The sequence below is a fragment of the Oncorhynchus nerka genome, linkage group LG11 (genome assembly GCF_034236695.1).
Source record: "Oncorhynchus nerka isolate Pitt River linkage group LG11, Oner_Uvic_2.0, whole genome shotgun sequence".
Taxonomy (NCBI): Eukaryota; Metazoa; Chordata; class Actinopteri; order Salmoniformes; family Salmonidae; genus Oncorhynchus; species Oncorhynchus nerka.
This window is the reverse complement of record NC_088406.1, coordinates 38,375,465-38,447,553: the sequence shown is the minus strand read 5'-3', so window position 1 is coordinate 38,447,553 and position 72,089 is coordinate 38,375,465. Positions and strand designations below refer to the sequence as shown.

The 72,089-nt window shown below is 44.9% G+C and overlaps 1 protein-coding gene across 1 annotated transcript; it reads right to left on the bottom strand.

Annotated features, from left to right (window-relative positions):
* Positions 1-25,943: 25,943 nt before the first annotated feature.
* LOC115137780 (protocadherin-16-like) lies at positions 25,944-66,082 on the bottom strand. The gene is made up of 21 exons (XM_065024066.1): positions 65,791-66,082; positions 64,630-64,817; positions 64,375-64,471; positions 63,999-64,156; positions 59,730-60,215; positions 54,317-54,680; positions 49,019-49,258; positions 47,498-47,623; positions 45,826-46,035; positions 45,381-45,676; positions 44,884-45,134; positions 43,288-43,420; positions 42,984-43,170; positions 40,754-40,867; positions 40,373-40,584; positions 39,285-39,436; positions 38,916-39,046; positions 37,978-38,264; positions 37,043-37,710; positions 36,733-36,919; positions 25,944-33,787 (listed from the first exon to the last, which is right to left on the bottom strand). The coding sequence occupies exons 1-21, from the start codon at positions 66,080-66,082 to the stop codon at positions 31,856-31,858; spliced, it is 6,711 nt and encodes a 2,236-aa protein (XP_064880138.1). The 3' UTR covers positions 25,944-31,855.
* Positions 66,083-72,089: the final 6,007 nt, after the last annotated feature.

Genomic DNA, 72,089 nt, shown 5'->3' with positions numbered 1-72,089 from the left:
TACAACAGAAGACAAATAATAGGCCTACAACAGAAGACAAATAGTTGACCTACAACAGAAGACAAATAATAGGCCTACAACAGAAGACAAATAATTGACCTACAACAGAAGCCTACAACAAATAATAGGCCTACAACAGAAGACAAATAGTTGGCCTACAACAGAAGACAAATAATAGGCCTACAACAGAAGACAAATAATTGACCTATAACAGAAGACAAATAGTAGCCTACAACATAAGACAAATATAGGCCTACAACAGAAGACAAATAGTAGGCCTAAACTACAATATAAAAAATAGTTGGCCTACAACAGAAGACAAATAGTTGGCCTACAACAGAAGACAAAAAAGACAAATAGTTAGGCCTACAACAGAAGACAAATAGTAGGCCTACACTACAATATAAAAAATAGTTGACCAACAACAGAAGACAAATAGTAGGCCTACAACAGAAGACAAATAATAGGCCTACAACAGAAGACAAATAGTTGGCCTACAACAGAAGACAAATAATAGGCCTACAACAGAAGACAAATAGTTGACCTACAACAGAAGACAAAAATAGCCTACAACAGAAGACAAATAATTGACCTAACAGAACAGGCCTACAACAGAAGACAAATAATAGGCCTACAACAGAAGACAAATAGTTGACCTACAACAGAAGACAAATAATAGGCCTACAACAGAAGACAAATAATTGACCTATAACAGAAGACAAATAATAGGCCTACAACAGAAGAAAAATAGTTGACCTACAACAGAAGACAAATAATAGGCCTACAACAGAAGACAAATAATAGGCCTACAACAGAAGACAAATAGTAGACCTACAACCTACAACAGAAGACAAATAGTAGGCCTACAACAGAAGACAAATAATAGGCCTACAACAGAAGACAAATAGTAGGCCTACAACAGAAGACAAATAGTAGGCCTACAACAGAAGACAAATAGTAGGCCTACAACAGAAGACAAATAGTTGGCCTACAACAGAAGACAAATAATAGACCTACAACAGAAGACAAATAGTAGGCCTACAACGGAAGACAAATAGTAGACCTACAACAGAAGACAAATAGTAGGCCTACAACAGAAGACAAATAATAGGCCTACAACAGAAGACAAAAATAGCCTACAACAGAAGACAAATAGTAGGCCTACAACAGAAGACAAATAGTAGGCCTACAACAGAAGACAAATAATAGGCCTACAACAGAAGACAAATAGTAGGCCTACAACAGAAGACAAATAGTAGACCTACAACAGAAGACAAATAGTAGGCCTACACTACAATATAAAAAATAGTTGACCTACAACAGAAGACAAATAGTTGGCCTACAACAGAAGACAAATAGTAGGCCTACAACAGAAGACAAATACAACAAAAGACAAATAGGCCTACAACAGAAGACAAATAGTAGGCCTACAACAGAAGACAAATAATAGACCTACAACAGAAGACAAATAGTAGGCCTACAACGGAAGACAAATAGTAGACCTACAACAGAAGACAAATAGTAGGCCTACAACAGAAGACAAAAAATAGGCCTACAACAGAAGACAAATAATAGGCCTACAACAGAAGACAAATAGTAGGCCTACAACAGAAGACAAATAATAGGCCTACAACAGAAGACAAATAGTAGGCCTACAACAGAAGACAAATAGTAGACCTACAACAGAAGACAAATAGTAGGCCTACAACAGAAGACAAATAGTAGGCCTACAACGGAAGACAAATAGTAGACCTAGAACAGAAGACAAATAGTAAGCCTACAACAGAAGACAAATAGTTGGCCTACAACAGAAGACAAATAGTTGGCCTACAACAGAAGACAAATAGTAGGCCTACAACAGAAGACAAATAGTAGGCCTACACTACAATATAAAAACAGAAGACAAATAGTAAGCCTACAACAGAAGACAAATAGTAGGCCTACAACAGAAGACAAATAGTAGGCCTACAACAGAAGACAAATAGTAGGCCTACAACAGAAGACAAATAGTTGGCCTACAACAGAAGACAAATAGTAGGCCTACAACAGAAGACAAATAGTAGGCCTACAACAGAAGACAAATAGTAGGCCTACACTACAATATAAAAATAGTTGACCTACAACAGAAGACAAATAATAGGCCTACAACAGAAGACAAATAGTTGGCCTACAACAGAAGACAAATAGTTGGCCTACAACAGAAGACAAATAGTAGGCCTACAACAGACCTACAACAGAAGAAAAAATAGTTGGCCTACAACAGAAGACAAATAGTAGGCCTACAACAGAAGACAAATAATAGGCCTACAACAGAAGACAAATAGTAAGCCTACAACAGAAGACAAATAGTTGACCTACAACAGAAGACAAATAATAGGCCTACAACAGAAGACAAATAATAGGCCTACAACAGAAGACAAATAGTAGGCCTACAACAGAAGACAAATAGTTGGCCTACAACAGAAGACAAATAGTAGGCCTACAACAGAAGACAGACCTACAACAGAAGACAAATAATAGGCCTACAACAGAAGACAAATAGTAGGCCTACAACAGAAGACAAATAGTTGACCTACAACAGAAGACAAATAATAGGCCTACAACAGAAGACAAATAGTAAGCCTACAACAGAAGACAAATAGTAGGCCTACAACAGAAGACAAATAGTAGGCCTACAACAGAAGACAAATAGTTAGGCCTACAACAGAAGACAAATAGTAGGCCTACAACAGAAGACAAATAGTAGGCCTACAACAGAAGACAAATAGTAGGCCTACAACAGACAGAAAAAAATAGGCCTACAACAGTAGCCTACAACAGAAGACAAATAGTAGGCCTACAACAGAAGACAAATAGTAGGCCTACAACAGAAGACAAATAGTAGGCCTACAACAGAAGACAAAATAGGCCTACAACAAACAAATAGTAGGCCTACAACAGAAGACAAATAGTAGGCCTACAACAGAAGACAAATAGTAGGCCTACAACAGAAGACAAATAGTAGGCCTACAACAGAAGACAAATAATAGGCCTACAACAGAAGACAAATAGTAGACCTAGCCTACAACAGAAGACAAATAGTAGGCCTACAACAGAAGACAAATAGTAGGCCTACAACAGAAGACAAAAGTAGGCCTACAAAGAAGACAAATAGTAGGCCTACAACAGAAGACAAATAATAGGCCTACAACAGAAGACAAATAGTAGGCCTACAACAGAAGACAAATAGTAGGCCTACAACAGAAGACAAATAGTAGGCCTACAACAGAAGACAAATAGTAGGCCTACAACAGAAGACAAATAGTTAGGCCTACAACAGAAGACAAATAGTAGGCCTACAACAGAAGACAAATAATAGGCCTACAACAGAAGACAAATAGTAGGCCTACAACAGAAGACAAATAGTAGCCTAGGCCTACAACAGAAGACAAATAGTAGAAGACCTACAACAGAAGACAAAATAGTAGGCTACAACAGAAGACAACAGAAGACAAATAGTAGGCCTACAACAGAAGACAAATAATAGGCCTACAACAGAAGACAAATAATAGGCCTACAACAGAAGACAAATAGTAGGCCTACAACAGAAGACAAATAGTTAGGCCTACAACAGAAGGCCTACAACAGAAGAAGACAAATAAAAAATAGTAGACCTACAACAGAAGACAAATAGTAAAGAAGACAAATAATAGCCTACAACAGAAGACAAATAGTTGGCCTACAACAGAAGACAAATAATAGGCCTACAACAGAAGACAAATAGTAGGCCTACAACAGAAGACAAATAGTTGGCCTACAACAGAAGACAAACAGTAGGCCTACACTACAATATAAAAAATAATTGACCTACAACAGAAGACAAATAATAGGCCTACAACAGAAGACAAATAGTAGGCCTACAACAGAAGACAAATAGTAGGCCTACAACAGAAGACAAATAGTAAGCCTACAACAGAAGACAAATAGTTGACCTACAACAGAAGACAAATAATAGGCCTACAACAGAAGACAAATAGTAAGCCTACAACAGAAGACAAATAGTAGGCCTACAACAGAAGACAAATAATAGGCCTACAACAGAAGACAAATAGTTGGCCTACAACAGAAGACAAATAGTAGGCCTACAACAGAAGACAAATAGTAGAAGCCTACAACAGAAGACAAATAATAGGCCTACAACAGAAGACAAATAAGTAGGCCTAGAAACAGCCTACAACAGAAGACAAATAGTAGGCCTACAACAGAAGACAAATAATAGGCCTACAACAGAAGACAAATAGTAGGCCTACAACAGAAGACAAATAGTAGACCTACAACAGAAGACAAATAGTGGCCTACAACAGAAGACAAATAGTTGGCCTACAACAGAAGACAAATAGTTGGCCTACAACAGAAGACAAATAGTAGGCCTACAACAGAAGACAAATAGTAGGCCTACAACAGAAGACAAAAAATAGTTGACCTACAACAGAAGACAAATAGTAGACCTACAACAGAAGACAGGCCTACAACAGAAGACAAAATAGTTGGCCTACAACAGAAGACAAATAATAGGCCTACAACAGAAGACAAATAGTAGGCCTACAACAGAAGACAAATAGTTGGCCTACAACAGAAAATAGTAGGCCTACACAATATAAAAAATAGTTGACCTACAACAGAAGACAAATAGTTGGCCTACAACAGAAGACAAATAATAGGCCTACAACAGAAGACAAATAGTAGGCCTAAACTACAATATAAAAAATAGCCTACAACAGAAGACAAATAGTTGGCCTACAACAAAAGACAAATAGTTGCCTACAACAGAAGACAAATAGTAGGCCTACACTACAATATAAAAAATAGTTGACCTACAACAGAAACAAAAATAGTTGGCCTACAACAGAAGACAAATAGTAGACCTACAACAGAAGACAAATAGTAGGCCTACAACAGAAGACAAATAGGCCTACAACAGAAGACAAATAGTAGGCCTACAACAGAAGACAAATAGTAGGCCTACAACAGAAGACAAATAATAGGCCTACAACAGAAGACAAATAGTAGGCCTACAACAGAAGACAAATAGTTAGGCCTACAACAGAAGACATAAAGACCTACAACAGAAGACCTACAACAGAAGACAAATAGTAGGCCTACAACAGAAGACAAATAGTAGGCCTACAACAGAAGACAAATAATAGGCCTACAACAGAAGACAAATAATAGGCCTACAACAGAAGACAAATAGTTGGCCTACAACAGAAGACAAATAGTAGGCCTACAACAGAAGACAAATAATAGGCCTACAACAGAAGACAAATAGTAGGCCTACAACAGAAGACAAATAGTAGACCTACAACAGAAGACAAATAGTAGGCCTACAAACAAAAGACAAATAATAGGCCTACAACAGAAGACAAATAGTAGCCTACAACAGAAGACAAATACAACAGAAGACAAATACAACAAAAGACAAATAGTAGGCCTACAACAGAAGACAAATAGTAGGCCTACACTACAATATAAAAAATAGTTGACCAACAACAGAAGACAAATAGTAGACCAAACAGAAGACAAATAATAGGCCTACAACAGAAGACAAATAGCCTACAACAGAAGACAAATAATAGGCCTACAACAGAAGACAAATAGTAGGCCTACAACAGAAGACAAATAGTTGGCCTACAACAGAAGACAAAAAGTAGGCCTACACTACAATATAAAAATAGTTGACCTACAACAGAAGACAAATAATAGGCCTACAACTAGCCTACAACAAAGACAAATAGTAGGCCTACAACAGAAGACAAATAGTAGGCCTACAACAATATAAAAAATAGTTGAAGACAAATAGTAGGCCTACAACAGAAGACAAATAATAGGCCTACAACAGAAGACAAATAGTAGGCCTAAACTACAAATAAAAAATAGTAGGCCTACAACAGAAGACAAATAGTTGGCCTACAACAGAAGACAAATAGTAGGCCTACAACAGAAGACAAATAGTAGGCCTACACAAATAAAAATAGTTGACCTACAACAGAAGACAAATAGTTGGCCTACAACAGAAGACAAATAGTAGGCCTACAACAGAAGACAAATAATAGGCCTACAACAGAAGACAAATAATAGGCCTACAACAGAAGACATATAACCTACAACAGAAGACAAATAATAGGCCTACAACAGAAGACAAATAATTGACCTATAACAGAAGGCAAATAATAGGCCTACAACAGAAGACAAATAATAGGCCTACAACAGAAGACAAATAGTTGACCTACAACAGAAGACAAATAATAGGCCTACAACAGAAGACAAATAATTGACCTACAACAGAAGACAAATAATAGGCCTACAACAGAAGACAAATAGTAGGCCTACAACAGAAGACAAATAATAGGCCTACAACAGAAGACAAATAGTAGGCCTACAACAGAAGACAAATAGTAGACCTACAACAGAAGACAAATAGTAGGCCTACAACAGAAGACAAATAGTAATAGTAGGCCTACAACAGAAGACAAATAGTAGGCCTACAACAGAAGACAAATAATAGGCCTACAACAGAAGACAAATAGTAGGCCTACAACAGAAGACAAATAGTAGGCCTACAACAGAAGACAAATAATAGGCCTACAACAGAAGACAAATAGTAGGCCTACAACAGAAGACAAATAGTAGGCCTACAACAGAAGACAAATAATAGGCCTACAACAGAAGACAAATAGTAGGCCTACAACAAAAGACAAATAGTAGGCCTACAACAGAAGACAAATAGTAGGCCTACACTACAATATAAAAAATAGTTGACCAACAACAGAAGACAAATAGTAGACCTACAACAGAAGACAAATAATAGGCCTACAACAGAAGACAAATAGTTGGCCTACAACAGAAGACAAATAATAGGCCTACAACAGAAGACAAATAGTAGGCCTACAACATAAGACAAATAGTTGGCCTACAACAGAAGACAAATAGTAGGCCTACACTACAATATAAAAAATAGTTGACCTACAACAGAAGACAAATAGTAGGCCTACAACAGAAGACAAATAGTAGGCCTACAACAGAAGACAAATAATAGGCCTACAACAGAAGACAAATAATAGGCCTACAACAGAAGACATATAGTTGACCTACAACAGAAGACAAATAATAGGCCTACAACAGAAGACAAATAATTGACCTACAACAGAAGACAAATAATAGGCCTACAACAGAAGACAAATAAGGCCTACAACAGAAAATATAGTTGACCTACAACAGAAGACAAAAATAGGCCTACAACAGAAGTTGACCTACAACAGAAGACAAATAATAGGCCTACAACAGAAGACAAATAGTAGGCCTACAACAGAAGACAAATAATAGGCCTACAACAGAAGACAAATAGTAGGCCTACAACAGAAGACAAATAGTAGACCTACAACAGAAGACAAATAGTAGGCCTACAACAGAAGACAAATAGTAGGCCTACAACAGAAGACAAATAGTAGGCCTACAACAGAAGACAAATAGTAGGCCTACAACAGAAAAAAGACAGAAGACAAATAGTTGGCCTACAACAGAAGACAAATAATAGGCCTACAACAGAAGACAAATAGTGCCTAAACTAGGCCTAATAGAAGACAAATAGTAGGCCTACAACAGAAGACAAATAGACAACAGAAGACAAATAGTAGGCCTACAACAGAAGACAAATAGTAGGCCTACAACAGAAGACAAATAATAGGCCTACAACAGAAGACAAATAGTAGGCCTACAACAGAAGACAAATAGTAGGCCTACAACAGAAGACAAATAGTAGGCCTACAACAGAAGACAAATAGTTGGCCTACAACAGAAGACAAATAATAGACCTACAACAGAAGACAAATAGTAGGCCTACAACGGAAGACAAATAGTAGACCTACAACAGAAGACAAATAGTAGGCCTACAACAGAAGACAAATAGACAAATTAGGCCTACAACAGAAGACAAATAGTTGGCCTACAACAGAAGACAAATAGTAGGCCTACAACAGAAGACAAATAATAGGCCTACAACAGAAGACAAATAGTAGGCCTACAACAGAAGACAAATAGTAGACCTACAACAGAAGACAAATAGTAGGCCTACAACAGAAGACAAATAGTAGGCCTACAACGGAAGACAAATAGTAGACCTAGAACAAATAAGCCTACAACAGAAGACAAATAGTTGGCCTACAACAGAAGACAAATAGTAGGCCTACAACAAAAGACAAATAGTAGGCCTACAACAGAAGACAAATAGTAGGCCTACACACAATACAAAAATAGTTGACCAACAACAGAAGACAAATAGTAGACCTACAACAGAAGACAAATAATAGGCCTACAACAGAAGACAAATAGTTGGCCTACAACAGAAGACAAATAATAGGCCTACAACAGAAGACAAATAGTAGGCCTACAACATAAGACAAAAGCCTACAACAGAAAAAAAAAGTAGGCCTACACTACAATATAACAAATAATTGACCTACAACAGAGACAAATAATAGGCCTACAACAGAAGACAAATAGTAAGCCTACAACAAAAGACAAATAGTAGGCCTACAACAGAAGACAAATAAAAAATAGGCCTACAACAGAAGACAAATAGTTGGACCTACAACAGAAGAAGACAAATAAAAAATAGTTGACCTACAACAGAAGACAAATAGTTGGCCTACAACAGAAGACAAATAGTAGGCCTACAACAGAAGACAAATAGTAGGCCTACAACAGAAGACAAATAATAGGACTACAACAGAAGACATAAACCTACAACAGAAGACAAATAATAGGCCTACAACAGAAGACAAATAATAGGCCTACAACAGAAGACAAATAATAGGCCTACAACAGAAGACAAATAATAGGCCTACAACAGAAGACAAATAGTTGACCTACAACAGAAGACAAATAATAGGCCTACAACAGAAGACAAATAGTAGGCCTACAACAGAAGACAAATAGTTGACCTACAACAGAAGACAAATAATAGGCCTACAACAGAAGACAAATAGTAAGCCTACAACAAAAGACAAATAGTAGGCCTACAACAGAAGACAAATAGTAGGCCTACACTACAATATAAAAAATAGTTGACCTACAACAGAAGACAAATAGTTGGCCTACAACAGAAGACAAATAATAGGCCTACAACAGAAGACAAATAGTAGGCCTACAACAGAAGACAAATAATAGGCCTACAACAGAAGACAAATAGTTGGCCTACAACAAAAGACAAATAGTTGCCTACAACAGAAGACAAATAGTAGGCCTACACTACAATATAAAAAATAGTTGACCTACAACAGAAGACAAATAGTTGGCCTACAACAGAAGACAAATAGTAGGCCTACAACAGAAGACAAATAATAGGTCTACAACAGAAGACAAATAATAGGCCTACAACAGAAGACATATAGTTGACCTACAACAGAAGACAAATAATAGGCCTACAACAGAAGACAAATAATAGGCCTACAACAGAAGACAAATAGTAAGCCTACAAAAAAGACAAATAGTAGGCCTACAACAGAAGACAAATAGCCTAGGACCTACAACAGAAGACAAATAGTAGGCCTACAACAGAAGACAAATAGTAGGCCTACAACAGAAGACAAATAATAGGCCTACAACAGAAGACAAATAGTAGGCCTACAACAGAAGACAAATAGTAGGCCTACAACAGAAGACAAATAGTAGACCTACAACAGAAGACAAATAGTAAGCCTACAACAGAAGACAAATAACTACAATATAAAAATAGTTGGCCTACAACAGAAGACAAATAGTTGGCCTACAACAGAAGACAAATAGTAGGCCTACAACAGAAGACAAATAGTAGGCCTACACTACAATATAAAAATAGTTGACCAACAACAGAAGACAAATAGTAGCCTACAACAGAAGACAAATAATAGGCCTACAACAGAAGACAGAAGACAAATAGTTGGCCTACAACAGAAACAAAAAGGCCTACACTACAAGAAACAAATAATTGACCTACAACAGAAGACAAATAGTTGGCCTACAACAGAAGACAAATAATAGGCCTACAACAGAAGACAAATAAGCCTAAACTACAATATAAAAAATAGTCGGCCTACAACAGAAGACAAATAGTTGGCCTACAAAAAGACAAATAGGCCTACAACAGAAGACAAATAGTAAACAAATAAAAAATAGTTGACCTACAACAGAAGACAAAATAGTTGGCCTACAACAGAAGACAAATAGTAGACCTACAACAGAAGACAAATAGTAGGCCTACAACAGAAGACAAATAGTAGGCCTACAACATAAGACAAATAATAGGCCTACAACAGAAGACAAAAGTAGGCCTACAACAGAAGACAAATAGTAGGCCTACAACAGAAGACAGGCCTACAACAGAAGACAAATAGTAGGCCTACAACAGAAGACAAATAGTAGACCTACAACAGAAGACAAATAGTAGGCCTACAACAGAAGACAAATAGTAGGCCTACAACAGAAGACAAATAGTAGACCTAGAACAGAAGACAAATAGGCCTACAACAGAAGACAAATAGTAGGCCTACAACAGAAGACAAATAGTTGGCCTACAACAGAAGACAAATAGTAGGCCTACAACAGAAGACAAATAGTAGGCCTACACTACAATATAAAAAATAGTTGACCTACAACAGAAGACAAATAGTAGGCCTACAACAGAAGACAAATAATACAGAAGACAAATAAGCCTACAACAGAAGACAAATAGTTGGCCTACAACAGAGTAGGCCTACACTACAATATAACAAATAATTGACCTACAACAGAAGACAAATAGTTGGCCTACAACAGAAGACAAATAATAGGCCTACAACAGAAGACAAAATAGGCCTAAACTACAATATAAAAAATAGTTGCCTACAACAGAAGACAAAAGTTGGCCTACAACAGAAGACAAATAGTTGCCTACCAGAAGACAAACAGAAGACAAATAAAAAATAGGCCTACAACAGAAGACAAAAGTTGGCCTACAACAGAAGACAAATAGTAGACCTACAACAGAAGACAAATAGTAGGCCTACAACAGAAGACAAAATAAGGCCTACAACAGAAGACAAATAATAGGCCTACAACAGAAGACAAATAGTAGGCCTACAACAGAAGACAAATAGTAGGCCTACAACAGAAGACAAATAATAGGCCTACAACAGAAGACAAATAGTAGGCCTACAACAGAAGAGTAGACCTACAACAGAAGACAAATAGTAGGCCTACAACAGAAGACAAATAGTAGGCCTACAACAGAAGACAAATAGTAGACCTACAACAGAAGACAAATAGTAGGCCTACAACAGAAGACAAATAATAGGCCTACAACAGAAGACAAATAGTTGGCCTACAACAGAAGACAAATAGTAGGCCTACAACAACAGTAAGACAATATAAAAAATAGTTGCCTACAACAGAAGACAAATAGTAGGCCTACAACAGAAGACAAATAATAGGCCTACAACAGAAGACAAATAGTAGGCCTACAACAGAAGACAAATAGTAGGCCTACAACAGAAGACAAATAATGGCCTACAACAGAAGACAAAAGTAGGCCTACAACAGAAGACAAATAAAGGACCTAGGCCTACAACAGAAGACAAATAGTAAGCCTACAACAGAAGACAAATAGTAGGCCTACAACAGAAGACAAATAACAATATAAAAAATAGTTGACCTACAACAGAAGACAAATAGTTGGCCTACAACAGAAGACAAATAATAGGCCTACAACAGAAGACAAATAGTAGGCCTAAACTACAAATAAAAATAATAGGCCTACAACAGAAGACAAATAGTTGGCCTACAACAAAAGACAAATAGTTGCCTACAACAGAAGACAAATAGTAGGCCTACACTACAATATAAAAAATAGGCCTACAACAACAGAAGACAACAGAAGACAAATAATAGGCCTACAACAGAAGACAAATAATAGTACAACAGAAGGCCTACAACAGAAGACAAATAATAGGCCTACAACAGAAGACAACCTACAACAGAAGTAGGCCTACAACAGAAGACAAATAATAGTTGACCTACAACAGAAGACAAATAATAGGCCTACAACAGAAGACAAATAATAGGCCTACAACAGAAGACAAATAGTAGGCCTACAACAGAAGACAAATAATAGGCCTACAACAGAAGACAAATAGTAGGCCTACAACAGGCCTACAACAGAAGACAAATAGTAACAACAGAAGACAAATAGTAGGCCTACAACAGAAGACAAATAGTAGACCTACAACAGAAGACAAATAGTAGGCCTACAACAGAAGACAACAGAAGACAAATAGAAGACAAATAGTAGGCCTACAACAGAAGACAAATAGTAGGCCTACAACAGAAGACAAATATAGGCCTACAACAGAAGACAAATAGTAGGCCTACAACAGAAGACAAATATTAGGCCTACAACAGAAGACAAATAATAGGCCTACAACAGAAGACAAATAGTAGGCCTACAACAGAAGACAAATAGTAGGCCTACAACAGAAGACAAATAGTAGACCTACAACAGAAGACAAATAGTAAGCCTACAACAGAAGACAAATAGTAGGCCTACAACAGAAGACAAATAGTAGGCCTAAACTACAATATAAAAAATAGTTGGCCTACAACAGAAGACAAATAGTTGGCCTACAACAAAAGACAAATAGTAGGCCTACAACAGAAGACAAATAGTAGGCCTACAACAATATAAAAAATAGTTGACCAACAACAGAAGACAAATAGTAGGCCTACAACAGAAGACAAATAATAGGCCTACAACAGAAGACAAATAGTTGGCCTACAACAGAAGACAAATAATAGGCCTACAACAGAAGACAAATAAGCCTACAACATAAGACAAATAGTTGGCCTACAACAGAAGACAATATAAAAAAATAATTGACCTACAACAGAAGACAAATAATAGGCCTACAACAGAAGACAAATAGTTGGCCTACAACAGAAGACAAATAATAGGCCTACAACAGAAGACAAATAGTTGACCTACAACAGAAGACAAATAATAGGCCTACAACAGAAGACAAATAATAGGCCTACAACAGAAGACAAATAGTAGACCTACAACAGAAGACAAATAGTAGGCCTACAACAGAAGACAAATAGTTAGGCCTACAACAGAAGACTAGGACCTACAACAGAAGACAAATAATAGGCCTACAACAGAAGACAAATAGTTGGCCTACAACAGAAGACAAATAGTTGGCCTACAACAGAAGACAAATAGTAGGCCTACAACAGAAGACAAATAGTAGGCCTACACTACAATATAAAAAATAGTTGACCTACAACAGAAGACAAATAGTAGACCTACAACAGAAGACAAAAATAGTAGGCCTACAACAGAAGACAAATAATAGGCCTACAACAGAAGACAAATAGTAGGCCTACAAATAAGACAAATAGTTGGCCTACAACAGAAAACAAATAGTAGGCCTACACTACAAAAATAATTGACCTACAACAGAGACAAATAATAGGCCTACAACAGAAGACAAATAGTTGACCTACAACAGAAGACAAATAATAGGCCTACAACAGAAGACAATAGGCCTACAACAGAAGACAAATAGTTGCCTACAACAGAAGACAAATAGTAGGCCTACAACAGAAGACAAATAGTTGACCTACAACAGAAGACAAATAATAGGCCTACAACAGAAGACAAATAGTAGGCCTACAACAGAAGACAAATAATAGGCCTACAACAGAAGACAAATAGTAGGCCTACAACTACAACAGAAGACAAATAGTAGGCCTACAACAGAAGACAAATAGTAAGCCTACAACAGAAGACAAATAGTAGGCCTACAACAGAAGAATATAAAAAATAGTTGGCCTACAACAGAAGACAAATAGTTGGCCTACAACAGAAGACAAATAGTAGGCCTACAACAGAAGACAAATAGTAGGCCTACAACATAAAAAATAGTTGACCAACAACAGAAGACAAATAGTAGACCTACAACAGAAGACAAATAATAGGCCTACAACAGAAGACAAAAGAGGCCTACAAATAGACAAATAGTTGGCCTACAACAGAAGACAAATAGACCTACAACAGAAGACAAATAATAGGCCTACAACAGAAGACAAATAGTAGCCTACAACAAAAGACAAATAGTAGGCCTACAACAGAAGACAAATAGTAGGCCTACAACAATATAAAAAATAGGCCTACAACAGAAGACAAATAGTAGGCCTACAACAGAAGACAAATAATAGGCCTACAACAGAAGACAAATAAAAAATAGTTGGCCTACAACAGAAGACAAATAGTTGGCCTACAACAGAAGACAAATAGTAGGCCTACAACAGAAACAAGAAGACACAATATAAAAAATAGTTGACAACAACAGAAGACAAATAATAGCCTACAACAGAAGCCTACAACAGAAGACAAACAGAAGACAAATAGTAGGCCTACAACAGAAGACAAATAGCCTACAACAGAAGACAAATAATAGGCCTACAACAGAAGACAAATAGTAGGCCTACAACAGAAGACAAATAGTTGAGGCCTACAACAGAAGACAAATAGTAGGCCTACAACAGAAGACAAAATAGTAGGCCTACAACAGAAGACAAATAGTAGGCCTACAACAGAAGACAAATAATAGGCCTACAACAGAAGACAAATAGTTGGCCTACAACAGAAGACAAATAGTTGGCCTACAACAGAAGACAAATAGTAGGCCTACAACAGAAGACAAATAGTAGGCCTACACTACAATATAAAAAATAGTTGACCAACAACAGAAGACAAATAGTAGACCTACAACAGAAGACAAATAATAGGCCTACAACAGAAGACAAATAGTTGGCCTACAACAGAAGACAAATAATAGGCCTACAACAGAAGACAAATAATAGGCCTACAACAGAAGACAAATAGTTGACCTACAACAGAAGACAAATAATAATTGACCTACAACAGAAGACAAATAATAGGCCTACAACAGAAGACAAATAGTAGCCTACAACAAAAGACAAATAGTAGGCCTACAACAGAAGACAAATAAGTAGGCCTACAACAGAAGAAAAAATAGAAGACAAATTGGCCTACAACAGAAGACAAATAGTAGGCCTACAACAGAAGACAAATAAGTAGGCCTAGGCCTACAACAGAAGACAAATAGTAGGCCTACAACAGAAGACAAATAGGCCTACAACAGAAGACAAATAGTAGGCCTACACTACAATATAAAAAATAGTTGACCTACAACAGAAGACAAATAGTAGGCCTACAACAACAGAAGACAAATAATAGGCCTACAACAGAAGACAGAAGACAAATACAACAGAAGACAAATAATAGGCCTACAACAGAAGACAAATAATAGGCCTACAACAGAAGACAAATAATAGGCCTACAACAGAAGACAAATAGTAGGCCTACAACAGAAGACAAATAGTAGGCCTACAACAGAAGAATAGGCCTACAATATAAAGACAAATAGTAGGCCTACAACAGAAGACAAATAGTTGACCTACAACAGAAGACAAATAATAGGCCTACAACAGAAGACAAATAGTAGGCCTACAACAAAAGACAAATAGTAGGCCTACAACAGAAGACAAATAGTAGGCCTACAACAGAAGACAAATAATAGGCCTACAACAGAAGACAAATAGTAGGCCTACAACAGAAGACAAATAGTAGGCCTACAACAGAAGACAAATACAACAGAAGACAAATAGTAGGCCTACAACAGAAGACAAATAATACCTACAACAGAAGCCTACAACAGAAGACAAATAGTAAGCCTACAACAAAAGACAAATAGTAGGCCTACAACAGAAGACAAATAGTAGGCCTAAACTACAATATAAAAAATAGTTGGCCTACAACAGAAGACAAATAGTTGGCCTACAACAAAAGACAAATAGTAGGCCTACAACAGAAGACAATATAGTTGACCAACAACAGAAGACAAATAGTAGACCTACAACAGAAGACAAATAATAGGCCTACAACAGAAGACAAATAATAGGCCTACAACAGAAGACAAATAGTTGGCCTACAACAGAAGACAAACAGTAGCCTACACTACAATATAATAGGCCTACAACAGAAGACAAATAGTAGGCCTACAACAGAAGACAAATAGTTGGCCTACAACAGAAGACAAACAGTAGGCCTACACTACAATATAAAAAATAATTGACCTACAACAGAGGACAAATAATAGGCCTACAACAGAAGACAAATAGTAGAACTACAACAGAAGACAAATAATAGGCCTACAACAGAAGACAAATAATAGGCCTACAACAGAAGACATATAGTTGACCTACAACAGAAGACAAATAATAGGCCTACAACAGAAGACAAATAATTGTAGGCCTACAACAGAAGACAAATATAGGCCTACAACAGAAGACAAATAGGCCTACAACAGAAGACAAATAATAGGCCTACAACAGAAGACAAATAGTAGGCCTACAACAGAAGACAAATAGTAGGCCTACAACAGAAGACAAATAGTAGGCCTACAACAGAAGACAAATAGTAGGCCTACAACAGAAGACAAATAATAGGCCTACAACAGAAGACAAATAGTAGGCCTAAACACAAAGACAAATAGTAGGCCTACAACAGAAGACAAATAGTAGGCCTACAACAGAAGACAAATAGTAGGCCTACAACAGAAGACAAATAGTAGGCCTACAACAGAAGACAAATAGTAGACCTACAACAGAAGACAAAGAAGTAGGCCTACAACAGAAGACAAATAGTAGGCCTACAACAGAAGACAAATAATAGGCCTACAACAGAAGACAAATAGTAGGCCTACAACAGAAGACAAATAATAGGCCTACAACAGAAGACAAATATAGGACAAATAATAGGCCTACAACAGAAGACAAATAGTAGGCCTACAACAGAAGACAAATAATAGGCCTACAACAACAGAAGACAAATAGTCTGACCAACAGAAGACAAATAATAGGCCTACAACAGAAGACAAATAGTTGACCTACAACAGAAGACAAATAATAGGCCTACAACAGAAGACAAATAATAGGCCTACAACAGAAGACAAATAGTAGGCCTACAACATAAGACAAATAGTAGGCCTACAACATAAGACAAATAGTTGGCCTACAACAGAAGACAAACAGTAGGCCTACACTACAATATAAAAAATAATTGACCTACAACAGAGGACAAATAATAGGCCTACAACAGAAGACAAATAGTAGAACTACAACAGAAGACAAATAATAGGCCTACAACAGAATACAAATAATAGGCCTACAACAGAAGACAAATAGTTTACCTACAACAGAAGACAAATAGTAGGCCTACAACGGAAGACAAATAATAGGCCTACAACAGAAGACAAATGGTAGGCCTACAACAGAAGATAAATAATAGGCCTACAACAGAAGACAAATAGTAGTTCTACAACAGAAGACAAATAATAGGCCTACAACAGAAGACAAATAGTAGGCCTACAACAGAAGACAAATAGTTGGCCTACAACAGAAGACAAATAATAGGCCTACAACAGAAGACAAACAGTTGGCCTACAACAGAAGACAAATAATAGGCCTACAACAGAAGACAAATAGTAGGCCTACAACGGAAGACAAATAGTAGGCCTACAACAGAAGACAAATAATAGGCCTACAACAGAAGACAAATAATAGGCCTACAACAGAAGACAAATAATAGGCCTACAACGGAAGACAAATAGTAGACCTACAACGGAAGACAAATAGTAGACCTACAACAGAAGACAAATAGTAGGCCAACAACAGAAGACAAATAGTAGACCAACAACAGAAGACAGTTGGTTAACACTGTACCATTGCAGTGAAGAAGTCAGACTTTCCTAGCCTCATACATCTAAATATCATACTTGTTCAGTTTTTGCTGGTATATGAGTGTATATGAACTTGTGACATCACTAATGGAAACTAAGATAGTTAATTAGGCTTGGGTAAATACATACACAGCCTTATTTGTACGTGTGACAGCTGTGATAACCAAACCAGGATGTATAAACACACAGCTCTGACTTCCAACGCTAGGAGGAAGGAGTCTGCCAGTTGAGGCAATGGTAGTTTTAAAAAAACTGCCTCTTCACAGGATCATCATCAAGATCATCATCCTCATCATCCCCATCTGCATGTTTTCTCAATCAGGGAAACATTGCATCATCAGGGCAGCGGGCCACACACACACGCACATACACACACGCACGGTTCACTGCTGTCAATCATTATCCTCTCTGACCACAAGGAGCTCCATTTCCAGTCGCGCCATAGAGCTCAGACTGACTGACGACACAGGCTGATCTGGCACACACACACACACACACACACACACACACACACACACACACACACACACACACACACACACACACACACACACACACACACACACACACACACACACACACACACACACACACACACACACACACACACACACACACACACACACACACACACACACACACACACACACAGACAGTGTCATCATCCACCACCAACATACAACTGTCAGCAGTAATAGTAACCACTCTAAAATCCTTCATAAAGTATTACTTCAACTGTAATCTACAACAGTAGCTTCTCTACTGACTAAGATGTGTCTCAAATGGCACCCTATTCCCTATATAGTGCACTACTTTTGACCAGGGCCCATAGCACTATATACCACAGGACATTGGGTGCCATTTGAAACATGGCGGCTTTATACATAGATGCTGTAGAATTACTCAAAGACATTAGTGCAGAAAATAAATGAAATCACTGTTTTCAACCATTACCTATGCTACTACAATGAAAAGGGCCCTTCTACAATTTGAAGAATGCATATACAGTATACAGATGTGTCCCAAATGGGAAAAGTAGTGCACTCTGGAATAGGTTGCCACTTGGGATGCAACATGCTATAATGAAAAGAGCCCTTCTACAATTTGAAGAATGCATATAGAGTATACAGATGTGTTTCCTGTGTTCAATTACAGCTACAAATCACTGTTCTGGTACTTTGTTAGGTCTCTGTCAGCTCTGTGCCGATCGATTCCACCAAACACCGCCTGATGGAAATGAATTAACAATGAAAAGAGGAACACAAACGCTGGAATTTCATCATGATCAACTTAAGGCAAATGTTAAAAGGGGGAGAAAGGAATCAAAACAAAAATAGAGCAGAGCATGGAGCAGGCCTGACACACATATGCAAGCACGCACGTCATACACACACACACACACACACACACACACACACACACACACACACACACACACACACACACACACACTGTGGAGGAGCCCTGAAACACTAGCAGCTGGCTGGTTAACCAGAAGCAGGCTGGGCCGGTTGCTAAGTGACGAGGCTTGAGATGCAGCCTCAGAGTTTGACCTGTGGTTGTTGGTGAAAAACACACCTCCTCTTTTCCCAACCACCCTGTCTCTATCCCGCCCTCCCTCCGACTCCACTTCACCCCCTTCTCCCCTCTGTGTCCCTCCTCCCCCTCTCTCCCTCCCTCCGTTTCACTCCACAGTGCTGTGGTTGCGAGGCTGGCAGGGCAGGACAGTAGGCAGGGAGGGTGGGGCCAAATGAGAAACAGATCGCCTTCACCCCACTATTAGCTTTTTCTCCCTGTAGCTTTTTTTGTTGTTTTCAAAGAAGACAGAGAAAAAAGAGAAAAGAACGCACTCCAAAAATAGATTTGGGGGATCGCGTGCCAGTGGGTTGTGAAGCTTTTTTTTCACTCCCTCCAGTCACGCAAGTAGCCTGGCAAGACCTTGAGTTAGAGAGCAGGAATAAACAGAGGCCGTAAAAGACAGGAGGGAAAAGGAGAAAGTCCCTACGGAAGGATGGAGACGAGGATTGTGTGAGATGAGGAGCGAGCATCCCTGGAGCTGGGGTGTTCCTTTGAGGGAGTGGTGGGGGGAGAGTGGTGTTGGCGTGCTAGCTGCAGGTATGAGGGGCTTATGGGTAAGCCTGGTTGCAGTGGAACGAGTAGTGTCCAGATCAGGACTGGTTGGAGATGGATAGTAGCTATCCTCTCTGCCAGGAAGACATATGATCCCCACCTACAGGTCCGACAGTGCAGACAGCTAGACGCCTAGAACACGGCTCAAAATGGCATCCTATTCCCTATATAGTGCACTACTTTTGACCTGGGCCAATAGGGATCTAGTCAAAAGGAGTGTACAATATAGGACATATGGTTCCATTTGGGAAGCAGCACTAGACCACGTCCCAGAACAAACAAACAAACAGTAGATGTACGGCACACAGACCCCCACCACTTCCCCAGACAGCATCAGAGCTCCTCAACAAACAACGACTGTAAAGGAACCCCTAGCTGTAGGATCCATCTTGCACTCCAGCCATCACAGCTAAGACCCTGCAAAACAGCAGGAAACGTTGGAAGGAAATATGTCATCATGGCTATGGGAACACTGGCTACATTGTAAAAGAAGCAGAATTGTTATCGGATTCTATTGGTTGCCTGGGATTAGCTCTACCTCAGAAGGCCCTCCCATCTTGGTTGTGTCATTACAGAGCGCTAGGGCAGCGTTCAAAATAGCATCCTATTTCCTACATAATGCACTACTTTTGACCAGAGCCCTTTGAACCCTGGTCAAAAGTAGCGCACTGTACAGGGAATAGGGTCCCATTTGGGATGTAGCCTAGCTGCCTTTGAACAGGAGACAGTAAAAATGCCACATGGCAGCCCTCTACAGCAGCCATGTTAAAACCATTATATCCTCCTTCCACAGTACTTATAGTCATTATGGTTTCAAGGCTGTACAGAGCCTCTCCTCTCTCCTGTCGTCTCCTCTCCTCTTTTTCTCTCCTCTCTCCTCTCTCCCGTCGTCTCCTCTCCTCTTTTTCTCTCCTCTCTCCTCTCTCCTGTCGTCTCCTCTCCTCTTTTTCTCTCCTCTCTCCTCTCCCCCTGTCATCTCCTCTCCTCTTTTTCTCTCCTCTCTTCTCTCCCCCTGTCATCTCCTCTCCTCTTTTTCTCTCCTCTCTTCTCTCCCCCTGTCATCTCCTCTCCTCTCCTCTCCCATATCCTTCTCTTCTCTCGCTCTGAAATCTCTTTGGGACAACTGATCAAAGGTTACATTTGTTCCTACCTTTATTATGACAGGACACAAAAAAAGTATTTCAAAGTTTTAGAAAAAGCAGAGAAAATAAATCCTGAAGCTGAGGAGAGTTTTCCAGTGTCTCACCACTGTGTCGAGGGAAAGTTACAACGCCCAACACTAATACACATAAATGACTGTTCACTATACTGACCAGAGCCTGAGAGAAAGAGGCCAGACTGCACCAGCTGATGTGAACGGATCCGGGATTGTGTGTGTGTGTGTGTGTGTGTGTGTGTGTGTGTGTGTGTGTGTGTGTGTGTGTGTGTGTGTGTGTGTGTGTGTGTGTGTGTGTGTGTGAAAATAAAATAATTTAACCAAACAGGCCAACAATCAGAATTTCATAACACAATATAATTGGTACTTTGGTACAAGTCATTGTTGACCCTAAGAAATAATACAACAAAAGTGCTAATACTAAAGCAAAAAGCAAGGTATCCTTTGTTTGGCGTTGGCATTGGCTTGGGCAGTGGACATGTATCTGAAATGTTATCGTTTTCATTTATGTATTTTTTGTGGTGTTGGCATCCTGGCATCCCTATCTGTGTTTTGTTTTCACCGTCTTTGTGTGCATGACACACTCATGCACACACACACATGCACACTCTCCCCCTTTACTCTCTCTCCATACCACAGGAGGCTGCTGAGGGGAGGACGGCTCATAATAATGGCCGGAACGAAGCAAATGGAATGGTATCAAACACCTGGAAACCAAGTGTTTGATGTATTTGATACCATTCCACTGATTCCTCTCCAGTCATTCCCACAAGCACGTCCTCCCAAATTAAGGTGCCACCAACCTCCTGTGCTCCACACATACATCCATACACGCAGACACGCACCCACTCATGCTAACACACACTTGCACTTCTACACTCACATACATGCACACATTCACACACACAAGCATCCACCAGCACACACACGTGTCCATCCACACCTGTCCATTTTAAAACATGTCCATTTGATTTCCTGTTAGGGCATACAAATACTTCATAATATCATGTCCGTTAAAAGAAATATATATAGAATTGTGTCTCAAATAGAGTCATTTGTTTTTTTATTCTATGAGTTACCATTTCCATACTAAAGATTTCATTGATTGTTTCTTTCCAATTGCTTATTTGTGGTGTCAGAGGTTTAGGCAGATTTCTAGTAATCTGTTTAAGTGCTGTTATTCTCAGAATTCAGATTGGAGGACCAGTGTATGAGGGGTTCTACCCAGAAGTATGTGTTCTGGATTTAGAAAAAGTGAGCGTTCAATCATCCAATACTTTGCATACTTCAGTCCAGAAATAATTGAGGACTGGGCAGGAATATAGTATGTGGCACAGGAGGTTGGTGGCACCTTAATTTGGGAGGACAGGTTTGTGGTAATGACTGGAGGGGAATCAGTGGAATGGTATCAAATACATCAAACACATTTTTTCCAGGTGTTTGATACCATTCCATTTGTGATGCATTCAAGGAATGAGGATACAGGGGTGAAAGCAATATTTCACTTCAAGTCAAGATGTCCGTCAGAAAAATGTAGGCTGCATTTGCACGTGAGCGGAGCGGCCAATATGAAGTACCATCTCTAGTGACTGTGCTGTTGAAGTAAAGGTGATACGTTTCATTTGGTTCTGCTCACAGTCTCTCATTTAAACTGTGTGTGATGACTACACTCCTGACTTATGACTCATCTATAGCATCATGACGGGAGTCCAGCTGTGTGGATGTGTGTGTGCCTGTGTGTGTGTGTGTGTTAGTGTGTGCCTGTGTGTGTGTGCCTGTGTGCGTGTGTGTGCCCGTGTGTGTGCCCGTGTGTGTGTGTGTGTGTGTGTGTGTGTGTGTGTGTGTGTGTGTGTGTGTGTGTGTGTGTGTGTGTGTGTGTGTGCCTGTGTGTGCGTGCGTGTGTGTGCCTGTGTGTGTGCGTGTGTGTGTGTGTGTGTGTGTGTGTGTGTGTGTGTGTGTGTGTGTGTGTGTATGACGTGCGTGCTTGCATATGTGTATGTATGTGTGTAATACAGTGCTGCAGGCCAAGGTTTGGGTTACATCTCCAGGAGTGTAGCAGAGCAGATCCCTGGAGTGCAGCCTAGCCCCAGTCCTGTTTCAGCCTTGTTTCATCATCCTGAATAAGGGAGTGTTCTCCAGCCAGCGCCTGGCTAGAGGAACGTTAGCCAGCACCAGGCCGTCTCGCAGAGTGAAGCAATGTGAACCCACAGGCCAGGCATAGAAAATTAACATCTCCTCAACTGACCTTCCATTATCTTCATGAGTATGGTTGCATTCCCAATGGCACCCTATTCCCTATTTAGTGCATTGCTTTTGACCAGCACAGGGTATACGGTGCCATTTGGGACACAGATATGATCTAATAACATACACTATATACATGAAGGTATGTAAACACCCCTTCAAATTAGTGTATTCAGCTATTTCAGCCACACCCGTTGTTGACAAGTGTATAAAATCGAGCACACAGCCATGCAATCTCCATAGGCAAACATTGGCAGTAGAATGGCTTTACTGAAGAGTGACACCTTCATAGGATGCCACCTTTCCAAGTCAGTTTGCCAAATGTATGCCCTGCTAGAGCTGCCCCGGTCAATTGTAAGTGCTGTTATTGTGAAGCGGAAACGTCTAGAAGCAAAAATGGCTCAACCATAAAGTGATAGGCCACACAAGCTCACAGAACAGGACCGTCACGTAGCACATAAAAATCGTCTGTCCTCGGTTGCAACTCACTAGAGATCCAAACTGCCTCTGAAAGCAACGTCAGCACAATAACTGTTTTTTGGGAGCTTCATGAAATGGGTTTCCATGGCCCGATCAGCCGCACACAAGCCTAAGATCACCATACGCAATGCCAAGCATCGGCTGGAGTTGTGTAAAGCTCGCTGCCATTGGGCTCTGGAGCAGTGGAAATGTGTTCTCTGAAGTGATGAATCACACTTCACCATCTGACAGTCCGACGGACGGATCTGGGTTTGGTAGATGCCAGGAGAACGTTACATGCCCCCAATGCATAGTGCCAGCTGTAAAGTTTGGTGGCGGAGGAATAATGGTCTGGGGCTGTTTTTCATGGATCGGTTAGGCCCCTTAGTTTCAGTGAAGGGAAATCTTAACGCTACAGCATACAATGACATTCTAGACGATTCTGTGCTTCCAACTTTGTGGCAACAGTTCGGGGAAGGCCAAACAATGACAATGCCCCTGTGCAAAAAGCGAGGTCCATACAGAATGGTTTGTCAGTGGATGAACTTGAGTGGCTTACACAGAGCCCTGACCTCAACCCCATCGGACACCTTTGGAATGAATTGGATCTCTGATTGCGAGCCAGGCCTAATCACCCAACATCAGTGACGACCTCACTAATGCTCTTGTGGCTGAATGGAAGCAAGTCCCCACAGCAATGTTCCAACATCTAGTGTAAAGCCTTCCCAGAAGAGTGGAGGCTGTTTCAGCTGCAAAGGGGGGTCCAACTCCATATTAATGCTTATGATTTTGGTGTCCACATACTTTTGTTCATGTAGTGTAGAAGGAATATTAGAGAATGGGGGACGTGTGTAATCTACTGATCTGCAAATAGATTAGAAAACGAAGTCAAGTGAAGGAGAACATTGGCATAATGGCCATATTGATATTCTTTACTCCGTTTTCTCCCCAACTTCGTGGTATCCAAATGGTAGTTACAGTCTTGTTTCATCGCTGCAACTCCTGTACGGACAGGAGGAGGCGAAGGCCGAGAGCCGTGCGTCTGCCGAAACACGGCCCAACCAAGCAGCACTGCTTCCTGACACAATGCCCACTTAACCCGAAAACCAGCCGCACCAATGTGTCGGAGGAAACACCGTACACCTGGCAACCGTGTCAGCGTGCACTGCGCCTGGCCAGCCACAGGAGTCGCTAGTGCGCAATGGGACAAGGACATCCCTGCCAGCCAAACCCTTCCCTAACCCAAATGACGCTGGGCCAATTGTGTGCCGCCCCATGTGTCTCCCGGTCGCGGCAGACAGCGTATATATATGGTTTTGATGGGTTGGAGAGAGAGGGGACTGTTGTTGGAGACTACTGCACTTGACTTTATATGGTGACTTTATACTCTCAGCCAGGGCCATTTCCCAGACACAGATTACAACCTAGTTCTGGACTACGAATAATTTCAATGGAGAATCGTTATTGAACAAGATTTTTAGTCCAGGACTAGGCTTAATACTGTACCTGTCCGGGAAACCGGCCCTCAAAGTTTTTCAATAGCATAATGCACAAAGCGAAAAGCATCCGATATTTTATTGGCCTCTAACACATGAGATATTGAAACCACCCTTATGCTTCAATCCGTCTCACTCATAGAACCCCCTAGCTGGGTAGTTATATACCTACCATTGACTTTCCATATCGCTAGCCACATACATTAACCTACCAGGAGCACAAACCCTCTAACAAAGCAGGAACTGGTAGCTAGCAGTCTGAATGGAGTTTGGAGGAGAACCCTGCCACTTCATTTCCATGTCTGGCTGCTCCTAGCAACGAGGTTAGTGTGTAACTAGACCAGAAAAAGATGGGCCCTGGTCAGATGTAGGGCACTATATAAGGGATAGGGTGCCATTTGGGAAACACATTTACATTCAGCCCTGGTCATAAACAATACATTAAAGACTATGTCAATCCCATCTGGTCTTCATTCACTAGAGCTCTCAGTGATCCTCATTCTCATCTAGTAATGTAGTTGATCCTCATATTTAACAACTCCTCTTTGCTAATCAGAACAAGAGAGATAGAGACAGTACACTGTATTGTGTTCACATAAGTACTTTAATCAGGCACTTTGACAAGAAGAACAAACACCTAGCACATCAGGGCAGATAAATGATATGTGGGGAACAAGTATATTATGGGCTACGTGCGGGAAGAAATAGGATGTACAATTTTATAAATAACAAACTGATGAATGAACTAAGTAAGAGCTCAAAACAACATGATATCCAAGCTTCTTAATTTTAAACAGAGTTGAAGTCGGAAGTTTACATACACCTTAGCCAAATACATTGAAACTCAGTTTTTCACAATTCCTGATGTTTAATCCAAGTAAAAAATTCCCTGTCTTAGGTCAGTTAGGATCACCACTTTATTTTAAGAATGTGAAATGTCAGAATTAATAGTAGAGAGAATTATTTCTTTCAGCTTTTATTTCTTTCATCACATTCCCAGTGCGTTACATACACTCAATTAGTATTTGGTAGCATTGCCTTTAAATTGTTTAACGTGGGTCAAACGTTTCGGATAGACTTCCACAAGATTCCCACAACAAGTTGGGTGAATTTTGGCCCATTCCTCCTGACAGAGCTGGTGTAACTGTGTCAGGTTTCTAGGCCTCCTTGCTCGCACATGCTTTTTCAGTTCTGCCCACAAATTTTATTTAGGATTGAGGTCAGGGCTTTGTGATGGCCACTCCAATAACTTGACTTTGTTGTCCTTAAGCCATTTTGCCACAACTTTGGAAGTATGCTTGGGGTTATTGCCCATATGGAAGACCCATTTGCGACCAAGCTTTAACTTCCTGACTGATGTCTTGAGATATTGCCTCAATATATCCACATAATTTTCCATCCTCATGATGCCATCAATTTTGTGAAGTGCACCAGTCCCTCCTGCAGCAAAGCACCCACACAACATGATGCTGCCACCCCCGTGCTTCACGGTCGGGATGGTGTTCTTCGGCTTGCAAGCATCCCACTTTTTCCTCCAAACATAACGATGGTCATTATGGCCAAACAGTTCTATTTTTGTTTCATCAGACCAGAGGACATTTCTCCAAAAAGTACGATCTTTGTCCCCATGTGCAGTTGCAAACCGTAGTCTGGCTTTTTTTATGGCGGTTTTTGAGCAGTGGCTTCTTCCTTGCTTAGCAGCCTTTCAGGTTATGTCAATATAGGACTCGTTTTACTGTGGATATAGATACTTTTGTACCTGTTTCCTCCAGCATCATCACAAGGTCCTTTGCTGTTGTTCTGGGGCTGATTTGCACTTTTCACACCAAAGTACGTTCATCTCTAGGAGACAGAACGAGTCTCCTTCCGGAGCGGTATGACTGCTGCGTGGTTCCATGGTGTTTACACTTGCGTACTATTATATGTACAGATGAACATGGTACCTTCAGGCGTTTGGAAATTGCTCCCAAGGATGAAGCTGACTTGTGGAGGTCTACAATTTTTTCTGAGGTCTTGGCGGATTTCTTTTGATTTCCCCATGTCAAGCAAAGAGGTACTGAGTCTGAAGGTAGGCCTTGACATAGATCCACAGGTACACTTTCAATTGACTCAAATGATGCCAGTTAGCCTAATAGAAGCTTCTAAAGCCATGACATCATTTTCTGGCATTTTCCAAGCTGTTTAAAGGCACAGTCAACTTAGTGTATGTACACTTCTGACCCACTGGAATTGTGATACAGTGAATTTTAAGTGAAATAATCTGTCTGTAAACAATTTGTTGGAAAAATGATTTGTGTCACGCACAAAGTAGATGTCCAAACCGACTTGCCAAAACTATGGTTTATTAACAAGAAATTTGTGGAGTGGTTGAAAAAGGAGTTCTAATGACTCCAACCTAAGGGCATGTAAACTTCCGACTTCAACTGTAAATAGCCTTGTGTTTTAGGGGCAGTTTAACATGACTTAACAAACACCTTTAAAGATTTCTAAGTTGGAGTGGAGCTGAGTACTAATTAGCATCCATCACAGAGTGTGTTCCAAATGGCACCCTATTCCCTACATGGAGCACTACTTTTGCAGCACACTATAGGGAATAAGGTGCCATTTGGAACATAGCCTCTGTGTCTCAAGGATGTAGTGTAGTTTCTCAGAGCCAATAAAGGTAACGTTTCTTCATTTAACATGTTAACAATTAAAAACGGTACAAAGCCTCCAAAACTGTCAGCCTGGAAGAAGCTCCACCGTGATGAATGAAGGAAAATGGAGTCTCCCGATTTAGTCCATGGCAGAAGGCTAGCTAACCATAAATACAACCTTACACAGGGGTATTTAGTACAGGCTGCCAAAACCACTTAAATTGAACTTGTTTTTCTATCAGACAACAGACAGTAAGCTACGAGCTGAAGGTCATGCAGGTCTACATGGGTTGCATCCCAAATAACTTAGTGAACTACTGTATAGGGAAGTGCACTCTTTTTGCGGAGGAAAATACCCCAATAGGGCCCTGGTCAAAAGTACTATATAGGGAATAGGGTGCCATTTGGGACTCAGTTTGGTGTTACATTCTGATACCAAGAAGTGGTATCTCAACAGACACTAGTTAGTAGCTAGTTACACCTAACTCCAGGCGTAGTGTAAACTAACAATGCTGCAAACTAACAATATTGATAACTTACATTACTGTAGTTCAGAGAAGGAACTAAGAGAGAACAGATAGGCAAATCTCAACAACACCGTTTTGATGAGTGTTCTTTCTAGGTTCAGTCCTGCATGTGATTTGAGAAGCAGTATTTCAGAGATTCATCTGGCTTTGTGGAACATCCCCTGCAAAGAAATTATGAAAATATCTGTTGCTACAAGCTTCTCCTGGTCCAGGATGCTGGAGAGAATCCCATCGATACTGAGATGAGCTTAGTGAGCTACAGTCTGCCAGAGGTACACACACAACCCTTATACAGTCTGTCAGAGGTACACACACAACCCTTATACAGTCTGTCAGAGGTACACACACAACCCTTATACAGTCTGTCAGAGGTAAACACACAACCCTTATACAGTCTGTCAGAGGTAAACACACAACCCTTATACAGTCTGTCAGAGGTACACACACAACCCTTATTCAGTCTGTCAGAGGTACACACACACAACCCTTATACAGTCTGTCAGAGGTAAACACACAACCCTTATACAGTCTGTCAGAGGTACACACACAACCCTTATTCAGTCTGTCAGAGGTACACACACACAACCCTATTCAGTCTGTCAGAGGTACACACACACAACCCTATTCAGTCTGTCAGAGGTACACACACACCCCTATTCAGTCTGTCAGAGGTACACACACACAACCCTATTCAGTCTGTCAGAGGTACACACACAACCCTTATTCAGTCTGTCAGAGGTACACACACACAACCCTATTCAGTCTGTCAGAGGTACACACACACAACCCTATTCAGTCTGTCAGAGGTACACACACAACCCTTATACAGTCTGTCAGAGGTAAACACACAACCCTTATTCAGTCGTTCAGAGGTACACACACAACCCTTATTCAGTCTGTCAGAGGTACACACAACCCTTATTCAGTCTGTCAGAGGTACACACACAACCCTTATACAGTCTGTCAGAGGTACACACACAACCCTTATTCAGTCTGTCAGAGGTACACACACAACCCTTATTCAGTCTGTCAGAGGTACACACACAACCCTATTCAGTCTGTCAGAGGTACACACACAACCCTTATACAGTCTGTCAGAGGTACACACACAACCCTTATTCAGTCGTTCAGAGGTACACACAACCCTTATACAGTCTGTCAGAGGTACACACACAACCCTTATACAGTCTGTCAGAGGTACACACAACCCTTATACAGTCTGTCAGAGGTAAACACACAACCCTTATTCAGTCGTTCAGAGGTACACACAACCCTTATACAGTCTGTCAGAGGTACACACACAACCCTTATACAGTCTGTCAGAGGTACACACACAACCCTTATACAGTCTGTCAGAGGTAAACACACAACCCTTATTCAGTCGTTCAGAGGTACACACAACCCTTATACAGTCTGTCAGAGGTAAACACACAACCCTTATTCAGTCTGTCAGAGGTACACACACAACCCTTATTCAGTCGGTCAGAGGTACACACAACCCTTATTCAGTCGGTCAGAGGTACACACAACCCTTATTCAGTCAGTCAGAGGTACACACAACCCTTATTTAATCTGTCAGAGGTACACCAAAAAACCCAACTCAAACCTCAGGGTTTTCCACAAAGAATGTATGAGGGGCGCTGCGCCAACCTGTGTCCTTGGCTGTGCCAAAAAAATGTGTTTACTTTATTTATCAACTTTTAAGGAAATGTTTTGTTCTAGATTGCAGGAAATGACAGTTGCAGGTGTTTAGCAGCAACTGCAACTGCAGGTTAGCTGCCTCTAGAATAACAACTAGACCGGTCTGCTGAATTACATGACATTGTTTTTTTTCTTAGTTCTATTGCTGCTGGTCTCTATAATCTTTCTGACCTCCCCTGTCTGTCTATGTCTGAGTAGTTCTGCCCTTGTCTGTGTCTACTGTGCCACTAGAATACCAAGTAGACCTGTAAGGCTCATCGTGATTAAGGGATTAAGGACACCTGAAAGGAAGGACATGATGAATGGATGTCAGGTTCACCTCAACTAGACTGGAGGGAAGAAACAAAGGAACGTGTATAGGACATGACTGATCCCTTCAAACAAGACTCAAAAGACTACGTTTGCATCCCAAATGGTACCCTATTCCCTTTATAGTGCACTACTTTTGACCAGGTAGGGCATTGTATAGGGAATAGGTGCCATTTGGGACACACATATGGCACACTGAATTATTATGAGAGGGATCCAACACGCTACCAGATTATTTTTGTTCTTCCAGCAAGAAAAGCTCCTTTTTCACTCCTCTGTAATAAATATTTACAAGAAATGACAGCATATCCCCCCAATCAATCACACTAATAGAAATAAAGAGCTTTGTTTTGTTCCAAAAACACATTAATGGTTAAGTACATGAGATACAACCAACATACAGTTCAAACATACTGTTACATAGCTACAAATATACACACAAGGAAATATATTCTGAGGCTATAACAGCCCTCTGGCACAGAATTAGTGCCATTTCTAGTCAGAAACCAAAGTCAGTATAAAAATATAGACAAAAAAAGGTATCTTCTACAAAATATTGACATCATGGCTCCCCGTTAGAATGTGCAAATCCTGGGTAGTTTAGTTCTCTTGACACTGATTGGATCGAGGGAAGAGGAAGTCCTCAGGAACAGGCAACATCCATTTTGGTCTCAGTTTTGATTCTAGTCCAGTTTGAGAGTCCCATTAGTTTATGATGCATCTACCACCTTTGGTGGTTTGAGAGTTACTTCATTATTTAACTACAGTACTTAACCACACTCTGTGTTCTGGCCAGAATGGAAGGTACACTGTACGATCCAGTCTATTGACACCAGATACTGTGACCATTACACAATAGGAGGGGTACCACCCTGCAACCTAAATAGAGTGTCAATTGAGACAACACTTCTGTTTTTTGAGGAACAATAACTCAGTATCAGTCTTCCAATCTCCAGTACCTCAGAGTCTATAGAGTCTATATCCTCACCTGTGAGTCTATAGAGTCTATATCCTCACCTGTGAGTCGATACAGTCTATATCCTCACCTGTGAGTCGATACAGTCTATATCCTCACCTGTGAGTCGATAGAGTCTATATCCTCACCTGTGAGTCGATAGAGTCTATATCCTCACCTGTGAGTCGATAGAGTCTATATCCTCACCTGTGAGTCGATAGAGTCTATATCCTCACCTGTGAGTCGATAGAGTCTATATCCTCACCTGTGAGTCGATAGAGTCTATATCCTCACCTGTGAGTCGATAGAGTCTATATCCTCACCTGTGAGTCGATAGAGTCTATATCCTCACCTGTGAGTCGATAGAGTCTATATCCTCATCTCGGCCTCTTCAATGTGCTCCATGCTGTGTTCAGTGGTGCTGATCATGGAGGCTGAGGGGCCCTGGGTGACCCCGAAGGGTATGATGGCCGGGGAGCGGGCGGCCAGGGGGGACAGGGAGGGGGAAAAGCTGGGGGACATGGCTACTGAGGAGGGGGAGCCCTCGTGACTGATGGGGGACCTCCGTAGGGAGGCCAGGTGGGGGAAGGAGGACCTCCCCACAGAGGGCTTGACAGGAGCAGGCTTGACCGGGACTGTCTTCGCCCCGGGGTGGGCTATGGAGGTGATTAGGGGCGGGGGGTCAATGCGAGGGGGTTTGGGGTCCACCTTGGCTTTGTGCTGGAGCGGTCTGCGAGGGTTAGGAGTGGCCGTCTCATCCTTTAACCTCGCTATCTCCGTGAAGACACTTGCTAATGGCTGGAACTGTGGACACCAGTTCAGCAGGTAGTCCCAGTTATAACTACCCCTCAGCTCCTCATCACTGGCCACTATGGCTGTGAGGGAGCCGTCCACAGCGGGTTTACCATCCACTGGGAAGGCATAGTCTTTAGGGTGGGAGATGTTCAGCCCCCTCCCTACCCCCAGATAACCTCCTCCATCCTCCCTGTAGACAGGCACCTGCCCAGCCAGCAGAGTCCCACTGAGATTGGCCAGCTTCTTGGCCTTAAACCACTGGTTGGCGTCAATGTTGGGTTCACACGAGATGTCAGACAGCTGGTCAGCGTCCTGCTGGATACCAGAGTCTGGCCCGCGGGCTGAGATGTGTTCCTGCATGGATGAAGAGATGGAGGAGACACGGGGGTACTCGTTGATCATCCGGATCTCATCGTCCTCCGCCGCCTCCGCTGAGCCACGCCCGCTGGAGTGGGATGGGTCCAGGGAGCCCCCGCGGGGGTATGGCCCTCCCCCTCCACTCCCTGTTTGGTCGGAAACGTACCCTGGTAAGGCCTGATGGTAGATGCGGTCGTTCCGGTCAGTGTCGGTAACTTTAGTCTCTTCTAGTTTGTGTAGCATGGTGCCGTGGCCGGGAGAGGCTGGAGGTCTGCAGCGACTCTGCTGCTCCTTCCTCTGACGTCTCAGTCTCACACAAAACAGAGACATGGCGATGAAGATGAGGATGAGGATGGCTCCCAGGGACACAGCGATCACACTGACCAGCAGCAGGTTCATGTCCGACACCAGGCCGAAGGACGTGTTTGTCACGTCAACGGTGAGGCGGGCGGTGGCCACGCGGGATGTCTCCAGAGGGCTGTGGGCCGTCAGGTCAAGGGTCATCACACGGACCTCCCTCTTGGCCCTACTCATGTGTCGAACGTGGCTGTCCATCTTCAGGGAGACCACACCTGTCGATGCATTGACCTGGAAGTAGGGCGAGGGGTCAGCTAGGGAGTACAGAACAATCCCGTCCACTCCCTCATCCTCGTCTCTGGCTGTCACCTGACCGATGCTCTGGCCCTTCTTCGCCCCCTCAGGAACCAGGAAGGAGAACTCTAAGTCGGAGAACACAGGGTCGTACTCATCCTCCCCCATCACGTACACCTGGATGGTCACCGTGGCAGAGTAGTTCCCTGCGTCCATGGCTAGAGCTACAAAGTTGAACAAGTTGACCTTCTCAAAGTCAAAGGTGGAGCGAGTCCGGACCTCGCCTGACGTCTGGTTGAGCAGGAAGGAGTCTTTCCCCTCTCCAGTCTTGTCCAACATGTAGTACCTCAGCTGTCCGAAGACTCCCGTGTCCTGGTCGATGGCGTGCAGCATGGTGACAAGGGTGTTGTGAGGCTGGTTCTCTCTGACGCTGGCGGTGAGGATGGGCAGAGGGAAGTAAGGTCTGTTGTCATTAATGTCCTTCACCTCCACAGTGACAGGAGCCAGCGCATAGTGACCCTGTCCATCTGTCGCCTGCACAATGATCACATGGGATGCCTAGTAGGAGGGTCAGACGGAGAGGGGGAGAGAGAGTGAGGGAAAGAGGGTGACAGATAGAGATAGATGGTGAGATGGAGAGAGAGATTAATACTTTCTTTCTCGCTGAAGGGAAATTAAATGTCAGCAGCAGAATATACAAACAGTCTATGTTACGATAACGCCGAAGAGGATGGCGAATGTTTTACATGCCCGTAACCAAGTGTGCTATTTTGTTCGTTATTTTTGTGTTGTTTGTAACTTGTTTTTTTTAAACTTATTTTGTACATAATGTTGCTGCTACTATCTCTTATGACCGAAAATAACTTCTTGACATCAGAACTGGGATTACTCACCACGGACTGGAAGAAGCTTTTTCCTTTAATGAATCTGACGAGAAAGATTGATCTCCCGGGAACAGGCCCGGATCCCCGTCATTTGCGTGAAGCCTTTTGAGAATCCGTAGGCGAGCGAGTAAACTCCCACTGCCATCAATTCTAATTGCTAACATGCAATCATTGGAAAATAAAATGTATGATCTACAATTACGATTATCCCACCAACGGGACATTAAGAACTGTAATATCTTGTGTTTCACCGAGTCGTGGCTGAACGAAGACACGGATAATATAGAGCTGGAGGGATATTCAATGCACCGGCAAAATATGGGGTGGAGGTGTGTCTTTTTGTCAGTAACAGCTGGTGCGGGATGTCTAATATTAAAGAAGTCTCTGAATCCTACTACACCGGCTCTGACGCTCGTCGGATGTGGCAGGGCTTGAACACTATTACAGACTACAAAGGGAAACCCAGACGCGAGCCTACCAGGTGAGCTAAATGCCCTTTATGCTCACTTCGAGGCAAGCAACACTGAAGCATGCACGAGAGCACCAGCTGTTCTGGATGACTGTGTGATAAAGCTCTCGGTAGCCGATGTGAGCAAGACCTTTAAACATGTCAAAATTCACAAAGCTGAGGGGCCAGATGGATTACCAGGATGTGTACTCAAAGAATGTGTGGACCAACTGGCAAGTGTCTATAATACCTACATGTTTCAAGCCGACCAACATCCCTGTGTACAAGGACGCGAAGGTAACTGCCTAAACAATTACCGCCCCGTAGCACTCACGTCGGTAGCCATGAAATGCTTTGAAAGGCAGGTCATGGCTCACATTAAAAGCATCCTCCTGGACACCCTAGACTCACTCCAATTCGCATACCGCCCCAACAGATCCACAGATGACGCAATCTCAATCGCACTCCACACTGCCCTTTCCCACCTGGACAAAAGGAACACCTATGTGAGAATGCTGTTCATTGACTACAGCTCAGCTTTCAACACCATAGTGTCCACGAAGCTCATCACTAAGCTAAGAACCCTGGGACTAAACACGTCCGTCTGCAACTGGATCCTGGACTTCCTGACGGGCCGCCCCCAGGTGGTAAGGGTAGGCAACAACATGTCTGCCACACTGATCCTCAACACTGGGGCCCCTCAGAGGTCTGTACTTAGTTCCCTCCTGTACTCCCTGTTCACCCACGACTGCGTGGCCAAACATGACTCCAACACCATCATTAAGTTTGCTGATGACACAACAGTGGTAGGCCTGATCACCGACAACGATGAGACAGCTTATAGGGAGGAGGTCAGAGACCTGGCAGTGTGGTGCCAGGACAACAACCTTTCCCGCAATGTGAGCAAGACAAAGGAGCTGGTCGTGGACTACAGGAAAGGGTGGGCCAAACAGGCCGCCATTAACATCAACAGGGCTGTAGTGGAGCGGGTCAAGAGTTTCAAGTTCCTTGGTGTCCAACGAACTATCATGGTCCAAACATGCCAAGACAGTCGTGAAGAGGGCATGACAACACGTTTTCCCCCTCAGGAGACTGAAAAGATTTGGCATGGGTCCCCAGATCCTCAAAGAATTGTACAGCTGCACCATCGAGAGCATCCTGACCGGTTGCATCACCGCCTGGCATGGCAACTGCTCGGCATCTGACCTTAAGAGGGTAGTGCGTATGACCCAGTACATCACTGGGGCCAAGCTTCCTGCAAACAAGGACCTATATACTATGCGATGTTAGAGGAAAGCCAATAAAATTGTCAGAGACTCCAGTCACCCAAGTCATAGACTGTTCTCTCTGCTACCACACGGCAAGCGGTACCGGAGCGCCAACTGTAGGACCAAAAGGCTCCTTAACAACTTTTACCCCCAAGCCATAAGACTGCTGAACAATTAATCAAATGGCCACCAAACTATTAGATTGAACCCCCCTCCCCCTCCATTTGTTTTGTACACTGCCGCTACTCACTGTTTATTATCTCTGCATAGTCACTTCACCCCTACCTACATTTGGGCGGCAGGTAGCCTAGTGGTTCGAGTGTTGGGCCAGTAACCAAGACGTTGCTAGATCGAATCCCCAAGCTGACAAGGTACAAATCTGTCGTTCTGTCTCTGAACAAGGCAGTTAACCCACTGTTCCTAGGCTGTAATTGTGAATAAGAATTTGTTCTTAACTGACTTAAATAGTTAAATGAAGGTCAAATAAAAAAATAAATGTACAAATGACCTTTAACCCGTACCCCCGCACACTGACTCGGTACCGGTACCTGCTGTATATAGCCTCGTTATTGTTATGCTATTGTGTTACTTTTTAATTATTTTTTACTTTAGTTTATTTGGTAAATATTTTCTTAACTCTTCTTGAACCTACTGTTGGTTAAGGGCTTGTAAGTAAGTATTTCAAGGTAAGGTCTGCTACACTTGTTGTATCCGGCGCATGTGACAAATAAAGTTTGATTTGATAACTATTGACCAAGTCTTTGTCTATTTCTGTATCAAACTATTTCCTATGTAGTACACTTCTTTTGACCAGGGCCCATAGGGCTCTTTAAAAAGTTGTGCACTATATGGGAAATAGGGTGCCATTTGGGGCACATGACAAGCCAGGAAGTGCCTTGGTACCTGTCTCTCGCTGTCCAGTGGTCTCTGCAGCATCAGGGCTCCGGTCCAGCGGTCTACCTGGAACATACCCGTCTCATCCCCAGAGCTGATCAGGTACTGCACCTTCCCTACTGCCGGGGAGTCTGGGTCTGTTGCAGACAGGCTGAGGACCTCAGTCCCTGTGGCTGCTCCTTCACTCACCACCACACTGCAGGGTTCAAGGGGTTATTATTAGTCACTTTTACAAAAAACATGACTTTTGGTTTCCCAGTGCAAACACATGTAATAGAGTAATTAAGGACATTTAACAAACAACAAAGTACCAGATTACCTGTACTCTGCCCTGCTGAACGCCGGAGGGTTGTCATTAGTATCTGTCACACTGATCAGAGCAGAGACAGCCGAGCTCCTCTGGGGCACGCCGCGGTCCGACACGACCACGGTCAGGTTGTAACTGGACACCGCCTCAAAGTCCAGCCCCTCACCGGTCAATACCAGGCTGCCTACTGTCTGGAAGCCCCGTCCTTCTAGGAAGCGTACGCTGCTTTCAATCTGGAAGGCATTGCCTGCGTTTCCGCTGGCTATAGTGAAGTCAAAGCCGCAGTTGTCGCGTGACGTGTCGCCGTCGGCCGCCTCCAGGGTCAGGATGGTGGCGCCCGGGAGACCGTCCTCCGACACCGTGGCTCTGTACTCTGATTGGTGGAAGACGGGCGCGTTGTCGTTGACGTCAGTCACCTGGACCTGTACAGTAGCGGTGGAGGAGAGGGCTGGTGTTCCCATGTCTCTGGACTCTATTACCACCAGGATAGAAGGGTTCTCAGGGTCAAACTCTGCCTGCTGGGTGATGAACAGGGTACCATTGCTGGGGTCGATGTAGAAGATGTCCCGGGTTGATGACATCACTCTGTACATGACACGGCCGTTCTCTCCAGAGTCGCGGTCCGTGGCTGTCACAGTGACAACTGCACTGCCAGCTGGGGTGTGCTCTGCCAGAATCACCTGGGAAACACAGCAGGGACGTATTCAGAATAGTTGAGGCATGTTGGACAGGCATGCTAATGGTTAATGGTACCAGGAATCTGAGATAGTAAACTAAATGAGGAAACGAGATACATACACACATACACATGGTATCATTATTGATCTGTATGTACATAGAAAAATCCAGCTAAATAGTTCTCATAGTCTCTTATGGCATCATTGCATCCTGCCAACACAAACACAGATTTTCCAAGGCTAGTGGAGGCCGGTTAGAGGATAGACTACCTGGTAAAGATCCTGTGTGAACGTAGGAGCGTTATCATTGACATCCTCCACCAGTATGGTGAGGTTAGCTTCAGTCTGGTGTTTGGAGTCAGTAGCCCTGACAGTCAGCGTGTACCAGGTCCTCTCCTCGTAGTCCAGAGGGGCGGTCAGAGACACCCCGCCCCCGTAGCGGTGGATCCCAAACACGCCCTGGGAGGACGGGTCCAGGTGGAGGGTGTAGGACAGGGTTGGGCCTGAGTCAACGTCGTTTCCAGTCACCTGGGTTATTACCGAGCCAATCAGAGTGTCTGGAGGGAGAGAAAAGGGGGAGGGGGATAGTACAGGGGGATAGAGAGTGAGAGTGGGAGAGAGCGAGAGAACAGGGTTTGGGAGATTGTTATATGGGAACAACACTATAGCCATAGAAGCAGCTCCCAGCACATAACATATCCTATTACATCATGTTGCTTTTAGGAATATATTGCACACTTCTGATTTTTTTTTTTTTCCTGAATTGGATATTTTATACAGGAAACTGTAGACGTCATATGTACAGAAGGATATGAATAGAGGGAAACTTGGCTTCAGAACGACTCATAAAAGGGTCAGTTTTATCACTGAGAACTGCCGAGTGCTGCCAGAGAGAGGAGTGAGGATCAGTGATAAGATCAGTGGACTAAAAGTTCACTGTTTAATTGACTGTGTCTCAAATGTCTTAGAAACTTGATACATACACCCCCTGGTAGAGCATGACATAGTGAATAGGATGTCAGTTAAACACACTTGGGTTCAAATACTATTTCAAACCATTCAAAAACTTTGTGTTTGCTTTAGCCTGCCTGAAGTACCAGTTGGGTGAGGTTTGCACTTTTGCGAAGCCCAGCTTAAAGTATTTAAAATGAATTCAAATCATATTTGAACCCGGGTCTGCAGTTGAGACCTGTGGGTCATTGACTTACTCTCTGGCACTCTGATCTCGCGCGGCAAGGGGATTGTAGGACTATTGTCATTGAGGTCCACGATTATCACCGTGAGGGTCGCCGAGCCGGCCAATCGTGGTGTGCCCCGGTCCGTTGCCGTAACAACCAGCCTGGTGCCATGGAAATTATAAAAGAAACTGTCAGTTGGAGTTTGGTTCCTATCTTTTATGTTTCAGGTTTAATAACCTTTCATCTCCTGCTGTCTTACATCAGAACCTGTTGTAGCCCAGAGCATGACAGATATTTAGTTTCCAATACAAAGAGAAAGAGAGTACAGGAACAGAGAGAGTATTTATAGACTGAAAACAAAGGTTAGCCCGCATAGGGAAACCACATGGCAACCCTCACTTGGTTTGTGTCCAGATCTCTCGGTCCATGATAGCGGCGGTGGTGATGCTTCCGGTCAGCGGGTCGATCTTGAACAGACCGCTGAGAGACGACGACCTCAGACTGTAGGTCACCTGACCATTCTGGCCCTGGTCCAGGTCATCAGCCACCACCTGCATGGGACAGACAGGAAGTCACATGACAGAGGTCAGAAAGAAAATCTAAACCAAAAAAAGCATTGTCTTCTGATATCACTGGGTTTCTTTTGTCTTAAAAGCAAAGTGTACTTGTGTTTATGGTTAGCCATTTACAATCTGTTTTATTGTGTAGGAAACTGATTTTGCTGTCATTGGCTGTTGTTCACCCTTCCCCTGCTGTTCATTATTTTTAATGTTGTTTTGTTTTGTTTTTGAAAGCAATAGAAAAAATATTAAAAATAATAATAATCTGCCAACAGCTGGGGACAGACAGGAAGTCACATGACCAGAGGTTAAAGGTTACAGAGGAAATAAAACAAAGAACAGATTTACAACAGCTGTGGAACAGTAACAGGACCTGGTGATGAATATTGGACTTGGAGAGTTTATAAGAAGGTTCTAAATGGCCGTGGTTTCATACAGCATACAGTTGAGTCTACAGTGGTTAGAGTGTAGAGGCGGCAGGTAGCCTAGTGGTTAGAGTGTTGGGCCAGTAACCGAAAGGTTGCTGGATCGAATCCAAGAGCTGACAAGGTAAAAATCTGTCATTCTGCCCCTGAGCAAGGCAGTTAACCCACTGTTCCCCGGGCACCAAAGATGTGGATGTCGATTATGGCAGCCCCCCGCACCTCTCTGAGACACATTTCAGTTGAATGCATTCAGTTGTACAACTAACTAGGTATCCTCCCTTTCCCTTTATATACTCAACTGGGAAACACAATGCAGTATAGGCATAGGAACAGACAGTCACCTCTCAGAACTACCTCAGCAGCACTGAAACTATCCAGATCTCTACCGTCTGAACTTAGAGCGTTTTCTAGCCCACAATCTCACACCACCTATAGCCAAGCATAATGCAGGTGTGTTTGTGTCTGCGTGCACCAGTGTGTGCACGCTCATTAGTGTACCTACCTGTATGATAGGGAAATGATATCCCTGTGCCTCTCGTATGTAGGCTACATAGTTCTGCAGCTGGAAGCGTGGCAGGTTGTCATTGACGTCCTGAAGGATCAGGTTGACCGCCATGAAGGAACTGGAGGATGCAGTTTCAGCCTTCACCACTAGGCGGAGTCTAGGGGTCTCCTCATAGTCCAGCCCCATGGAGCTCTGTACCCAGATCTCACCTGGTTAGAACAATTACAAAGGGTCTGAGAACCAATTGGGCAATGGATATTCATGATATGCATCAGGGATGTAGAGTGTAAACACACATAAATAGTTTTTTACACACCTTTTTCATACAGTGAATCTAAAAAAAAGTGTTTTACGTAATTCCCCACCCCAGTGGCTTACCAGTGGAGGAGCTGATTCCAAAGGAGTGTAGGGTGTTGCCGCTGAAGATGCTGTAACTGATCCCACTACGGGATCCATCAGGGTACTGGGCCTGAGTCTGCACCACAGCGGTACCTGGAGGAGGACAACACCCACCTCACTATCACCCTGTGTTCTAAACCCACGCACCTCACTAGCACACTGATTACTTACATTATACACACCTCAGACTCACAACAACATTTATATACATTATTATAAACTGGGTGTTTCGAACCCTGAATGCTGATTGGCTGACAGCCGTAGTAAATCAAACCGTATACCACAGGTATGACAAAACATGTATTTTTAATGCTCTAATTATGTTGGTAACCAGTTTATAATAGCAATAAGGCGCCTCGGGGGTTTGTGATGTATGGCCAATATACCACGGCTAAGGGCTGAATCCAGGCACTCAGCGTTGTCTTGTGACGGCCGGCCGCCCAACAACCTGCCCGCTTGACCCTATCCCCTCCTCTCTTCTCCAGACCATTTCCGGAGACCTTCTCCCTTACCTCACCTCGCTCATCAACTCATCCCTGACCACTGGCTACGTCCCTTCCGTCTTCAAGAGAGCGAGAGTTGCACCCCTTCTGAAAAAACCTACACTCGATCCCTCCGATGTCAACAACTACAGACCAGTATCCCTTCTTTCTTTTCTCTCCAAAACTCTTGAACGTGCCGTCCTTGGCCAGCTCTCCCGCTATCTCTCTCAGAATGACCTTCTTGATCCAAATCAGTCAGGTTTCAAGACTAGTCATTCAACTGAGACTGCTCTTCTCTGTATCACGGAGCGCTCCGCACTGCTAAAGCTAACTCTCTCTCCTCTGCTCTCATCCTTCTAGACCTATCGGCTGCCTTCGATACTGTGAACCATCAGATCCTCCTCTCCACCCTCTCCGAGTTGGGCATCTCCGGCGCGGCCCACGCTTGGATTGCGTCCTACCTGACAGGTCGCTCCTACCAGGTGGCGTGGCGAGAATCCGTCTCCACACCACGTGCTCTCACCACTGGTGTCCCCCAGGGCTCTGTTCTAGGCCCTCTCCTATTCTCACTATACACCAAGTCACTTGGCTCTGTCATAACCTCACATGGTCTCTCCTATCATTGCTATGCAGACGACACACAATTAATCTTCTCCTTTCCCCCTTCTGATGATCAGGTGGCGAATCGCATCTCTGCATGTCTGGCAGACATATCAGTGTGGATGAAGGATCACCACCTCAAGCTGAACCTCGGCAAGACGGAGCTGCTCTTCCTCCCGGGGAAGGACTGCCCGTTCCATGATCTCGCCATCACGGTTGACAACTCCATTGTGTCCTCCTCCCAGAGCGCTAAGAACCTTGGCGTGATCCTGGACAACACCCTTTCGTTCTCAACTAACATCAAGGCGGTGGCCCGTTCCTGTAGGTTCATGCTCTACAACATCCGCAGAGTACGACCCTGCCTCACACAGGAAGCGGCGCAGGTCCTAATCCAGGCACTCGTCATCTCCCGTCTGGATTACTGCAACTCGCTGTTGGCTGGGCTCCCTGCCTGTGCCATTAAACCCCTACAACTCATCCAGAACGCCGCAGCCCGTCTGGTGTTCAACCTTCCCATGTTCTCTCACGTCACCCCGCTCCTCCGCTCTCTCCACTGGCTTCCAGTTGAAGCTCGCATCCGCTACAAGACCATGGTGCTTGCCTACGGAGCTGTGAGGGGAACGGCACCTCAGTACCTCCAGGCTCTGATCAGGCCCTACACCCAAACAAGGGCACTGCGTTCATCCACCTCTGGCCTGCTCGCCTCCCTACCACTGAGGAAGTACAGTTCCCGCTCAGCCCAGTCAAAACTGTTCGCTGCTCTGGCCCCCCAATGGTGGAACAAACTCCCTCACGACGCCAGGACAGCGGAGTCAATCACCACCTTCCGGAGACACCTGAAACCCCACCTCTTTAAGGAATACCTAGGATAGGATAAAGTAATCCCTCTCACCCCCCTTAAAAGATTTAGATGCACTACTGTTCCACTGGATGTCATAAGGTGAATGCACCAATTTGTAAGTCGCTCTGGATAAGAGCGTCTGCTAAATGACTTAAATGTAAATGTAAATGTTGTGTTGTGCAAAAGACAGTCATTAGCCGCGGTATATTGGTCATACCACACCCCCCCGGAACGTATTGCTTAAATATCACACTCTTTGAATCAAAGAAAAATCCCCTGTTCCTACCTTTGGCGGCGTTCTCCTGCAGGCTGACGTCTCTAGCGTGGCGTGAGAAGCGGATCCCCCTGTAGGTCTGTTCTCTGATGTAGATGACCACCACCCCTAGAGAGGACTGAGCTGGGCTTCCCTGGTCCATAGCCTCTACAATCAGAGTCCTCTGGCCCTGGGTCAGTCCCTGCAGCATCTCTGTAGCCTGGGATGAAATAATTCATTAATTAATGAAAATGATTTTTGTCTTAAGTCTCCCTAAGCAAGCCATCCCTTAAGTGGGTATTTGACACAAATACCCTGATGAATAACGTAACAACACCTGGATGTCCCCGGTCAGAGAGTTGATGGTGAAGCCCCGGACAGGGCTGGCGAAGCGGTAGAACAGTGAGCCGTTGGCCCCAAAATCCCTATCCTCCGCCCGCATGGTGGACAGGACGCGATGGGAGGAGACACTGGAGAAGAAGAAGAACATGGATGTCCAACTAAAATGTGTCTTCTGCTTTTAACCCCTCTGAAAGACACATGCAGAGGGAGGCTTGGAGCATAGGGCAGCCATACTACAACAGCAAGTGATGGCTTCTAACACACACAACAGCAAGTGATGGCATCTAAGACACACAACAGCAAGTGATGGCATCTAAGACACACAACAGCAAGTGATGGCTTCTAAGACACACAACAGCAAGTGATGGCTTCTAAGACACACAACAGCAAGTGATGGCTTCTAAGACACACAACAGCAAGTGATGGCTTCTAAGACACACAACAGCAAGTGATGGCTTCTAAGACACACAACAGCAAGTGATGGCTTCTAAGACACACAACAGCAAGTGATGGCATCGAAGACACACAACAGCAAGTGATGGACACACAACAGCAAGTGATGGCATAAGACACACAACAGCAAGTGATGGCTTCTAAGACACACAACAGCAAGTGATGGCTTCTAAGACACACAACAGCAAGTGATGGCTTCTAAGACACACAACAGCAAGTGATGGCATCGAAGACACACAACAGCAAGTGATGGCATCGAAGACACACAACAGCAAGTGATGGCATCTAAGACACACAACAGCAAGTGATGGCATCTAAGACACACAACAGCAAGTGATGGCTTCTAAGACACACAACAGCAAGTGATGGCTTCTAAGACACACAACAGCAAGTGATGGCTTCTAAGACACACAACAGCAAGTGATGGCTTCTAAGACACACAACAGCAGCAAGTGATGGCTTCTAAGACACACAACAGCAAGTGATGGCTTCTAAGACACACAACAGCAAGTGATGCTTCTAAGCATCAGCAAGTGATGGACACACAACAGCAAGTGATGATGGCATCAAGTGATGGCATCTAAGACACACAACAGCAAGTGATGGCATCTAAGACACACAACAGCAAGTGATGGCATCTAAGACACACAACAGCAAGTGATGGCTTCTAAGACAACACACAGTGACAGCAAGTGATGGCTTCTAAGACACACAACAGCAAGTGATGGCTTCTAAGACACACAACAGCAAGTGATGGCTTCTAAGACACACAACAGCAAGTGATAAGCATCAGCAAGACACACAACAGCAAGTGATGGCTTCTAAGCATCGCTTCTAAGACACACAACAGCAAGTGATGGCATCGAAGACACACAACAGCAAGTGATGGCATCTAAGACACACAACAGCAAGTGATGGCTTCTAAGACACACAACAGCAAGTGATGGCATGCCAGCAACACTTTTTATAAATGTTTTATTTAAATCACAACAAAGAAGACATGTGAAAGACAAAACTGTACAGATAAACATTCCAGATGCCAGCCCAGTCCAACCCAGATTCTTCCCTGTCGGACATGGGATTTGAATCAGCAAACTTCCTGCCTTTGTCCTGCATCGCTAAGCTCTAGGCTACCTACCTGGAGGCTGAGATGTTGATGACGAGGGGGTCCTGGATGAAGAATGGAGCGTTGTCGTTCACGTCCTGTACATAAACAGTGACCGTGGCGGTGGAGTTGCGAGGGCTGGCGGGGGACGAGTCTATGGCGCAGACATCGAAAGTGTACAACGTGGTTCGTTCTCGGTCGAGCGGAGCGGCGGTGATGACATGTCCCGTGTGCTGGTCGATGATGAACATGCCCTGGGAGCCACGCGACAGGAAGTACAGCACCTGGCATTAGAACAGATTACAGTAGATTAGATTACAAAAATTAACATCACTTTTAAGGCTTAGTGAGGCCTTCATTAACCCTTTGAATGTCTAGATAGATGGCTTCCATTTGTTGACAAAATGGCAAAAGTGTTATGCTACATTTGGCAAATGTTCAGGGGGCTCAGGAGGCATAGGTCTCTAGTCAAAGGTGGTACACTATGTAGGGACTAGGGTGCCATTTGGGTATGAGTTCAGTCTGTGTACCTGGCTGTTAAACCCTTGGTCCAGGTCAGTAGCAGAGACCTCCAGCACCAGGGAGCCAATAGGAACATCCTCAGAGAGGTCAGTGGTGTAGCTGGGGCTGGTGAACTGGGGGCTGTGGTCGTTGACGTCCAGGAGAGTGACCTCTACTGTGGCCGTGCTGCTCAGGGCCGGAGAGCCCCCGTCAAGGGCTGTCACTGTCAGACTGTACCTGGCCCTACGTTCCCTGTCCAGCGGTCTGGAGGTGGAGAGAACACCTGACTTCCTGTCCACACGGAAGTCACCTGACGGGTCCCCCGCTAGAAGACAGAGGGAGAAACAGAGGAGGAAAGAGGAAGAGGGGCGAAAGGGATACACAATATGAAAGGTCAATCTCAACATTGTGATCAATGGATCAATAGATCAGTCAGTCAGTTATTCCTCTGATGTACAAGTAGTTGGCTCTTACTTGTGATCTTGTAGGTCATCTCTCCGCTGTCCCCAGTGTCCTGGTCAATAGCTCTGAGGGTGAAAAGCTCAACAGCCTCCATGTTCTCAGGCACCTCCAGACTGTAGTACAGTCTACTGAATGCTGGGGCGTTGTCATTCTCATCCAACACCTGGATCCTCACTGCCACCCGGGCAAAGTTAGGAGGCACGCCACCGTCTCGGGCATACACTGGACAAAAGGGAAGATTAGGAATTAAACAAGACTTCAGCAGTCTAAAAGAGTTTGTTATGTTTTTATTAACTAAATCATATTGTGTTTCTTAGGGAGATTGTAGACAAACAGAGAGAGCTGGAGAGAAAATAACACCAACATTACCATTGCACCACTGATGTATCCCATAAAAACAGAACTATAAAAACATGGCCAGTTTGGAATGTTGGCTTGTTCATTTATCTCTATTGTAAAGCAGTGTGTCAGGGCTATCGTACCTCTATTGTAAAGCAGTGTGTCAGGGCTATCGTACCTCTATTGTAAAGCAGTGTGTCAGGGCTATCGTACCTCTATTGTAAAGCAGTGTGGCAGGGCTATCATACCTCTATTGTAAAGTAGTGTGGCAGGGCTATCGTACCTGTATTGTAAAGCAGTGTGTCAGGGCTATCGTACCTGTATTGTAAAGCAGTGTGTCAGGGCTATCGTACCTCTATTGTAAAGCAGTGTGGCAGGGCTATCGTACATCTATTGTAAAGCAGTGTGGCAGGGCTATCGTACCTCTATTGTAAAGCAGTGTGGCAGGGCTATCGTACCTCTATTGTAAAGCAGTGTGGCAGGGCTATCGTACATCTATTGTAAATCAGTGTGCCAGGGCTATCGTACCTCTATTGTAAAGCAGTGTGGCAGGGCTATCGTACCTCTATTGTAAAGCAGTGTGGCAGGGATTTGAATAACTATTTTTGGGTCCAGGAAGTACCACCTGGTTCTACCTGGAACCAAAAAGGGTTCTGTCTGGAACCGAAAATGGTTCTCCTATGGGAACAGCTGAAGAACCATTTTGGAACCTCTTTTTAAAAAAATGTACCCCTTTTTCTCCCCAATTTCGTGGTATCCAATTGTTAGTAGCTACTATCTTGTCTCATCGCTACAACTCCTGTACGGGCACGGGAGAGACGAAGGTTGAAAGTCATGCGTCCTCCGATACACAACCCAATCCAACCGGGAAGCCAGGTGCACCAATGTGTCGGAGGAAACACCGTGCGACTGGCAACCTTGGTTAGCGTGCACTGCGCCCGGCCCGCCACAGGAGTCGCTGGTACGCGATGAAACAAGGACATCCTTACCGGCCAAGCCCTCCCTAACCCGGATGACGCTAGGCCAATTGTGCTTCGCCCCACGGATCTCCCGGTCGCGGCCGGTTATGACAGAGCCTGGGCGCGAACCCAGAGTCTCTGATGGCACAGCTGGCGCTGCAGTACAGCGCCATTAACCACTGCGCCACCCGGAACCTCTTTTTCTAAGAGTGTGGGTTACTCATATAATGGGACAGTTACCTGTCAGAGTGTACAGTTTTTAGACCTCTCTGTCCAGGGCTTCAACGGTTAGGATTAGGATTAAGGATCAGGGTTAGGGCTAGGAGTTAGGCTGAGGGGTTACGGGTTAAGGGTCAGGGTTAGATGTTATGGTCAGAGCCAGTTACCTGTCAGTGTGTATTGTTCCTGTGCCTCTCTGTCCAGGGCTTTAGTGGTGGTTATAACACCTGTAGCTGGGTGGATGCTAAAACCCTCGTCAGAGATGCCTCCATATGTCACCTGGCCGTTGGTACCTGGAGAGAGAGAGAGAGAGAAAAAGAGAGAGAAGGAGTATATGAAGTCTAACCCTAATACTATCTGTCAGCAGCCCACACCATCCCCTTGGCCCTTACCCTTCAACTGAAGGGTCTGGATAGGTATTAACACAGTAGTAGGGTGGAGCTTCCATATTACAGATACCGTTTGCGAACGTAAAAGGGTTAGGGCCAAGGGGATGTGGTAGGGAGAAGGATTGGAGCCGGCTGTGCAAGTCAAATCAACACTTTTCATTTTTTATTTAATTTAAATTTTACCCCTTTTTCTCCCCAATTTCATGGTATCCAATTGTTTAGTAGCTAATATCTTGTCTCATCGCTACAACTCCCGTACAGGCTCGGGAGAGACGAAGGTTGAAAGTCATGCGTCCTCCGATACACAACCCAACCAAGCCGCACTGCTTCTTAACACAGTGCGCATCCAACCCGGAAGCCAGCCGCACCAATGTGTTTCGGAGGAAACACCGTGCACCTGGAAACCTTGATTAGCGTGCACTAAGCCCGACCCGCCACAGGAGTCGCTGGTGCGCGATGAGTCAAGGATATACATACCGACAAAGCCCTCCCTAACCCGGACAACGCTGGGCCAATTGTGCGTCGCCCCACGGACCTCCCGGTCGCGGCAGATCCTGGGCGCGAACCCAGAGTCTCTAGTGGCACAGCTGGCTCTGCAGTACAGCGTAATCGACACTTTTCATAGGTTGCTGGGTCCTATTCCATTCAGTCATGTTATACTTTGAACCCTCTCTACCCCAGGACACTGAAAACATTCGCAAATAAGTGTTTGCGAAAAAAAACTAAACTTGTTTTTCTCACCTAAAAGAGCAAACACAGCAGCATTCCTGTTTTTATTTGTTCGTAGTTGGTTTTGCTGTGTAAGCGGGTGGCTGGGCTGCACAGGCCGGGCGGAGGCTGGTAGATTGTATGTGTGTGTGTTGTGTTGTGTTTGTGTGTGATAGCGTGCTAACAGAGAAAGACTCTGGCACCATCACCTTACCCCACTAATCACCCTGGAGAGAAACTTTAAAATCCTTCTGGTTTATGTGCTCTTGACTAACTCCAGGGGAATGTGAACACACACACACACACAGACACACACAGACACACACACTCACCGTCCCCCAGCACGGTCTTCAATTAAAACCAACTGTTACTGACGGTGCTGATGATGTGAACATGCATTGAACACATGGAGGATCAACACTTAGAACAAGAGGCTCTGCTGGCTGACACTGAGTTCTATTATTTTAAAGAAACAGTACAGCAAATATGTAGTCTGTCTATATGTGTCTATATGTGCTTGTCAGTGCTGTATACTATGTGTGTAACGACGAGATCTCCTGTGTTAGTCTACTGAGCTCAAGCCACTCTCACCTTGGTCCAGGTCGGAGGCCGACACTACCAGAACAGTGGTTCCTGCAGGCTGGTTCTCTGTAATCTGGGCTTGGTATTGGTTCTCCTGGAACCAGGGCACCTGGTCGTTCACGTCGATGACCTGGACAGACAGCAGCTGGCTGGATGAGAGTGCTGGTACCCCGTGGTCCTGGGCTACGATGGTCAGGTTCAACAGGTCCTGATCCTCCCGGTCGATGGCCTTCAGGATAGACAGAGAACCTGGAGGAGAGGAGAGGGGTTAGAGAGAGAGTCTGGGGTGGAGGAGAGGAGAGGGGTTAGAGAGAGAGTCTGGAGGAGAGGAGAGGGGTTAGAGAGAGAACCTGGAGGAGAGGAGAGGGGTTAGAGAGAGAGCCTGGGGTGGAGGAGAGGAGAGGGGTTAGAGAGAGAGCCTGGAGGAGAGGAGAGGGGTTAGAGAGAGAGCCTGGAGGAGAGGAGAGGGGTTAGAGAGAGAACCTGGAGGAGAGGAGAGGGGTTAGAGAGAGAACCTGGAGGAGAGGAGAGGGGTTAGAGAGAGAGTCTGGGGTGGAGGAGAGGAGAGGGGTTAGAGAGAGTCTGGGGTGGAGGAGAGGAGAGGGGTTAGAGAGAGAGCCTGGAGTGGAGGAGAGGAGAGGGGTTAGAGAGAGAACCTGGAGGAGAGGAGAGGGGTTAGAGAGAGAAGAGAGAACCTGGAGAGAGAGTCTGGGGAGAGGAGAGGGGTTAGAGAGAGAGTCTGGGGTGGAGGAGAGGAGAGGGGTTAGAGAGAGAGCCTGGAGTGGAGAGGAGAGGGGTTAGAGAGAGAACCTGGAGGAGAGGAGAGGGGTTAGAGAGAGAACCTGGAGGAGAGGGAGGGGTTAGAGAGGAGTCTGGGGTGGAGGAGAGGAGAGGGGTTAGAGAGAGAGCCTGGAGGAGAGGAGGGGTGGAGAGAACCTGGAGGGAGAGAGGGGTTAGAGAGGGAGTCTGGGGTGGAGGAGAGAGAGGGGAGCCTGGGGTGGAGGAGAGGAGAGGGGTTAGAGAGAGAGCCTGGGGTGGAGGAGAGGAGAGGGGTTAGAGAGAGAGCCTGGGGTGGAGGAGAGGAGAGGGGTTAGAGAGAGAACCTGGAGGAGAGGAGAGGGGTTAGAGAGGGAGCCTGGGGGTGGAGGAGAGGAGAGGGGTTAGAGAGGGAGCCTGGGGGTGGAGGAGAGGGGTTAGAGAGGGAGCCTGGGGGTGGAGGAGAGGAGAGGGGTTAGAGAGGGAGCCTGGGGTGGAGGAGAGGGGTTAGAGAGGGAGTCTGGGGTGGAGGAGAGGAGAGGGGTTAGAGAGGGAGCCTGGGGGTGGAGGAGAGGGGTTGGAGAGGGTGCCTGGGGGTGGAGGAGAGGAGAGGGGTTAGAGAAGGAGCCTGGGGTGGAGGAGAGGGGTTAGAGAGGGAGTCTGGGGTGGAGGAGAGGAGAGGGGTTAGAGAGGGAGCCTGGGGGTGGAGGAGAGGGGTTAGAGAGGGAGCCTGGGGGTGGAGGAGAGGAGAGAGTTTAGAGAGGGAGCCTGGGGGTGGAGGAGAGGAGAGAGTTTAGAGAGGGAGCCTGGGGTGGAGGAGAGGAGAGAGTTTAGAGAGGGAGCCTGGGGTGGAGGAGAGGAGATGATACAGATTACAGGATGAAGAGAGACTCTAAGGAGTGGAGAGGGCCTTATGAGCCCTGGTCAAAAGTCGTGAACTTAGCTGGGATGCAGGGTGCTATTTGGGACACAGACTCAGCCAGTCCCTCTCCCTACCTAGTGTGCAGTCACACCCTTTTAAAGGTCCCCATGCTCTCTGTCCAGCACAACTCTGCTAGCTTCAACTTTTACTGCTAGCTTCACAACTCTGCTAGGTTCAGCTTTCCCTGCTATTTTATTTATTTTAATTTTACTAGGCAAGGTTAAGGTTAGGTTAAGAACAAATTCTTATTTTTAATGACAGCCTAGGAACAGTGGGTTAACTGCCTGTTCAGGGGCAGAACGACAGATTTGTACCTTGTCAGCTCGGGGATTCGAACCTGCAACCTTTTGGTTACTAGTCCAACGCTCTAACCACTAGGCTACCCTGCCGCCCCAGCTTCACTTCTCTGCTAGCTTCATCTTTCACCAGTCATTCCTCCCTCTCCGTCTGAGGCCGAGCGTTGCTCCTTGCCAAGGGCTTTACTTACCTACACACACCCACCCACCCTGTCCACCCAGTCCACCCATTCTGTCCACCCAGTCCACCCTGTCATCTGTGTGTGTGTGTGGACCTATTCCCATGAAAGCCCAGACAGAAACAAAACACCAACAACAAAAAAACGTGCAGACTGCTGGGAACCATTAAAGGAGCGATTACAACTGCATGTGTGTGTGACTCAGTCCCTCTTTTGAGACTTTGATAACACCGACACGCACACACTATTTGCCGTTTGGTCTTCTGGGCTTTCCTGTGGTGTGTGAGACACGTTGACCCCGGCTCCACCCCTCCCCCACCAATCAGGAACCAAGGAGCCTCATGGTCGGCCGAGGGGATGAAAACAGGAAGCTGTCAAGATCTATCAGGTGTGTCAGAGAGAGAGCGTGGCCATCTTAATATGGTTTCAGTATATATGTGTGTGTGTATATATATGTGTGTATATGTGTGTGTGCGTGCAGGCATGGGTGTGTGTGTGGTGCCCATCTTGAACTGGTTCCAGCCATGCAGGTAGTTGACAGTATAATGACAGTATAATGACACTATAATGACAGTTAATATCATGAGTTAATCCTCTGAGCACCTGGTCTGCTCCTGTCCTGTCAAGCGGCCCAGGCCAGGGTCTACGATGACAGGAGAAACGGTCCCATCTCTACACATTCTGTTTTGGTTATGTTCCCATTACACCAGCACTACAGGGAGCTGTGTAGGAGAAGCCTACTACAGATCATGGTAACCTTGGATCCTTCTGGGTGGAGGATGGGTGTCTCCTAACTCTATTAGGGGTTCTTTCCCCCTCCTCTGGGCTCAATGGAAATATTAAATCAAACTATGTGTGTTGAGTTTTCTATGTGGGATGATTTTTTTGCCCTTATAGATGGCTTGCTCTAGGTCTGAGAATCCGCCCCTGAAGGTTTTCATTGTCCTTTTTTATCAACTTGTGTAAGACGACTCTGTTCTCTAGACTCATTTGATTAATAGAAGGAACTAATAGAGTCTAACATGAGATAAAACAAGGAGAGCAAGGAAACCATTTTTACCTTAGTTCACCCCATCTTCAGAATCGTGACTGCTCTACTCTAATACAACCATGCATATACGTAAGCCAAACAGAACAATTGGAAACATCCAAAATAGGTTTTCCATGCTTCTCTCTCTCGCTCTTTTTCTCTCTCTCCCTCTCTCTCCTCCTCCTCCTACCCATGTGCTGTTAGTGACCAGGCTTGGGATGGGATCACTGAGGAGTCACAGCGGCTGAAACTATTCCAGCCACTAACTCTGACCATACTAAAGGCTCAGGGGCTAGTTATCTCAGAGCGTACGGCGATCCAGAGAGAATACAACAAACCCAACAACAGAACCACCACCCCCCTCCTCCCTCCTTCTCCTCCCGCCTCACTCTCTCTTTGACTGTTGCGGCTCATTAAAGCATGAATCTGAAATGAGTCAGTGCTGTGCCCTCTCTCCTCCTTTGCTCCCAGGGCCAGGTAATGAGAAGGAGAGGGAAGCCCTAATCTCAGCACTGCACGGCAAGCCTGGTGTGTGTGTGTAATCTCAGCGCAGCACGGCAGGCCTGGTGTGTGTGTGTAATCTCAGCACTGCACGGCAGGCCTGGTGTGTGTGTGTAATCTCAGCACTGCACGGCAGGCCTGGTGTGTGTGTGTAATCTCAGCGCAGCACGGCAGGCCTGGTGTGTGTGTGTAATCTCAGCACTGCACGGCAGGCCTGGTGTGTGTGTGTAATCTCAGCACTGCACGGCAGGCCTGGTGTGTGTGTGTAATCTCAGCGCAGCACGGCAGGCCTGGTGTGTGTGTGTAATCTCAGCACTGCACGGCAGGCCTGGTGTGTGTGTGTAATCTCAGCACTGCACGGCAGGCCTGGTGTGTGTGTGTAATCTCAGCACTGCACGGCAGGCCTGGTGTGTGTGTGTAATCTCAGCACAGCACGGCAGGCCTGGTGTGTGTGTGTAATCTCAGCACAGCACGGCAGGCCTGGTGTGTGTGTGTAATCTCAGCACTGCACGGCAGGCCTGGTGTGTGTGTGTAATCTCAGCGCAGCACGGCAGGCCTGGTGTGTGTGTGTAATCTCAGCACTGCACGGCAGGCCTGGTGTGTGTGTGTAATCTCAGCGCAGCACGGCAGGCCTGGTGTGTGTGTGTAATCTCAGCACTGCACGGCAGGCCTGGTGTGTGTGTGTAATCTCAGCGCAGCACGGCAGGCCTGGTGTGTGTGTGTAATCTCAGCGCAGCACGGCAGGCCTGGTGTGTGTGTGTAATCTCAGCGCAGCACGGCAGGCCTGGTGTGTGTGTGTAATCTCAGCACTGCACGGCAGGCCTGGTGTGTGTGTGTAATCTCAGCGCAGCACGGCAGGCCTGGTGTGTGTGTGTAATCTCAGCGCAGCACGGCAGGCCTGGTGTGTGTGTGTAATCTCAGCACTGCACGGCAGGCCTGGTGTGTGTGTGTAATCTCAGCACTGCACGGCAGGCCTGGTGTGTGTGTGTAATCTCAGCACAGCACGGCAGCCCTGTCCATTGCGTGTCTAGCAGTGTGTGTTTACTGCCAGCCTCTCCTCGCTGTGTCCTTCTGCTGTGGAAAAAGTAGTTAAACTCGGGCCAGATAGCTGGATCGTTACTTACAGTGGTGTTATTTGTTACAGCAGTGTTGGTGGTGGTAGAGCTTAGCGCTCAGGTAGACAGGCCTACCCAACATACCGGGATAACTTCATTAACTGTAATTCGTCTCTCACACGACATCTCTTCACACATCCCTGTTTATACTGTTTTAAATTTGCTGGGGCCTGATTATAGGTTGAAACTTATGAGACTCTCTCACAGACCCAACCACATGGAAGCTGGGAATGTGGTACCAATGGCCTTCTGACATCACACCATGTGTTTACAGCACAGATGGTAACTACATGATTGTTCTGGTGAGAAAACAATAATGTATGCCAGTGTTACCGACCAGGTTTTAACCCGGTTGTCTGTGTGCCACAAGGCTGTGTTATCCAGCTGAGCTAAAGCTTAGGCATTAGCTTGGGGAGCTAACAAAAGTCTTCAGGTCTCAGACTAGGTTACCTTTTCTTTGAGCTTCCAAACCACTTTCATTATACTAGGAGTTGTTTAAATGACCCACCAGTATTAGGGTTGAGGCTGAATGTCCCTCCAGCGTTGCCAGTCTCGATGAAGTAGCTGACCCGTCCGTTCTCCCCCTGGTCGGCATCTCGCGCCACAACGTAGAGAACCACGAAACCCACAGGCTGGTCCTCCATGACGCTAACCGCGGATGGCGAGCTGAACACTGGAGCGTTGTCATTCTCATCTGTCACAAACACCCTCACCGTCACCGAGCCCCAGCGCCGTTGGCTGGCATTCAGGGCGGAGTCTGTTGCCTGGACGACCAGGATAAGGGAGGAAGTGACCTCATGGTCCAGTTCCTGTGCCAGGGTCAGGACGCCAGTGGAAGGGTCAAGCACCAGGAGGTCAGTGAGGTCAGGGTACTGGAACGTAGTAGAATGAAATATAATGTTTTTAGACCAGGGTACTAAAACAGACTAGAATATAATATAATATAACTTTATTAGTCCAGGGTACTGAAACAGACTAGAATAAATATAACTTTATTCGTCAAGGGTACTGAAACAGAGGAGAAGAGAACATAACTTTATTAATCCATTTGCAGAGATAAATCATTATTCTGCTCTACTCCCTAAACAGCTAGTTTATGGGGTTAGGTGCCTTGCTCAAGGGCACAATGGCAGGAGATGGTCTATTTGCCAGTGATTTCATCTCCAACTTTCACGACCGATCTGGAATTTGAAACAGCAACGTTCCTGTTACTGATTTGCTTCTCTAACCTGTGGGTCTTAACCCTAACCTCCTAACCCTAACCTCCTAACCCTAACCTCCTAACCCTAACCCCCTAACTAGGGATGCACAATATATTGGTGAAGATATCGGAATCAGACAATATTAGCTAAAAATGCCAATATCAACATCGGCCCGATGTGCAAAAGCGATGTCAAAGCTGACGTGCATACCTATATAACGTAGGGACATGGCGTAATGACGCCACGTAAAATTCCAACACAGAATTCCTGACCTGGCCCACAATGTCTGCTGTGTGGATCGAGCAGTCAACAAGTCCAGCAGTCATTTGAAAGAGTAAGAAAATGTCCGCGAGAAACTCAAAGGCAAAATCCATTAACACCAAGATATTCTAATTGATTGACCTTGACAACCAATAATTCTCTGTCGTGGGTGATGTTGGCATTCGCTGACTGGTTGAGCAGTGGTACATACAAACGTTACCAAGTGTGCTATTTTTCAGATGTTGCCCTACCGGAGTTACACAGTATTTTTGAAACGCACATCCATGAGCTACTTGCTATGGGCGTCACTACTATTAGATTCACGACTGACATTTGGACCAGCGATGTCAGCCCCATGAGCATGCTGAGTCTGTCAGCACAGTGGGTCGTCGAGGATTTATTTCATGCTCATGAATGTGCTGGTTGTCATACCACTGCTGCCATTTCAATGGCATTTGAGAACATTGGAAACTTGAACACACTAGCTAGCTCCAATCGAACAAGTGACTCAACAAAAAGCTCATCAACTGTGCCTACAGCAGATGTGATAGCCTCTGTCATGGCATTGAAGCGCCTGCTCAACAAAACTGCCGACACAGGCTGTGAACAAGCGATTCGGTGGCATTCTCTTTACTGTGTCGCCACCATGCTGGATGCTATGGACAATAACCGCTACTTCTTTAACAGGCATTCTCTCTTTACTGTGTCGCCACCATGCTGGATGCTAGGTACAATAACCGCTACTTCTTTAACAGGCATTCTCTCTTTACTGTGTCGCCACCATGCTGGATGCTAGGTACAATAACCGCTACTTCTTTAACAGGCATTCTCTCTTTACTGTGTCACCACCATGCTGGATGCTATGGACAATAACCGCTACTTCTTTAACAGGCATTCTCTCTTTACTGTGTCGCCACCATGCTGGATGCTAGGTACAATAACCGCTACTTCTTTAACAGGCATTCTCTCTTTACTGTGTCGCCACCATGCTGGATGCTATGGACAATAACCGCTACTTCTTTAACAGGCATTCTGTCTTTACTGTGTCGCCACCATGCTGGATGCTATGGACAATAACCGCTACTTCTTTAACAGGCATTCTGTCTTTACTGTGTCGCCACCATGCTGGATGCTATGGACAATAACCGCTACTTCTTTAACAGGCATTCTCTCTTTACTGTGTCGCCACCATGCTGGATGCTAGGTACAATAACCGCTACTTCTTTAACAGGCATTCTCTCTTTACTGTGTCGCCACCATGCTGGATGCTAGGTACAATAACCGCTACTTCTTTAACAGGCATTCTCTCTTTACTGTGTCACCACCATGCTGGATGCTATGGACAATAACCGCTACTTCTTTAACAGGCATTCTCTCTTTACTGTGTCGCCACCATGCTGGATGCTAGGTACAATAACCGCTACTTCTTTAACAGGCATTCTCTCTTTACTGTGTCGCCACCATGCTGGATGCTATGGACAATAACCGCTACTTCTTTAACAGGCATTCTGTCTTTACTGTGTCGCCACCATGCTGGATGCTATGGACAATAACCGCTACTTCTTTAACAGGCATTCTCTCTTTACTGTGTCGCCACCATGCTGGATGCTAGGTACAATAACCGCTACTTCTTTAACAGGCATTCTCTCTTTACTGTGTCGCCACCATGCTGGATGCTAGGTACAATAACCGCTACTTCTTTAACAGGCATTCTCTCTTTACTGTGTCGCCACCATGCTGGATGCTATGGACAATAACCGCTACTTCTTTAACAGGCATTCTCTCTTTACTGTGTCGCCACCATGCTGGATGCTAGGTACAATAACCGCTACTTCTTTAACAGGCATTCTCTCTTTACTGTGTCGCCACCATGCTGGATGCTAGGTACAATAACCGCTACTTCTTTAACAGGCATTCTCTCTCTACTGTGTCGCCACCATGCTGGATGCTAGGTACAATAACCGCTACTTCTTTAACAGGCATTCTCTCTTTACTGTGTCGCCACCATGCTGGATGCTAGGTACAATAACCGCTACTTCTTTAACAGGCATTCTCTCTCTACTGTGTCGCCACCATGCTGGATGCTAGGTACAATAACCGCTACTTCTTTAACAGGCATTCTCTCTCTACTGTGTCGCCACCATGCTGGATGCTAGGTACAATAACCGCTACTTCTTTAACAGGCATTCTCTCTCTACTGTGTCGCCACCATGCTGGATGCTAGGTACAATAACCGCTACTTCTTTAACAGGCATTCTCTCTCTACTGTGTCGCCACCATGCTGGATGCTAGGTACAATAACCGCTACTTCTTTAACAGGCATTCTCTCTCTACTGTGTCGCCACCATGCTGGATGCTAGGTACAATAACCGCTACCTCGATGTAGACAAGAAATAGGGTTTACATGAAATGTTACAGACGCAGCTGGACAAGATGGAAACGGATACAGTGATAGTGAGCACCGAGGAAGAGAGGCCACGGACAGACAGAGCTGGACAAGATGGAAACAGATACAGTGATAGCGCGCACTGAGGAAGAGAGGCCACGGACAGACAGAGCTGGACAAGATGGAAACAGACACAGTGATAGTGAGCACCGAGGAAGAGAGGTCACGGACAGACAGAGCTGGACAAGATGGAAACAGACACAGTGATAGTGCTCACCGAGGAAGAGAGGTCACGGACAGACAGAGCTGGACAAGATGGAAACAGACACAGTGATAGTGAGCACCGAGGAAGAGAGGTCACGGACAGACAGAGCTGGACAAGATGGAAACAGACACAGTGATAGTGAGCACCGAGGAAGAGAGGTCACGGACAGACAGAGCTGGACAAGATGGAAACAGACACAGTGATAGTGCCCACCGAGGAAGAGAGGTCACGGACAGACAGAGCTGGACAAGATGGAAACAGACACAGTGATAGTGCGCACCGAGGAAGAGAGGTCACGGACAGACAGAGCTGGACAAGATGGAAACAGACACAGTGATAGTGAGCACCGAGGAAGAGAGGTCACGGACAGACAGAGCTGGACAAGATGGAAACAGACACAGTGATAGTGAGCACCGAGGAAGAGAGGTCACGGACAGACAGAGCTGGACAAGATGGAAACAGACACAGTGATAGTGCGCACCGAGGAAGAGAGGTCACGGACAGACAGAGCTGGACAAGATGGAAACAGACACAGTGATAGTGCGCACCGAGGAAGAGAGGTCACGAACAGACAGAGCTGGACAAGATGGAAACAGACACAGTGATAGTGAGCACCGAGGAAGAGAGGTCACGGACAGACAGAGCTGGACAAGATGGAAAAACAGACACAGCCACGGACAGACAGAGCTGGACAAGATGGAAACAGACACAGTGAGTGGAAGAGAGGCCACGGACAGACAGAGCTGGACAAGATGGAAACAGACACAGTGATAGTGCGCACCGAGGAAGAGAGGCCACGGACAGACAGAGCTGGACAAGATGGAAACAGACACAGTGATAGTGCGCACCGAGGAAGAGAGGTCACGGACAGACAGAGCTGGACAAGATGGAAACAGACACAGTGATAGTGCGCACCGAGGAAGAGAGGTCACGAACAGACAGAGCTGGACAAGATGGAAACAGACACAGTGATAGTGAGCACAGAGGAAGAGAGGTCACGGACAGACAGAGCTGGACAAGATGGAAACAGACACAGTGATAGTGCGCACCGAGGAAGAGAGGCCACGGACAGACAGAGCTGGACAAGATGGAAACAGACACAGTGATAGTGCGCACCGAGGAAGAGAGGCCACGGACAGACAGAGCTGGACAAGATGGAAACAGACACAGTGATAGTGCGCACCGAGGAAGAGAGGCCACGGACAGACAGAGCTGGACAAGATGGAAACAGACACAGTGATAGTGCGCACCGAGGAAGAGAGGTCACGGACAGACAGAGCTGAAACTTCACTGCTTGACATGTATGATGAAATCCTGGTTGAGACTGAACAAATGAACGAACCAACACAGCAAGTAAGTGAAATAAATAGATTTTGATGATGTTTTACTGATAATGGGGACGTAAATGCCAACAAAATAACTTTTTGGTCAGGGTGGTGTGTTTGTGTGTGTGTGTGTAACCTTTATTTAACTAGGCAGTTAAGAAAAAATTCTTATTTACAATGACGGCCTATCCCGGCCAAACCCAGATGACGCCAATTGTGCGCCGCCCTATGGGACACCCGGATGTGATACAGCCTGGATTCGAACCAGGGACTGTAGTAACGCCTCTTGCACTGAGATGAGATGCCTTAGACAGCTGCGTCCATGTGTGTCTATTAACAATGTAACTATACTAGAATGCTTAAAAGGCCACTAAAATGTTAAATATCAGTTATCAGTATCAATTTTTGGGGGGCAATGAAAATATTGGATATCGGTATCAGCCAAAAATGTCATATCAGTGCATCACTACTCCTAACCCTACCTGGTGCAGGATGGAGTAGGTCAGCAGGCTGTTGGGCCCTGATCCGTCCTGATCCGAGGCCTGGAAGGTGTAGATGGACGCCCCAGGCTCCATGTTCTCAGGTATCACCACGGTAACGGGGTCCCCCGGGAAGCGGGGTGCATGGTCGTTGCTGTCCTCCACCTCGATGTCTAGCTGCACCAGGTGGCTGCTGGGTAACGTCATGGAGAAGTCATCCACCTCTATCTGTAGTGTGTAGCGGGCGGAGCGCTCATAATCCAGCTCCCTCGCCAGGTACACGTCACCTGTCTGACGGTCCACCATGAACGTTCCGTCTCGGTCTGACCCGCCCACCACCGTGTAGGTCACCTGACCAGCCTCAGGGAGCTCAAAGCCATCATGTGACCTCACAGAGCCAATCATAGAGCCTGGTTTGGCCTCCTCGACGGAATTAAAGGACATGGAGAGGGAGTTGGCTTTGGAAGGAGCTTTGCTCGCACTCTGGACCTGTGGACAGGGAGATTGGAATTTGGTAAGCATATATCCTCAATACCACTCAGGACCTATCGTCAGACAGATATCATCAATATATTGGTGTTAAAAGTTTGTAGCTAGCTAACGTCATCACCAGGCTCAATTGTGAGAGCCGGCTGGAGGATGAAATTAGTAGCTAGCTAATCAATGTTTCTCCAAACAATCTACTGACTGTTGAGGGACATTATTAGCAACTATGAATATCCTGACAGTTAATGATAATCCATTTAGCAAGATAGCTGAATATCAACAGTCAGCAGACTCATGCTACAGGGCATTCGGAAAGTATTCAGACCCCTTCACTTTCTCCACATTTTGTTATGTTACAGCCTTCATTAAAAATGTTTAAAATCCCCCTCATCAATCTACACACAATAACCCATAATGGCAAAGAAAAAACAGTTAATTTTTTTAACAGATTTAGAAATAAAATAAAACTGAAATATCACCTTTACATAAGTATTCAGACCCTTTACTCCGTACTTTGTTGAAGCACCTTTGGCAGCGATTACAGCCTTGATTCTTCTTGGGTATGATGCTACAAGCTTGGCACACCGGAGTTTCTCCCATTCTTCTCTGCAGATCCTCTCAAGCTCTGTCAGGTTGGATGGGGAGCATTGCTGCATAGCTATTTTCAGGTATTCCTAGAGATATTTGGATGGGTTCAAATCAGGGCTCTGGCTGGGCCACTCAAGGACATTCCGAGACTAATGCCACTCCTGCGTTGTCTTGGCTGTGTGCTTAGGGTCATTGTCCTGTTGGAATGTGAACCTACGCCTGAGTCTGCACATCAAGGATCTCTATGTACTTTGCTCCATTCATCTTTCCCTTGATCCGGACAAGTCTCAAAGTCCTTCCTGTTGAAAAACATCCCCACTGCATGATGCTGCCACCACCATGCTTCACTGTAGGGATGGTGCCAGGTTTCCTCCAGACGTGCTGGCATTCAGGCCAAATAGTTAATTATCGGGTTTCATCACAGCAGAGAATCTTGTTTCTCATGTTTCTCTCTTTTGGCAAACTCCAAGCGGGCTGTCATGTGCCTTTTACTGAAGAGTGGCTTCTGTCTGGCTTCCGTCTGGCTACTCTACCATAAAGGCCTGATTGGTGGACTGCTTCAGAGATGGTTGTGCTTCTGGAAGGTTCTCCCATCTCCACAGAGGAACTCTGAAGCTCTGTCAGAGTGAACATCGGGTTCTTGGTCAACTCCCTGACTAAGGCCCTTCTCCCACGATTGCTCAGTTTGGCCCAGGAGGCCAACTCTAGGAAGAGTCTTGAGTCTTGGTTCCAAACTTCTTCCATTTAAGAATTATTGAGGCCACTGTGTTCTTGGGGACCTTCAGTGCTGTAGAAATGTTTTGGTATCCTTCCCCAGATCTGTGCCTCGACACAATCCTGTCTCGGAGCTCTACGAACAACTCCTTCGACCTCATGGCTTGGTTTATACTCTGACATGCACTGTCAACTGGGGGACCTCATAGAGACAGGTGTGTGCCTTTCCAAATCATGTCCAATCAAATTAATTTACCACAGGTGGACTCCAATCAAGTTGTAGAAACATCTCAAGGATGATCAATGGAATCAGGATGCAGCTGAGCTCAATTTCGAGTCTCATAGCAAAGGGTCTGAATTCTTATATAAATAAGGTATTTTTATTTAATTTTTGCAAACATTTCTAAAAACCTGTTTTGCTTTGTCATTATGTGTAAATTGATGAGGTAAAAAAATTATTTAATCTATTTTGGAATAAGGCTGTAACGTAACAAAGTGGAAAAATTCAAGGGGTCTGAATACTTTCCGAATGCAATGTATGTGCCTAATAATGACCATTATACATGCCTAGTGGCAATTGGAGCTACATTTTCAAATACAACGCTAAAGAATCCAAATATTAAACGGGACGCTGTGAACCAGAAACAGATTTCAACCAACCCACTATTTCCTCATTAGGAATAAAAGAAACTGAATGTTTTAAGAGTAAAAAAAAAAAAAACTGCTAGCGCTAATCACATTTAAACAGATAGGCATGCCACTGCCAGGAAAAATAATAAAGGATACAAGTAACAATAATCAGAAAAAGACATTTGAGTGATCGTTCAGATCTCGCTGCAGCAGGCAGGGCTCGGTCGTCTACAGTACTGAGTTTTTACACCTCCCTTGATGAGCAATCAGAAGAACATGAAAGACCGCGGCTTTGACGCATCACTCCCTTTGTATGGAAACAGGCACCAGAAGTTACACATATCACATATTGTTCTAATAATCCTGTTTTTCAGTTCAGCTCTAAGCAGGGGATAGAGTCACAGGGTTTAAATATCTGAGCGAGACAGAGAGAGAGAGAGAGAGAGAGAGAGAGAGAGATAGAAAGAGAAAGAGAAAGAGAGAGGACGGAAAATAAAATAGTTTTGTGCACTTATCCATTTTTCTTCTCAACAAATCCTTGTTGATGCTTAATTCATTACAGCCTACAATACCTCGATAAACCAGTTACACTATACAGCACCACTATGTTGGCAGTCACTAAACAGCCCATGCTCTTTATGAAACATAATATGACAAAGTGTGAATTAACTCCACATTAGGCGGCAAATTGAGCATCACCAAGCGTTAGAATTAGTGAGATCATATCCTTTCCCTACTGCTGTACTTGTCTTGGACGGTGTGAGGGTCTGAAATGATGACGTGATAGAAACGCGTCAACAGACAAGAACAACACAACCCTGTTTAATCCTATTACACACTAATTATTACTCACATTCTTACGTCAGAAGAACAGGAGGGAAGGATTTTTTTTTTTTAAAGTAACCCAGAGAAGCTGTTTTACTGCAGCCATGACAAGACCCTTCTATTTTCCTGGAACCTTAAAGATTCTGGGTCTGCGTTCCAAATGGCACCCATTCCCTACACAGGGCACTGGTCAAAAGAAGTGCACCATACAGGGAATAGGTTGTCATTTGGGATGCACATTGGATTTACAGCTACAGAGTTCCTTACATTGTGCTGGCCTGGCCGGTCACTATTTAGTTGTACATTAAATATTAATTAAATTAACTTGAATGGTGTATTTTATGTGGGTGCACATCCCAGGTGGTGTTGTATTAAAAGTGTTGAAGTCATTCAGTATGGCCTTGATCAGAGCAATCACAGCTGGTGATCATCATGGGCCAGATGGGAGCACTTGATTCATACCTAGTTTTCCATCTTTTACTCATAGAGAAATTCCCCTTTTGAAAAGTCAAAGAGGAGGAGAAAGGAGGGCGGAAAAGGAGGGAGGGAAGGTTGTCAGAACTCTGACATGCCTATTTGGAACAACATTGTTGTGAGGAGACATCAAGAGCAAGTTTGACTTAGTACTTTTCTCTGTACTTTAGTTTAATGTGGGATATTTGATAGGTGTTGATCTAGTAGTTCTCTGACCTTTATTATTAGGATACAGCTAGATTAGTGAGAAGGAAGGTGGTAGGGGATAGGAGATAGGGTATATGACATAGGAGATAGGGTATATGACATAGGAGATAGGGTATATGACATAGGAGATAGGGTATATGACATAGGATATAGGGTATATGACATAGGAGATAGCAATCTGAGGCAGGGCTCTCATCTGTATGTGTAGTTTACAGGTAGCGCTGTAAGAGGGAAGGAGGTAGGGGCTAGGGGTTAGGAGGTAGGGGTCTTACCTGTATGTGTAGTGTACAGGTAGCGCTGTAAGAGGGAAGGAGGTAGGGGTTAGGGGTTAGGAGGTAGGGGTCTTACCTGTATGTGTAGTGTACAGGTAGCGCTGTGAGATGGCTGGCCTCGGTCAGTGGCGGTCACAGTGAAGCTGTACTCAGCTCTGTCAGAGCGACTCAGAGGAGAGGAGGAACGCAGTTCACCTGTAGTGGGGTTCAGAGAGAAACACTCTGCTCTGGGACCTGTAGAGGAGGGAGGGAGGGAGAAAAAGAGAGAGAAAGAGTGAGCGAGAAGTGCAGCTATAAATTGTTACAGAGTCTTTTTGGAAACAATGCCAGAAGAAAACAATGCATTCCTCACATAATCACTCAACGGCAGAAAATAGCATTAAATGTAATCTTCAATCATTAACTCACACACAATCCCTCCCTCTCTCTCCCTCCTTCCATCCCTCTCTCACCTGACATGGAGTAGTACACAGTGCCGTTCTCTCCCTCATCAGGGTCATTGGCCTGTACTTTCCCCAGCAGTAGACCTGATGCCTGGCCCTCCACCACCTACAGAAGGACATCACAAGGTAAAACGGTGACTTTGTTTCCTTCTCAACGCTGACCACTAACATATCATGTAAGATCCCATCCTCTAAGGACCCTTGTCAAAAGTAATATATAATATATAGAATAGGGGGCCATTTGAGAGGCAGCCTCAGTATCACCTGCATGGTCAGTCCTCTGCCAGGCTGGCTGTGTCTGAAGGAGGGAGTGTTGTCGTTCTCATCCAGGACGGTGATGAAGGCTGTCCCTGTAGCGCTGCGCGGGGGAGTACCTCCATCCTGGACCACCAACAACACCTGGTAACTACTCTGCTGCTCCCTGTCCAGACCTACACGGGTACTGATCTCACCTGAGGGAGAGAGGGAGAGAGAGAGATAGGAGGGAGGAGGAGTAATGATGAGAAATTAAAGGGAGAGACGGTAGTCTCACAAACATACACACACGCACACATACACACACAAAGGCATGGCAGGAACCTGAACAGCTGCAGTGGAGGTTAGAATGATCAGCCCCTGGCAAGCAACTACACACAGTCCCACAGTCACAGCAGGCCAATTAGGGCCCAGCAGGAACCCTCAACACTGCAGATAACCTGATTTACTATCACAGAGAACAGACAGGCCAGGGACAGGCCAGGGGTCTGCAGTAGGAGAAGGAGTGAGAATGAATGGTCATGTAAACTGTAGTGTTGTGTGTCTATTCTGAATGCCACATCTGAAGTGCCTGTGGTAAATATAAAGTTGTTAAACGCTGAGTGTACAAAACATTAGGAGCACCTGCTCTTTCCATGACATAGACTGACCAGGTGACCTGGTGAAAGCTATGATCCCTTATTGGTGTCACTTGTTAAATCCACTTCAATCAGTGTAGATGAAGGGGAGGCAGGTTAAAGAAGGATTGTTAAGCCTTGAGATAATTGAAACATGGATTGTGTATGTGTGCCTTTCAGAGGGTGAATGAGCAAGAGAAAGTGCCATTGAATAGGGTATGGTTGTAGGTGCCAGGCGCACTGGTTTTTATCAAGAACTGCAGTGCTGCTGGGTTTTTCATACTCAACAGTTTCCCGTTTGTATCAAGAATAGTCCACCACCCAAAGGACATCCACCCAACTTGACACAACAGTGGGAAGCATTGGAGTCAACATGGGCCAGCATCCCTGTGGAACACTTTCGACACCTTGTAGAGTCCATGCCCCGATGAATTGAGGCTGTTCTGAGGGCAAGGGGGGGGGGGTGTAACTCAATATTAGGAAGGTGTTCTTAATGTTTTTGCACACTCAGCACACATTTTTTTATTCCAATCATTAGCAGTCTTTGAACTACCTGTGTGTGAGTTGATCTGGAAGTGTCTGTCTGGGTGTAAAAGTCTGTAACTGAGCCTGCCGTTGAGGCCCGTGTCGCGGTCCGTAGCCAACACCCGTCCGAACCCTGAACCCGCCGGAAGGTTCTCTCTCACGGCCAGGAAAGCCCTCGCCTGGATCAGACGGGGAGAGTTGTCGTTCTCATCGGTCACCGACACCCTCACTGTGGCACTGCCCGTCTTCTTCAGCTGCCCGTGGCCTGCCGTGGCCAGAACCATCAACATGTACATGTCCTTCACCTGGGCAAAGGTCATGGACGCACATTAAAGGGACATTACATTATAAATGAAAGTTAGTCAGACGTTTTCAGGTCTCTAAAGAGGTCTAATGTCAACATGAATGAGATCTACATGATCGATGTCAATCAAAGTGGCTTAATATGGCTGGGGGCAGTATTGAGTAGCTTGGAGGAATAAGGTGACCAGAGGTGCCCAAAGTAAACTGCCTGCTACTCAGTCCCAGTTGCTAATATATGCATATTGATAGTATATTTGGATGGAAAACCCTCTGAAGTTTCTAAAACTGTTTGAATGAAGTCTGTGAGTATAACAGAACTCATATGGCAGGCAAAAACCTGAGAAAAATCCAACCCGGAAGTGGGAAATCTGACGTTGGTCGTTTTTCAACTCGTTCCCTATTCCCTATACAGTGCGACATTGGTAATGTTGCACTTCCTAAGGCTTCCACTAGACGTCAACAGTCTTTAGAAACTTGTATGAGGCTTCTACTGTAAAGGAGGGACTCATAAGGGCTCTTTGAGTCAGTGGTCTGGCAGAGTGCCACAAGCTCGTGACGCTCGTTCACGTGAGAGCGAGCTCTGTTCCATTGATTTTCTACAGACAAAGGAATTCTCCGGTTGGAACATTATTGAAGATGTATGTTAAAAACATCCTAAAGATTGATTCTATACATCATTTGACATGTTTCTACGGACTGTAACGGAACTTTTTGACATTTTGTCTGCTCCTAGTGAACGCGCTTCGTGAGTTTGGATTTGTTTACAAAATGAGCTAACAAAAGTAGCTATTTGGACATAAATGATGGACATTATCGAACAAAACATTTATTGTGGAACTGGGATTCCTGGGAGTGCATTCTGATGAAGATCAGCAAAGGTAAGTCAATATTTATAATGTTATTTCTGACTTCTGTTGACTGCACAGTATGGCGGATATCTTTTTGGCTTGTTTGGTCTCTGAGCGCCGTACTCAGCTATTGCATGGTTTGCTTTAACGTAAATCTTTTTTGAAATCTGACACAGCGGTTGCATTAAGGAGAAGTGTATCTAAAGTTCCATGCATAACACTTGTATTTTCATCAACATTTATTATGAGAATTTCTGTAAATTGATGTGGCTCTCTGCAAAATCACCGGATGTTTTTGGAACTACTGAACATAACCCGCCAATGTATACTGAGATTTTTTTATGTAAATATGAACTTTATCAAACAAAACACATGTATTGTGTAACATTAAGTCCTATGAGTGTCATCTGATGAAGATCATCAAAGGTTAGAGATTAATTTGATCTCTCTTTCTGATTTTTGTGACTCCTCTCTTTGGCTGGAAAAAATGGCTGTGCTTTTCTGTGACTTGGCTCTGACCTAACATAATCGTTTGTGGTGCTTTCGCCGTAAAGCCCTTTTTGAAATCGGACACTGTGGTGGGATTAACAAGAAGTGTATCTTTAAAATGGTGTGAAATACTTCTATGTTTGAGGAATTTCTAATTATGGGATTTCTGTTGTTATGAATTTGGCGCCCTGCACGATCCTGTTAGAGGGATCTCAGCCCTAAGAAGTTTTAAAGGAGCATTCAGTGTGCGGGTCTGGAAAGGTTTATATATCTTCCTGTCACATGTCCTTCACCTCTCTGTCCAGGGCACTCTTCACAAACAGCCAGCCGCTGTCTACTGCGATGCCAAACCCTGCTGCGTCTCCGTCAGGTCTCAGGTGGAATGCCAGTGGAGAGGAGGACCCTGAACCCGCGGTGTCCCGGCTCAGAGCTCGCACCTGTAGATGGATGAATTAAGTCCTTAATCAGAAATATTGTCTATTGTTATATACAGCAAAATATGTCCAAGACAATGTTCCCCTTTCAACCTGTAGATGAACAACAGTATACATGAAGTGTAGCAGATATTGGTTTAGATCTTATCTGTCGGAAAGATATCAGTTTGTCTCTGTGAATGGTTTGTCCTCTGACAAATCAACTGTAAAATTCGGGGTTCCTCAAGGTTCCGTTTTAGGACCACTATTATTTTCACTATATATTTTGACCTCTTGGGGATGTCATTCGAAAACATAATGTTAACTTTCACTGCTATGCGGATGGCACACAGCTGTACATTGCAATGAAACATGGTGATGCCCCAAAATTGCCCTCGCTAGAAGCCTGTGTTTCAGACATAAGGAAGTGGATGGCTGCAAACTTTATACTTTTAAACTCGGACAAAACAGAGATGCTTGTTCTAGGTCCCAAGAAACAAAGAGATCTTCTGCTGAATCTGACAAGTAATCTTGATGGTTGTACAGTCGTCTCAAATAAAACTGTGAAGGACCTCGGCGTTACTCTGGACCCTGATCTCTCTTTTGACGAACATTTCAAGGACAGCTTTTTTCCATCTACGTAACATTGCAAAAATCTGAAAATGTCTGTCCAAAAATGATGCAGAAAAATGTATTTATACTTTTGTTACTTCTAGGTTAGACTACTGCAATGCTCTACTTTCTGGCTACCCAGATAAAGCACTAAATACACTTCAGTTAGTGCTAAATACGGCTGCTAGAATCCTGACTAGAACCCAAAAATTTGATCATACACTCCCTACACTGGCTTCCTGTTAAGGCCCTTGCTAAGGCTGATTTCAAGGTTTTACTGCTAACCTACAAAGCATTACATGGGCTTGCTCCTACCTATCTTTCTGATTTGGTCCTGCCATACATACCTACATGTACGCTACGGTCACAAGACGCAGGCCTCCTAATTGTCCCTAAAATTCCTAAGCAAACAGCTGGAGGCAGGGCTTTCTCCTATAGAGCTCAATTTTTATGGAATGGTCTGCCTACCCATGTGAGAGACGCAGACTCGGTCTCAACCTTTAAGTCTTTACTGAAGACTCATCTCTTCAGTGGGTCATACGATTGAGTGTAGTCTGGCCCAGGAGTGTGAAGGTGAACGGAAAGGCTCTGGAGCAACGAACCGCCCTTGCGGTCTCTGCCTGGCAGGTTCCCCTCTCTCCACTGGGATTCTCTGCCTCTAACCCTATTACAGGGGCTGTGTCACTGGCTTACTGGTGCTCTTCCATGCCGTCCCTAGGAGGGGTGCGTCACTAACGTGGGTTGAGTCTTCCTGTCTGGGTTGGTGCCGCCCCCCCCCTTGGGTTGTGCCATGGCGGAGATCTTTGTCTCCTGTCTTATCCGGTGTCCTGTGTGAATTTAAGTATGCTCCTTTAATTCTCTCTTTCTCTCTTTCTTTCTTTCTTTCTCTCTGTCAGAGGACCTGGGCCTAGGACCATGCCTCAGGACTATCTGGAATGATGACTCCTTGCTGTCCCCAGTCCACCTGGCCATGCTGCTGCTCCAGTTTCAACTGATCTGCCTGCGGCTATGGAACCCTGACCAGTTCACCGAATGTGCTACCTGTCCCAGACCTGCTGTTATCAACTCTCTAGAGACAGCAGGAGCGGTAGAGATACTCTCAATGATCGGCTATGAAAAGCCAACTGATATTTACTCCTTTGGGGCGGCAGGGTAGCCTAGTGGTTAGAGTGTTGTTCAAACCGCCGAGCTGACAAGGTACAAATCTGTCGTTCTGCCCCTGAACAGGCAGTTAACCCACTGTTCCTATGCCGTCATTGAAAATAAAAATTTGTTCTTAAACTGACTTCCCTAGTTAAATAAAGGTAAAATAAATTTGAAAAACTCCTGAGGTACTGACTTGTTGCACCCTCGACAACTACTATGATTATTATTATTTGACCATGACTATACCATTATGAACATTTGAACATCTTGGCCATGTTCTGTTATAATCTCCACCCGGGATAGCCAGAAGAGGACTGGCCACCCCTCATAGCCTGGTTCCTCTCTAGGTTTTGGCTTTTCTAGGGAGTTTTTCCTAGCCACAGTGCTTCTACACCTGCATTGCTTGCTGTTTGGGGTTTTAGGCTGGGTTTCTGTACAGCACTTTGATATATCAGCTGATGTATGAAGGGCTATATAAATACATTTGATTTGATATTGGTACAGTTTCGCAGATACAGATGAAGCCTATTTTGGACAACAAAACTATTTCAATGGAAATTTTAATTGTTTCTATTCCAGGAAATTATTACTGTAGTCTGGGTCTGGGAAACCTGCCCTCAATATAATTTTCTTATATACAGCAGAATTGTTTCCAAGACAGTTTTCCTCTTGGTGACAATAAAGGTTTGCACATTATTTGGATAGTCCCCGGTAGACGATCTACAGATACTCAAACTATCAACAACCTATCGACTGCAACTCTGTTGATACATAACAGCTTTCTGTGGTTACGGTTAAGAGTAGTTGAAATGTTGTTGACAGTTAGTTGAACAATCTACTGAACATACCTGTAGGAAGCATGTGCTGAGCGGGGTGTTCTCCCTCAGCTCCACGCGATAGGTCAGGGTGTCGAACACGGGACCGTGGTCGTTCTCCGCCTGGACGTGCACCACAAGCATCATGGTAGAGCTCAGCTGGGGAGCGCCACCATCTTTAGCTGTCACCGTCAGGTCATAGCGCGGCGTTACGTCGTACGACAACTCGCCGACCAGCCGTATCTCCCCTGTACTGCGCTCCATGGAAAAGGTTCTTTGACCTCCGCTTGAGGTTGCGGTGGAGGAAAGGTCAAAGGTCACCTGGCCATTGATACCTGAGTCCCGGTCTTGGGCCTGGACGCGGTAGACCATGGTCCCCATCTTTGTGGGCTCCGGAAGTAGGAGAGACTCGGAAGAGGAGGGCAGGAAGACAGGAGTGTTGTCGTTGATGTCCTGGATTGTGATGTGGACGTGGGTCTGACCGAAGGCAGGGGGGCTGCCGCTGCGAGCCTGGAGCTCCAGGGTTAGAGAAGGCTGGGCCTCGTGGTCCAGAGGAAGGCTGGTCCGCAGGGCTCCGCTCTCTGGGTCCACGGTGAAGTAGCCAGCAGGGTCTCCAGAGGAGATGCTGTACAGGATGTCCTTACTGAGGACGCCTGGGAACAGACAGGGGAAGTTTAATGTATTATTATTATCCTGTATGTACAGGATACACATGGTATACACTGTCCAACGAAATGCTTACTTGCAGGTTCCTTCTCAACAATGCAACAACGCCGCCTGAGTGCTGCTGTGTTCTAAGGCACTGCATTGCAGTGCTAGCTGTGCCAGCAGAGATTCTGGGTTCAAGTCCAGGCTCTGTCGCAGCCGGGCGCGACCGGGAGACCCATGGGGCGGTGCACAATTGCCCCAGCGTTGTCAGGGTTAGGGGAGGATTTGGCCGGCAGGGATGTCCTTGTCCCATCACATACTAGCGACTCCTGTGGCGGGCCGGTCGCCAGGTGTACGGTGTTTCCTCCGACACATTGGTGCGGCTGGCTTCCGGGTCAAGTGGGCATTGTGTCAAGAAGCAGTGCGGCTTGGCTGGGTTGTGTTTCGGAGGACGCACGGCACTCGACCTTCACCTCTCCCGAGTCCATTGGGGAGTTGCAGTGATGAGACAAGACTGTAACTACCAATTGGATACCACGGAATTGGGGAGAAAAAGGGGTTAAAAAAAAAGATAATAAAAGTATAATGCGGGAAGGCACAATTTATAGTCCAATATTTACACGTGTATTGCAGAAAGGGGGATTGGGGGGCAAGTGTTGAATTTGTGCAGTATTTAGCAATCATAACAAGAGTCTGGTAGTAGCAGTTGTGATGTATGTGTGTGAGTGCATATCTGTGTGGGTGTGTGCGTGAGTTAGTGCATGTGTGTGATGTGACGACACTCCCACTCTGTCTGCCGAATTCTTTCTCTTTGCTCATGTTTTCCTTAAATAGGATGTTGGGGGGCAGAGCCGGGAGGGTCGTCAGCGAAATGGGACACACCTGGACTCGGGTGTGTCCCGGGATGAATACACCTCTTCCCCATTAATTGGGGAGACTCTCTCCATAAAGACACACTGATAGATTTAGTTTTTCGCTGTTTTGTTTATTTGCGTTGGCACGTTTCAACACCCCTCATTATCACATTTATGCAAGCAACCACTCCCTTACACT

Bases quoted from the DNA above. Each gene is read 5' to 3' on its own strand.
- LOC115137780 (XM_065024066.1), bottom strand. From the start codon at position 66,082: ATGACCTTTGCCCAGGTGAAGGACATGTACATGTTGATGGTTCTGGCC. The intron at 43,171-43,287 runs GTGTTGTTACGT...ATTTCATCCCAG, and splicing joins CTCTGACCGGGGACATCCAG to GCTACAGAGATGCTGCAGGG. The intron at 33,788-36,732 runs GTACCAAGGCAC...CCCTCCTACTAG, and splicing joins CACTGGACAGCGAGAGACAG to GCATCCCATGTGATCATTGT.